At 36.1% G+C, this 72,089-nt stretch overlaps 1 pseudogene; it reads left to right on the top strand.

The window, feature by feature from the left end:
- The first annotated feature begins 2,276 nt into the window (after positions 1 to 2,276).
- On the top strand, positions 2,277 to 50,602 carry LOC149150121 (putative mannose-1-phosphate guanyltransferase; annotated as a pseudogene).
- Positions 50,603 to 72,089: the final 21,487 nt, after the last annotated feature.

The raw sequence follows: 72,089 nt of genomic DNA on the forward strand, positions 1-72,089 counted from the left end.
TGGGGGTCATTTTCAAATACTAATTGTAGACTTGGGCCCTTAATGGTTCATTTTTAACTTTTATTTCTTTGAATTTCTTTTTAATATCTAGGTTCTCATTTCCTAAAGGCCTGAAGGATGACACTTCAGCTCTTTGTTGCCTTTCCAGTTCCTGTCTTTGTGAGCTAGAAGGTGTCCCACCTGTTGGGAAAGTATGTTGGTTGTCTGCACCTTCTTTTCTTTGACTCTTTGTAGTTTCTTCAAAAAATTCCTCTTTTGAATGAGGATTTAGCATGTGCCTCTTAGCACTAGGCTGGTCTGATGGGCCACTGGCAGGGGTAGCTACTTCCCTGTCTCTCTTTTTGTTCCTTTCCTCATTCAGAGGAGTCTGTAAAATTGGGGGCTCTCCAATGTTGACTTGAGTTGGGTGGGCCTATGTTTGAGCCTGCTTTTGAGAAGTTTCAGGCTGCTTTGACATGGTTTATTGTTCTGTTTCCTGAGTGTTGGTCTCTTTTTCTCTTCCCTATGATGTCTCTGCAAGTGGTGCACTAGTCTCCTGTGAGTGCCTTTGTGAGGTATCAGCTATTGAGGTACTAGTCCTTGATGCTAGTTTTTTAGAAGTCTCAAATTGCACCTGTCCAAAAGAATCTAGGTCAAGTGTCTTTTCAAGATCCTTCATTACATTTTCTATGTTGAACTGCTCACTATCTGTTTCTACTAGGGTCTCTTCCCTCCATTCATCCATATTAGCAAATCATTCAATCTCTAGAATTCTATGATGTAAGTATGGTGATAGTCTATTTTTCATCCTTCTATCACAGATGAAACTATGAGGGTCATATGGAGTACAACTAAAACTTTTTTTTAATTTTAGATCATCTTCTAGAATTTGTTCTGTTGCTTTCCATGCTTCCCTAGTGTTGTAGACAAATGGGCCTAAGTGATCCTTGATTCTAAGTTGTGCTTTCTTCTTGGCCTTAGTAAAATGAATCAAATCTAAGTTTATTATCTGTCTATAATACTCCAATGCAAACAATCTCATTAGAACATATCTAAGTAGTTTGAATGGGGAAAGCTCACACCCATATACCCAGATTTCTATGTGATTTTGGTATAAATACCAATCACCCACTCTGTACTATTTGGAGAGCTGAAGGATTCTTTTGATGTCATCATTAATCCTGGGAGGGGAATTCCTTGTCAGCAAGGTGGTCACTAGGTGAACAAACTGATCAATGAACTCATTATAGGAATAAGGGCAAGCAAAAGATCTATGGAAGATGGAAGTCCAAAATATGACAGACCTTAGATTACTCTTAGTATCAAGTTTCTTGACAGAAAATGGGAATTTGTCTGATTGGTAGTAGAGGATGTGGTGATATATGAAGGTGGAGTACTTAAAAACCTTCTCATTCTCCAGTCTCATGAACTGGTCATGAATTTTCTCAGTAATAAAATAAGCATAATCATACTTGACAGCAAGAGGTTGTCCTGGGGTAAAGATAGACATCAAAACTAGGGTCAATTCATCTACATATTCTCTAGTGTTGAATCCCATGACTGCAAATATCATATGAACTATGATTTTGCCTGTGTCTGTGAAGAAAACTGACATATAAGGAGAGGGATATTTAGGTTGATAATTTTGTAATATGAAAGTCTGATAGAGGCGATTAAGTTCAGATTGGGATAATTTAGTTGATTTCTCAAGTAAATTTCCAATGGAAATGGGGGTGAGGGCCTGACTAGGATGAAATTGCAGCATCTCATTGATTGATTCAGAAGTTATTGTGAAGAGGACTGTTTGGTTGGGAAACATGACTGCTCTGCGGATGGGGTCATAATTTGCATGCCACTAATGGATTATGTCATGGAAAACATGCACAAAGGGGAGAAAATACATTGGGAGATTGGATTCCCATAGTCCCATGGCATCGTAGCCATTCAAATGGTTATCTCGACATTGGTAAAAGACTTTGAGATGGTCTTTATCAGTGATTAGGTCTTTTATTTGAAAATCCTAGCCTACTAGAGGTAGATAGTCTAAATCATGATGAGGGGAGGTAATGGGAGCAACGTTTAGGGCTATCGGGGTTTCCATTCTGGTTCTTGTGGATTCAGAAAGAAATCTAAGGTTTTCTTTGTAAAATTGGTGAAACCAAGGGCCTGGGGAACTTCAATTACAAAAGTAGTAACAGAATTATGGTAAATTTTAGCTTTTTTAATCAATTTGTAGTGGAAAAAAAATATTTGCAGGGTTTTGTTGATAGGAAATTGGTAAATACCTGCTTTTGGGGATGGACAATGAAATGCAGGTACTGGGTGTGACTGGATGGCTCTGGGCGACATTGTTTGCAAAGGTTGAAGCTGGTTGGTGGCTAGAAGTACAATCTGGTTGAATTCGTCATTTAAGTTTGCATGGATGTACAGGTTCATAGAATAAATGACGAAAATGATTTATTTTGTTTTCTATACAAATTCAAGAATTGGCGGGTTTCGGGATTTGGATGGGTGACGTCAGTGAGCAAATGACATGATCGTTTAGTGAGAGGCGGTAAGTGATTTATATCGCACCACTTATGGAGGGGAGGTGGTATTTGGGCTTTAGCGAGCGATCCCATAGAATGATTGATGCATGGCGGAGGTACTGTACACAAAACCAATTTATGATCGCGCGCTAATGTGCGGTCGCAAAGAGTCGTGTGATATGCATGACAGCTGTTGGATCTGGGAGGTGTGATCGAATGGCTATCGGGGATGCAAAGTGACTGGGGTTTAATGAAGGCATGTCCGATATAATTAAGGATTATTTAATCGTATCGGCGGTGATAGGATTGGTCGGGATGGCTATTAACTAACTGTGAGGGTTAATTAATCCCTTTTTAATGTGGCGGGGGATCGAGGTTCTTAACTAGTTACTGTTGAACTAATTAATCCCTATTTACAAATGTATTATGGTTATATTTAACTGAAAGGGGTGGAATATATAGAATTTTGGGGTTTTTACATAGTTAAATCATACGGGAATGGGTATACTTTCATAGGGGATTTATATATTAAAAAGTTAATAGTTAATATGATATAGTGAATGAAAAAGCACTAAGTTCAAAACATTTCATGTGTGTATATAACACTTAGGCTAAGTGGAAAATTAGGGTTTTAATGGAAAATATTTTTAATTTCCCTAAGTAAAATAGGATTTTACTTTAGGGAAAACTTTATAAAGGGAATGAATGATTTATGGAGGGGTGAGGTGATTAATGAATGAGCTTAAGTACTTAGGCATTATAAATTATTGGGTCGAGGGTTTGGTCCCTCCAGAAGTCAGAGAAATGCTCTGAGCCCCTCTAATCTGATAGATACCTTAGCACTTAGGGGAAATTAGTGAAAATTTAGGGGAAATGAGTAGGGAAGTTAATTATTTGACTTTGCTTTGCTTGAGATGCCTTCAATATAATACATGCCTTTGCCCTGTGATGAAAGTGAAAGATTCACACATTTATAATCATCATTCACCACATATCATTCTGTAACCATCATCTACTTACCCTACCTACTTTAACCTAGCATTTTTACTTCTTTATTTGGGTGCACTTAGACTGGAAAACCCTTATCGAAATTTCTTTTCTTTTACATGGTGATGCCTATCTAAGTCTACACTTATTACATCCAAGGGCTCATATTAAACTATTGAGCTCCTTTTTTCACTCTACCTATATACTTATCTGCCAAGATTACATTGTTTGGTCAGATATTTATTCTCTATTTCTACAACATGAAATTGAAATATGAACTAGTCAAGTTTAAACTGTTTGACTAATCATGAATTGTGGCATAGATGACAAGTTGCACACAATTTTTATTGTACAAAAGTAAAAGAGTAGTGGCATTTAGACTTGCACACTTTCCTGGTCTTTCTTTTTGTCGGGGTTCATTTTCTGTCATTTTTTTGACCATATTTTATTCTTTTTACCCTTTGATTTTCTTTTAGGGTATACCCTCTTAACATTTTTTAAATTTTTTGATTTTTTTCAAATATGGAAAACCTTTGCAACAAGTAAAGGTATGAACATATTACATAGCTCATCAAGTCAATCATGATATATGACACCTATTGGTATAGGGGCATAACAAGTTCTTTCTTTTAATTAGTTACTTTCAAAGGAAAGGGGTCTTCCTTATTGCAACAAAACTCCATCGAGGCCGTGGCTTGAGGCAACACACTTCATAATAAATATTTTTGTGAAGCCATTCATTGCCAAGATAGGAGTTGTACACATGGCCTCTTTAATTTCTTCAAATGATTTCATTGCTTCCTTAATCCAAGAAAAATATTCCTTGTTCAACAATTTTGTTAGAGGTGTTATTATTTGTTAGATCTCCAAAATTTCATTTATTCCACCCTCTTTTCTTTCACTTTGCTTTATAATTTACCATATTCCGCAGATCCATAACCATGCACTAAGACCATATTCATAATTACATATGGGTTTAGACACATTAGTTTCCAATACATTTATTTTGGTATTTTAAGTGAATTTATGGTTAAATACTAGAAAATTAACATGTAATCACTTATATATAAAAGTTGGATGAGTTTTGTGATGTGTATAGACATATTTAAAGATTCTAAGACACTCATATTTGGCCTCTAAGACACAAATTCGTATTTTCTCTTCAAACTCTTGAAGATAGTAGGAAGATTGGATGTCATTGGTCAAGCACATTTCATGGAAAAAGACCATGGAAGTTTTCATAAGTGTCTCCTATCAAAGCTATGAGATATTTGTGAGAGGATATGAGGAGATTCTAATTGTTATATGTAAAAACATGAGATATTTTTGGATCTAGGAGAGTTTTGAGGATCTACATTTATGAGTTAGTTATATTACTTTTTGTGTAAATAGGAGTGCATACTCCATTCATAGGGTGTCAAAATTTTGGGAGCTTTGCTCATGCTTCAATATAGAGTTTTGGATGTTAAGAATTGGCACTATTCTTATGATTGATGTAATGAATACCATTGTAGTTCACTTTGATATGGTTGGTGTTTGATCAATATTTTTCTCAACTTTCCACCTTGCGTGAACTTTAGAATGGCCATCTAATGACTATGAGATGCATTTTAATGTTTCATTTTTTTTAGATAGATTAGTTTTTTTATGATTCATTTTAAGTATTTCTTGATGGTGCTGGAAATCCGTCAACCAAGGGGGTCTCCCCGATGTGAATTTTCAATTAGACCTCACATCGTTTGGAATAGGAGCTCCATATGGAGTATCGGCCCAGTTTCCATATATTTTTATAGATTTTCCCTGGATTTAGTTGTCAACAAGAGAAAGGATTGCATACGTGCCTTAGAGAATCAAGTGAGTGTGTCTGGTGAATGCTCGGTTGTAGGTGTGTCAAAGTTCTTCTACTACGGAGGGAAAAAGAGGTGAGCCCCTAAGAGTGAGGTAATAGTACTACCCTATTAAAGAAACACGAAAAATAAATATCTGTCTAGCATCCAGTGGAATAGTCCACAAAGATGTGATAGTCATATAACCAATACAAGCAGAAAGATATTTCTAGCACCCGTAAATATGTGACAGTCATCGCAATCAATACAACACATTCTCAATACAATGAGAACTAAAATAACCAAAATAGTTCAAATACTTTAGTACAGGTGAAAAAAAACATAAATCATAAACATTCACATACTAGCCTTATAAACATTCATAATTCATGCATGAATAACATGTTGGCCATCGGTCTTCATATATTAAGTAAAACTTCCATGACACATGTATACAACGAACACCACTAGCTCCAATAGTGGAGCGTTGGAGCCATGACTTTCTCCCAAAAAGTACTAACTCTATCACTCTAATGCCTTATGGGAGAATCCAAGGTGAAGAATCCATTTGACCATATAATGAGGGTGTATATATAACTAATGGGGTGATGCTTCACCTCCCTTATGACTCTTTGAATACCCTCATGATTGTTTGACTTACTATGACTTTTCAACTTTACATGATTCTTCATATTCTGAATGTGTCCTTTGGACTTCCACTTTACAATAAATTTTGAATAGATAATTACATGATCCACAACAATGATGTGGCATATGAAGACTCATGACACGATATGAAATGACACTGCTGACAAACCATTTTCTTGTAACTAGTGACAAACTGTACAAGCATCGTAATCATCGAATGAATTTAAAATGAATTCCAGTAAAACGAACACGAGATTAGTCAGGACATAGAGAACATAGAAGAATTTGATTCGTGTAATAACTTTTGCATTCATTATCACTCAAGATGATTTCAGGTTCGATGAAGGGAAAGACTTGCAATATAACATTTGTAAGAGAAACGAAGAGCTAACTATTAAGAAATGAATCTGATAGGCATGATTCCTTCAACCAAAGATAGTCTTTAAAATGATCAACTTCGCAATTCCATGACTCTATGAAATAAACATTTCCAACCTCGAGTTAAGTACAAGAGCCTTGCATGGAGATGTATAATGTGAAATAAAATCTCGAATCTGATCAGAAACTAAATTTTGAAAGTTCAAAAGATTACATATGAAATATCAAACATCTTTCAAAAAATAAATTTCCATCGAGTGAAACAATGTAAAGAGAAGGATTGTGCGAGAGAAACCATATCTGACTTAGTTATGGAGGCTTACCAGAGTTGCAATATCCTAACATAACCATCAATGAAATTTGAAGTGCCTCGACATCCTAACAAGTCCCAAAACTTTCAAGGATTGTACAATCACATCCTAGAGATTGAATAATATAATGCATGGTTTGAGGACAGTTTCTTTCTCTGATCTAAATGGGACCACTACTAACTGGATGGAAGCCATATATGTTACTCATTTAACTGGATTCTGCAACTTCAAGAACGATATTACTCAAATTGAAATATTCTTTTGATCGTAAATCAGGAGATGTCTAAATAGGAGAAATTTCATGAGAAAGCTAATTTGAAGATTTGTCTTTATTTAAAACAAGAGATGATGAGGGATGGAAAGAATAATTAATGATTTGATTATTTTCTTTCATTTCATGGATAACCTCACTACCTTGTGTCAATTGGGAAGTTAACTCATCAACTGGAGAACTTGAAAAGCATGGAGCATCTTCATCACATGTAGATACATCGTATACAGTAGAGCACAAAGGATAGTGAGATGAAGAGAAAGTCTTGATAAGAACATCTTCTTTGACTAAATCAAATTCTAGATGTAAATTAAATCTTCATGAGAAACTGAAATATGAACTAGTGCACTTGGGCATTCGTCATCGCTTACATCAACAGAATTATCACCATTAGAATGGTTTTTTCCCAAGGCTATGGATTGATTGGAATAATTGATTACATTTGATTCACTAACAAGAATAACAAGTTGAAAATAATCCAAGAATGGAATTGCATCATCTTGACATGGGGGAATTTTAAAAAGAGAAGAGAGATCAAAAGTCTCTTCACTTTCCTCCTCCTCTATCAGTGTAATGTGATGGCCTTGTATCTGATCGCAATTTGAGCTAGCAACTCAAAAATTGGTAGATAATAAAGAGTTAGTTGGTGGAGAAGATTGGTCAAGTAGATAATGATACGCATAGTCATCACAAGTAGATGATAGATAATTACATATGTCCCTTGAATAAGTAACACTTTCAATGGAACCAAATTCAAGATTGATGTTAAGAGTGTCAATGTCATCTTGAGTAATGTGAGAAATAGCCTTCACCCTAGGCTCCATGAACCACTCCAGGGTTTCTTTCATTAGATATGAATCATGAGAAGCAGAAGGAGGATAAAGAGATGGTTTAGGAATTTGATTTGTGGATTTCCCAACTTTATTATCATCACAAGGAGGCACCCACCTAAGAACTAGAAAAGTAGGAGGACAAGGAACAAAAGGAGTAGTAGGTTCCTCCTCTAAAATTGGAGGCTATTCATAATTTACAAAAGTCATGGAAGTAGAAAAATCAGGGGGTTTAGATTCACTGTGAAAAGAGATGTGAACCAAATGCTTAAACTTTTGTTTAAAGAAATCCTAAGTTGTGTCTTCTCCCATAAATTTGTAACAAAGGTGAAGGAATCTATCAAAAAAATCCTAAACCGATTCATTAGGCTTCATTCTTAGTTGATTAATTCTTTTAAGAACATCTCGGTAATCATACCTATCAAATGCTCTATGAAGCTCCTTCACAAGTTGGTCGAATGAAGGGATAGAAGCAGCGGGTATTTTATGACACCATTGATTAACGTGACCTTCAAATGTGAGGGTGAGCAATCTAGCCATGACATCCACAGAATGTATTCCATTAGAAAGGAAAAAACAAACAAATTGAAACAGATGTTCACAAAGAGTTAATTCACCCTAACCATCAAACTTAAATTGGGACAGGTTATGAATAACTTCCGCAGGGATGGTAATATTAAGCTCTTTAGAAAAACATCTCAGGATTATGATTTGGGGAAGGGCCATTTTGAATAAGAGATTCAAAATAGACTCAACGGGCACAACTTGTCGTTTGGCCCTCCTAATAGCGCCATTTTGTTGACAGTGTTGGAAATCTATCAACCAAGGTGTTCTCCCCAATGTGAAGTCCCAATTATACCTCATACTATTTGGAATAGGAGCCCCATCCAGAGTATCGGCCCAGTTTCCATATATTCTTATATATTTTCCTTAGCTTTAGCTTTCAGTAAAAGAAATGATCATGTATGTTCCTTCGAGAAGTAAGTGTGTGTTCATTTTTAGGTATGTCAAGGTTCTTTTACTTCTTCGAGAAGTAAGTATGTTCCTTCGAGAAATGTGCCTGGTGTGTGTTCATTTTTAGGTGTGTCAAGGTTCTTTTACTGTGGAGGGAAAAAGAGGTGAGCCCCTAAGAGTGAGGTAATAGTACCACCCTAGTAGAGACATGCAAAAATAAGAAAGATTTGTCTAACATACAGTGGAACAGTCCACAAATATTTCACAGTCATGTAACCAATACAAGTAGAAATATTTGTCTAGCATTCAGCGGAATAGTCCGTAAAGATGCGATGATCATCACAACCAGTATAACAGATCCTTAATATGATGAGCACAAAATAAACAAAATAGTTAAACTACTTTAGTAGAGGTGAAAAACAAACATGAATCATAAACATTCACAGAATAGTCATATAAATATTCATAATTCATGCATGAAGAATGTGTTGGCCATCAGGATTCATATATTAAGTAAAAGTTCCAGGACACATGTATACAATTAACACCACTGGCTCCAATAGTGGAGCATTGGAGCCATGACTTGTTCCCCAAAATTACTAACTTTGTCTCTATGATGCCTTATTGGAGAAGCCAATGTGAAAAATCCCTTTGCTCATACAGTGAGGGTGTATATATAACCAATGGCATGATGTTTCACCTCCCTTGTGACTCTTTGACTACCCTTATGATTGTTTGACTTCCTATGAATTTTTAACTTTACATGACTCTTCATATTCTGAGTGTGTCCTTTGTAATTCCACTTTACAATACATTTTGAATAGGTAATTACATGTTCCAAAATAATGATGTGGCATATGACGGCTCATGACATGATATGACATGACTCTGTTGACATGGAATACATGATCACATGTAAATGTCAAGTCATTATTGTTATTCCTTGCTATGCATCTTCTCGGGAATAATTCTCTATCCACCTCCATTTGGCTTAGAGGTAAGGAGTATTTAATGATATCAAGTCTTGAGTTGTGATTGCAAATTGGTGTCCCTTTTCTTTCTCTTGATTGATAATATTGCATAGTCAGCTACAAATATGTCTTTCATCATGTTTCCCTCCTTCATATCCTTATTCATCATCCTGTCATGGACTGATAGAGTACCTACATCTGAAATTCACTCATGATAAGACAAAATTAGTCTGATAAATCCCTATTCTAAGATGATGCATGTTGATCCACTTACTGAGCCAGAACTGGGTTGCAGATTGAGGGAGAGGCTCAGTGACTACGCTTGACCATTGACTAGGATTGAGCATTGAAACTGCATAGTGCACAGTCCTAGGAGGCAAGAACTATGCATTGTGTAGTGTCAAGAGGCAGGGCTGCAGCTAGAGGGCTGAGATTTCACAATGCATAGTTTAGGAGGGTTGTATGAGGTTAAGTTTCTTGGTTAGAGAGCTTTCAGAATTTGATTAAGTGTGGGATCGATGAAGCTGATGTGAACAATGATAAAAATAAACTATGATCACACACTTAGAACACTTGATGACACAACAAAATAGATCATCCAGGACATATGAACAAAATACTTCCCTCAGTGTGACAACTTTGCGATGACTCATGACAAGTGTGACACTAAAGATACACTTTGCGACAACCATGACGACACTTGTGTGAAAGTGGCTAAAACTTTTTGGAATGAGTGTGACGAATGTTTACATAGTAATATAATCGCATTTTCACAAATATAACCCCTTGAAACCACCACAAAATGATTAGATACATCGTGCGACACTTATCATGTGAAAAGACGACATTTTTCTTTTCTCGCAAAAAGGGACCATAACACTTAGAGAAAACACATGAAATGGATTTCAACGTTTGTGTCGACAATGTACAAAACCAAGGTAGGCTCCAAACTTTGATGCACGACAAAATTTTGGACGGTGTTGTAGCAGTGACAACAATATTTTAATTAGATGCATTGTTTACATTCTTTTATGCTCATTCCATTTGTGTTCTTTTGCAGGTCAAGCATTATTGCTTTCATGTCATAGACTCATTTCTTTTCAATTTGTTTAATTTTAGATTCATAGATATTCATTAATGATTTTAATTTGAGTATGCGCACCTTAGTAATTTCAATTGATCTCTCACTTCTTTCAAAATAGGATGTCTTTAAATTTCATAGATTAAGAATTCAATGCTTTCTTAGTATATAGGATTTTTTTCTTTATACATTAAATTTACTTTCAATTCTTTATTTTCCAGTCATTAGAATAGATTTACTTTCCTGTTGATAAGATATATTTACTTTCATTTCATTAGAATAGATTTATTTTCATGTCAATAGAATAAGTTTACTTTCATGCCAATTGTCATTTCAATTACATTGATTAAAATATTTCTTTCCAAGTTCCGAATTTGAGACTTTTGAAAAAGAAAGTGTGTGCATATTCATCTTATACATTTCTCATGAATAGGTTTTACTTCTGTCTTGCAATTTCTTTCAATAGAGTAGAGTTTACGTTTTGAAATTGAAATTTGATTCCTAACATATATTGTGCAAGTGTACTTCGCAAGTTCACGAACACCTGGTTTGACAATTTAATGACAAGTAATTTAACTAGAAATTAAATTATCCAAAATTTTGGCGTTGTTGTCGGAGAAGTATACTGTATAATTTTCCTGTAGATTCACAAACTCATGCAATTTACTAAAGCACGGGACAAGAATCTACTTCTACTTTCAACCCGCAGAAGCCAATAGATCGATGAAAACAATAATAGAAAGAGGAAGACAAATCAATGGCACATAACACAATAAGTTTTCCCGAGGAAGCCACAGCTCAAAACCCCTACAATCTATATTGCAATAATCATAAATCCAAGATGATAATACAATGCTTTTTCTCACAAGAACAATCCCAGTACTCAGTATGATCAATCTCCCAGCTCAGAAGTAAGCTCAAACCAAACCTTAGCCTCTTTTGCTACTCTCCAAGCCCTATTTCCTTTCACAATTCCTATGGCTGAATAGCCCATATTAATGGGAATCCAGTGCTTCCAAAACTGCATAATCCAAACTAGGTCCAGTTCCTAATTGCATGCATGATCTATACAACTCAGTAAATCATACAACTGATAGTAATTGTCCCTGCACTCTAGTCTCAACTTGGTCTTTCTCTGAACTTACATGCATGAGTTTCTCATGAGAAAATCTTCAATTAACTGGAGTATTACTAGTGGATGCATTAGTGCACCAATTGACTGTTTGTCCTCTATTAATCCCACAAATAATTTGGAACTAATTTAATTGAACTTAGCTCAGTAAATTGAGTTGTCTAATTACAACTCTCAATTAAACTCATATTGGACCCCTAAAACTTAGGGAGAAGATATACATGACTACAAAAAGACTTCCAACTCGAAATTCCTAAGATAATTAAGTTAATTAAACTTAATTATCTATTTACAAGTTGCTATGAGAATAGAATTAGATTTGAATTCACAATTTAATTCAAGGACAAATTAAATTGGAATTTTTGGATTCTATTTTTAACATTTCTTGTTGCTATTTTCAACACTCCCTCTCAACAAGAAAGGAATTCAACTCGATCTCAATCCTGAATCTTTGGAATGTTTTGCATGTAACACTTCTCTCTAGTGTTGTTGCTACAACAACTCCAGGAACAAAACCAAAAAATATCCAACTTGAATCAATATGATGCCTCTATCATCAAAGTCTCTGATTGTTATTGCCTTCGTCAACTAAAACATCTGCACTTTTGTTGACTCTACCTTCCTGCACTGTTGTCAACCCTTCTCTATGCTCTTCAGTATCTGACTTATCTAGCCTTTGTCACTCTGATATCTTACTATATCAATCCCACTGATTCGTCCCACTGCTATGTACTTTGGGCTCCTGTAACAAGGTACGATCCATGAGATAAAACCTCTCAATGGTTCCTGCCAATTTCAGCCTTCTTGGGGCTATCACTTCACATTGCCCCACCTCACACCTGGAGGTATGGTTGCATGTTATCCCTCTACCCACCTGGCTCGAAATTTCCCCCCACCCAAGGTCTCTGCATGAGTGGATGCCTCCACTCGGTCTCTTCTCAGCTTATCTAATTGTAGCTTCTCCACAATTGTCTGAGACTACTTCTAAGACTACTTATTCTATTCTTGAGGGGATCACTCCACTCAGTCTCTTCTTAGATTCTCCAATTGTGGCTGCTCCACAATTGTCTGAGACTACTTATGATACCACTTCTTCTAGGGCTGCATGTTAGAGGTAATTTACTCTCCCTCTCAACAAATTCTCTAGCCTTTTCCTTTCTCCTCAAGGCTTTGCATGCATCTTGAACCTCAAGAGCATATAGGTTCTTGACCCGTGAATAGATCTATTTCACCTGTCCTGTAGCAATGTGTCTAAGGAAAACCTTTCCCTTACTAAAAACCACATCATAGCCACAGTCTTCCAATACCGCGACTGAAACAATATTCTTCTTTAGTATTGGAACATACATTGCATATGTGATCCTGAGAGGGGAGCGAGACTCCCTATGAAATGTAACCATACTGATCCTAGTAGCTCTGTACCTCTCATCATCTCCAAACTCTATGCTCTACTTTAGGTCTTTCTTCTCAAAATCACTAAAGAGATCTTTATTCCTCGGCATATGGAATGAGGCACCACTTTTAAGATACCACACACCTCCCATGACAGTGCTAGTCATGCATGTAATGAAAGTGAAATCAAGTTCGAATTGTGAAGTTAGAGCTTCACCTATTTCCGCTATTGTCGTCTCCTTCTTTCTTGCTTTCTTATGTGGTCAATTCTTGGCATAGTGCATGTGCTCATAACAGTGAAAACACTTGACTTTTGTCAAGTCCATCTTCTTTCCACCCTCCTCACCTTGGGACTTCTTTCCCTTGGCCTTCTTTGCCTTATTCGCTAAGGAAAAATCCTCTTCCACTTCCTTGGAAGAGGTCCCATCTCTGGTGTTCCTCCTGATATCCTCCTACATCAAATCCGACCGCAGTCGTTCCCAATCTGGTAGCTTCTTCCGACCATTGACAAAGTCTTGATAACTATGCCAACTCTTTGGAACTCCTAGAAGAGATAGGATCGCCATATCATCCTCGGCAACAGTGATTCAACACTTCCAAGCTCATCTTGACAATGAGTGAACTTGGTCAAGTAATTTGGAATTGGGTCGCCCACCTCCATCATGATTTTTTGAAGTTTATCTTTCAGTGCCAACTTCCTATGGTCATTTTTGTTCTGGAAATGGTCCTTCAATACTTTCCACATAGCATGCAAAGTTTCCATCCCATGGAGACTCGAGACAATGTGGTCTCTAACTCCCTCAAGGATTATCCGCCTCGTCCTTGCCACACACTTCTTCCATTCGGCCAGATTCTGAGCATCTGATGCTGATGGCTTAGGAATGTCCTGATCAATGAATTCCTTCAAGCCATTATCCTCCAACATGGCCTCCATCCTGTCCTTCTAGGATATATAATTCGAGCTTCCATCCAAGGCATACTCGAGCCGCAAACTATAGAACACCATCTGTCGATCCTGAAGTATGTATTGCAAATTCGAATTTCACCTGTAACCCAAAACTCAAAACTTCGAAATCTCCTCTAGTATATTGTTCTCAGTGCCGATAACATGTAGAATTTTCCTGTTGATTAACAATCTCATGCAATTTACTAAAGCACAGGACAAGAATCTACTTCTACTTTCAACTAGCGGAATCCAATAGATCGTTGAAAACAATAATAGCAAGAGGAAGACAAATCAATGGCACATAACACAATAATTTTTGCTGAATTGAGGCTTCTGTGATCCATATCAGGTTTACGAGAGATTTTTCGGCGTAAATCACAAGATCTATCATTTGTCGACGCATTTCAAACCAACTAGTGTGATTCATCGTCAGGACAAGTTGAAGGACTAGATCTAGCTTTGCATGTTAAATAGCTTGAGCAGAGCCTCCAACGGCTAACTAGGCCAACGGCTAAATTGGGCTAGGGACCTTACCTCTAAAATAAATATATAAATAATTTAATTTAATTGGTTATTAACTATTTAATAAATACATAGAAAATATAAATATTAGAATAAAATGTATAATTAACTATTTATAGAGTTATTAACTATACATAGAAAATATAAATAATGTAAAAAAACGTATGATTAACTATTTATAGAGTTTAAAATTGGTTGTTAAGTTAAATAATAATAATAATAATACAAATAAAAAAAAATTAATAATAATAATAATATAAAAATAAAAATAAAAATATATATACACCTTAGAATAAAATAATATTAAGTTAAAAAATTAAATAAATACAATAAAAATGAATAAAAAATAAATAAACATAAAAATATATATATATATATACATTGGAATAAAATAATATTAAGTTAAAAAAAATAATAAATAAATAAACTAACTAGAATAATATTAAGTTTAAATAAATAAATAAATACAGAAACTAATCAAATAAAATAATTGTAAATATTAACTTATTATAAAATAAAAAGAGGAGACAAGAAACGAGGGGAGGGGAGGAGGAGGGGTGGAAAGGAAGAAAGCGACTAGGAAGAGAGAGCTGGGACCCAACATCTATTGATCTTCTAGCCATCCTCTCTATTGAGATTGCTCAGCCTCTTTTCAATCTCCAGAGCTTCCCTAAATTTCTGATGATGGAACTGTGAAACTCTAGCAATGACGCTAGCCTCCTCAATACAAACATGATGATTGGTTTTTTCCACATGCTCAGCTAAAGCCGAAGACTTTGATCTCCTATGCTTAAGGTCAGTTGCGTGCTCACTAATCCTTTGGTTGATGGAGCGACCCGTCTCACCAATATAGGGGGTCCCATAGGAACAAGGGATAATATATACCCCTTTCATATTAACTAATCAGATAAAATAATTGTAAATATTAACTTATTATAAAATAAAAAGAAGAGACAAGAAATGAGGGGAGGGGAGGAGGAGGGGTGGAAAGGAAGAAAGTGACTAGGAAGAGAGAGCTGGAACCCAACATCTACTGATCTTCCAGCCATCCTCTTTATTGAGATTGCTCGGCCTCTTTTCAATCTCCAGAGCTTCTCTAAATTTCCGATGATGGAACCGTGAAACTCTAGCAATGATGCTAGCCTCCTCAATACAAACATGATGATTGGTTTTTCCACATGCTCAGCTAAAGCCGAAGACTTTGATCTCCTATGCTTAAGGTCAACTGCATGTTCACTAATCCTTTGATTGATGGAGCGACCCGTCTCACTATTATAGGGGGTCCCATAGGAACAAGGGATAATATATACCCCTTTCATATCCTTGGGGTCGATAGGATCCTTTTCTGATCTGAGGGACATACGAATGGTGTTAAGGGGTCTAAAGGTTACAGGGACACTATGCATCTTGAGAATCCTTGCAATCTTATCAGTGGTTCCCTACTAAAAGGGAACCGAAGGAGCGCATTCCAGGTGTCCATCTTCCGTTTGTTCAGGGGACCACTAATAAGATTGCAAGGATTCTCAAGATGCATAGTGTCCCTGTAACCTTTAGACCCCTTAACACCATTCGTATGTCCCTCAGATCAGCAAAGTATCCAATCGACCCCAAGGATATGAAAGGGGTATATATTATCCCTTGTTCCTGTGGGACCCCCTATATTAGTGAGACGGGTCGCTCCATTAATCAAAGGATTAGTGAACACGTAGTTGACCTTAAGCATAGGAGATCAAAGTCTTCGGCTTTAGCTGAGCATGTGGAAAAACCAATCATCATGTTTGTATTGAGGAGGCTAGCATCATTGCTAGAGTTTCACGGTTCCATCATCGGAAATTTAGGGAAGCTCTGGAGATTGAAAAGAGGCCGAGCAATCTCAATAAAGAGGATGGCTGGAAGATCAGTAGATGTTGGGTTCCAGCTCTCTCTTCCTAGTCACTTTCTTCCTTTCCACCCCTCCTCCTCCCCTCCCCTCATTTCTTGTCTCTTCTTTTTATTTTATAATAAGTTAATATTTACAATTATTTTATCTGATTAGTTTATGTATTTATTTATTTTTTATTTTTTTAACTTAATATTATTTTATTCTAAGGTATATATATATTTTTATTTTTATTTTTATTATATTATTATTATTATTTTAACTTAACAACCAATTTTAAACTTTATAAATAGTTAATCATATATTTTATTACATTATTTATATTTTCTATGTATAGTTAATAACTCTATAAATAGTTAATTATACGTTTTATTCTAATACTTATATTTTCTATGTATTTATTAAATAGTTAATAACCAATTAAATTAAATTATTTATATATTTATTTAGAGGTAAGGTTATTATAACTAACTTCCAATTAAATTAAATTATTTATATATTTATTTTAGAGGTAAGGTCCCTAGTCCTATTTAGCCATTGGCCTAGTTAGCCATTGGAGGCTCTGCTCAAGCTATTTAACATGCAAAGCTGGATCTGGTTCTTCAACTTGTCCTGATGATGAATCACACTAGTTGGTTCGAAACGCGTCGACAAATGATAGATATTGTGATTTACGCCGAAAAATCTCTCGTAAACAATAAGATTTCCCGGGGAAAACCATAGCACAAAACCCCTACTATCTATATTGCATTAATCATAAATCCAAGATGATAATACAATGCTTGTTCTCACAAGGACAATCCCAGCACAAAGTATGATCAATCTCCTAGCTCACAAGCAAGCTCAAGCCAAACCTTATCTTCTTTTGCTGCTCTCCAAGCCCCTATTTCCTTGCGCAATTCCTATAGCTGAATATCCCATATTAATGGGAATCCAGTGCTTCCAAAACTACATGATCCAAACTGGGTCCAGTTCTTGATTGCATGCATGATCTATACAACTCAGTAAATCATACAACTCATTGTGCATTGTCCCTGCACTCTAGTCTCAACTGGGTCTTTCTCTGAATTGACATGCATGAGTTTCTCATGAGGAAATCTTTAGTTAACTAGAGTAGCACTATTGGATGCATTAGTGCACCAACTGATTGTTAGTCCTCTATTAGTTCCACAAATAGTTTGGAACTAATTTAACTAAACTTAACTCAATAAATTGAGTTACCTTATTACAACTCACAATTAAACTCATACTGGAACCCTAAAACTTAGGGAGAACATATACATGACTACAAAAATACTTCCAACTCGAAATTCCTAAGATAATTAAGTTAATTAAACTTAATTAACTATTTACAAGTTGCTCTGAGAATAGAATTCGATTTTAATTCACAATTTAATTCAAGGACAAATTAAATTGGAATTTTTGGATTCTATTTTTAACATTTCTTGTTGCTATTTTCAACTTATACATAGGGGTTAACTTTCAATCTATAATTTCTTTTTAGCTTCAATCTCATTTTTTTAGTTGCATTCATTTTTAGATGCATAAATTTTAATCAATTTTTGTACTATAATAGTTTTGATCTAATCAATTTATGGACAAGAGATTTAGAATGATTTTCAAGCATTTGGAGGAGATCCAAGATAATGAGGACTACATTGAAGATTAGTTTCAAAAAGTGACTACGCGACAACATTCTTCATTCTTCAATAAATCCTGGTACCAAATTCAAATGTACAATTGATCTCTCATATCCTAATGAGAATTGAGGTATATTTTTCAAATTTGGATGTGAGCATACTAGATATTTGGATCTATAAATGGTTGCATTGGAAATACTCCTACACTTGATAAAATAAAATAAATTCAAAATATAGTAGGATAGAATAGGGAAATAAAACCAAGCTTGGTGATGATTTTGACTTCTTATTTACAAGTTTTTTGGTGGTCAGTAAGATCCACCTCGTTCAGTAACCGTTGGTGGGAAATTCTATAATAAAAGAGAAGTTTCAAAAGAAGGAGCACAAGAAGAGTTTTGAGCACTAAAATCATTTTTTACTATTTTTCTTTCCAAATTTCAGATTTCAAATGAATAAATTTTTTATAAAACTCTTGAGTATGTTCTCTTCTTGCGCCTTGTTGTGACCTATAAGATCAAAGAGGAAATTTGGATCAATTAGCTTTGGAAATTCATAATAAAAATCCATAGATCTAAAAAAATGACTGGAGATCTAAATTTATTATTGATTAGAAAAAAATAGTGCTTAAATTTTGATCTCTAGCTTATTTTTGTCTCAAAGTTTTCTCAAATAATACCTATTTAAATTTTCTTCATAAATTCTAAAGTAGGTTCTTTTAAATTAAAAATTAAAAAAAATGCATAAAAACAAAACAAAACAAAAAAACAAAATCATTTAAAAAAATTAATAAAAATTAAAATACAAAACAAAACATAAAAATTTAACAATAAAACAAAACACAAATTAAAAATAAAACAATAAAAAAAATTAATAAAGCCAAACCAACTTAACTTACCACAAAACATCAAAAAGATCTTGACGAGCACTATGCGATGGGGTAGTTTTCATTAACATTTGAGACAATAAAATAATGGTCATTTTTTTATGGATTCTGCAGTAATTGGACATGTAAAGCATCATCAAATCATTAAAAACATGTTTCTAATATGAATTTTCTTTAACCTGGTTTTTGAATCACTGAAATTGGTCATCAAACAAAGAAAATATCAACAAAATATTGACAGGTTGTCCAAGGTACCACTTCCTGGCAGGAAAAAAGTGCATTTTGTTTTTATTTATCTTCCTTGAATTTGTTTTATTAGCACTATTTATAAATTTGTTGCATATATATCATATTAATGGAGACTGATTGCCTCTCTCCTTCGATAATCTTACGTTTTATTACAAATTAGTTCTAAGCTTTTGTACGTTATAGGATGATGAAACAAGTTTTTGAGACATGTTTTCGGAGATATTCACATCAAAAACTTGATATAGATCACAGAAGTCTTAATTCAATAATGATCAAACAAGATTAATCTATGCAAAAGTGGTTCTCAAAGACCAATTTATTTTTCAATAAGAACACAAAAAGGTCAAGTCCATGTCAAATCAAATTCATAATGTCATTTCTACTCATTCATTTCCCTCTTTTCTAAGCTTACAATCCATCCATGAATTCCCATCTTCCTACTACTAGAGCATGAATTTCCCTTTTCAAGTTTCACACTTTCCTGCCTCGATTATATTTCATCCCTAACCCATCAATAAAGTCATTCAGATCACTTACAATGTTGAGTTACCTCATTTTCCTTTTCCTTTTGCAAAATAAACCTACTTCATAATGCAAATCTTTGATCTATGGTCCTTTACATCATTACTTTATGTTCGCGTTAGATGCTGGGAGATTCATTAAGGCCCTCCTTCTAACAATTCGTGACCCATCGACTTCAGCACATTATCTGGGTTCAGAACTAGAGTTCTTTTTAGTATCTTAAGGCTTACATGCCTTAATGGAAAGTTATTTCACCAATGAATAGTGGGAATGCATCAACTCATTTATTCATACCTAGTAATATGTACTTGGGCATCTTGACTCTCATTGAAATTAATGGTGAGTAGTCCTATGTTGGTTAATGGCATTCATTAATGGTCGGTAATCCAAATTTCTTTCTATGTTCTTCATCAACAAAATTTATTTGTATAGAAAGAATTATGCCACGATGTGGATATGAAGGAAGACTATATGATTCCAGCAGCTTGCAACAGTTTTCCAATAAATCAAAATTCAGTTTTAGAGTTCAATAGTAGTTTCAACAATAAGAAGGCACAAATGTTTCAATTTTAGATTTCATCCTCCTTTCCTACAACCAAGAAATGAAGAAGCAAATCAGATTCTTTCACTTCACATTCCATGATCCAGCAGTAACAACCAAGACCTCATAAACGCATAGTTCATTAACTTTTCAAGTAGTAGAAGGTATGTTGTTTTCTAATCTTTAATCATTAATTACTTGAATGTTAAAATATATGTATTTGGAAATTTTCCCATGTGACATTGCTTTCCCAATTTTCAAAAGATAAAAAACACCTTCAGTTGGGGTGGGAGGGTGTGGGGGGGGCGGGGGGGGTGGTTGGGAATTCATTACCATTTTTCATTTCCATATTCCATAACCTCATACATTCTTAACCAATGGATATCTTTTGATAACATATAGATTATGAGAAAGGATCGCTTAATGTATATGAGTAAGTTTTCATTTTGAATGCATTTTTCAAGTATACTTTTTTGCAACAAAAAAAAGAATAAAATAAAAGTGTTTTCACAAAAGAACCAACACTTAAAATAGTTATGGTTGTCACACAAGAACCAAACATAAGAGTTTCCACTTAGATATCTTTCATATCAAGAATAATTTTTAAAAGATGTAATTCTTGCAAACGTATCTCAAGTCGCAAAATGGCTTGTTGACAAATATTCAAGGCGGCCTACAAAGCTATTGAAAATGACGTTAGAATCAATGCAAAATTGCATGAGGATATGCAACATCTTCATTTGGTGGGGAATGTTGGGTGTCCAAAATGCCATTCATTTCACCCTATTTTCTTTCACTTTGCTTCATAATTTTCCATATTTCGTAGCTCCATAACCATGCACGAATACCATCTTCATAATTAAATATGGGTTTAGACATGTTATTTTTCAATACATATATTTTGGTATTTTAAGTGAATTTATGTTTAAATATTAGAAAATAACATGTATTCACTTATATATAAAAGTTGGATGACTTTATGATGTGTGTGGGCATATTTGAAGATTCAAGGACAGTCATATTTGGCCTCAAAGACTCAAATTCGAATTTCCTTTAAAAACTCTTGAATATTTGAGGAAGATTTGATATCATTGGTCAAGCACATTTCATGGAAAAAATCATGGAAGTTTTCATAAGTGTCTCCTATCAAAGCTAGGAGAGATTTGTGAGAGGATATGAAGAGATGCTAATTGCTAGATGTCAACACATGGTTGTAACCACATGAGATGTTTGTCGATATAAGAGAGATTTGTGGATCTACATTTATGAGTTAGTTATCTTACATTTTGTATAAATAGGAGTGCCTACTCTATTCATAGGGTGTGAAAAATTTGGTAGCTATGCTCATGATTCAAAATAGAGTTCTGGATGTTAAGAATTGGCACTATGATTATGATTGATGTAATGAATACCATTGTAGTTCACTTTGATATGGTTGGTGTTTGATCAATAGTTTTCTCAATTTTCCACCTCTCATGAACTTTAGAATGGCCACTTAGTGAGTATGAGAAGCATTTTAATGTTTCATTTTTTTAGATAGATTAGTTTCTTTTATGATTCATTTTAAGTCTTTTAATTAGATGCATTGTTTAGATTATTTTATGCTCATTTCATTTGTGTTCTTTTTCAGGTCAAGCATTATTACTTTCATGTCATTACCATTTTTCATTTCCATTACCATAACCTCATACATTCTTAACCAACATGCTTCTCCCAACTGAATGTTGTTTCTGTTTTTTGTTCTATAAAGATGGATATCTTTTGATAACATATAGATTATGAAAAGGATCGCTTAATGTATATGAGTAAGTTTTCATTTTGAATGAATTTTTCAAGTATACTTTTTTGCAACAAAAACAAGAATAAAATAAAAGTGTTTTCACACAAGAACCAACACTTCAAATAGTTATGGTTGTCACACAAGAACCAAACATAAGAGTTTCCACTTAGATATCTTTCATATCAAGAATAATTTTTAAAAGATGTAATTCTTGCAAACGTATCTCAAGTCGCAAAATGGCTTGTTGACAAATATTCAAGGCGGCCTACAAAGCTATTGAAAATGACATTAGAATCAATGCAAAATTGCATGAGGATATGCAACATCTTCATTTGGTGGGGAATGTTGGGTGTCCAAAATGCCATTCATTTCACCCTATTTTCTTTCACTTTGCTTCATAATTTTCCATATTTCGTAGCTCCATAACCATGCACGAATACCATCTTCATAATTAAATATGGGTTTAGACATGTTATTTTTCAATACATATATTTTGGTATTTTAAGTGAATTTATGTTTAAATATTAGAAAATAACATGTATTCACTTATATATAAAAGTTGGATGACTTTTATGATGTGTGTGGGCATATTTGAAGATTCAAGGACAGTCATATTTGGCCTCAAAGACTCAAATTCGAATTTCCTTTAAAAACTCTTGAATATTTGAGTAAGATTTGATATCATTGGTCAAGCACATTTCATGGAAAAAAATCATGGAATTTTTCATAAGTGTCTCCTATCAAAGCTAGGAGAGATTTGTGAGAGGATATGAAGAGATGCTAATTGCTAGATGTCAACACATGGTTGTAACCACATGAGATGTTTGTCGATATAAGAGAGATTTGTGGATCTACATTTATGAGTTAGTTATCTTACATTTTGTATAAATAGGAGTGCCTACTCTATTCATAGGGTGTGAAAAATTTGGTAGTTATGCTCATGATTCAAAATAGAGTTCTGGATGTTAAGAATTGGCACTATGATTATGATTGATGTAATGAATACCATTGTAGTTCACTTTGATATGGTTGGTGTTTGATCAATAGTTTTCTCAATTTTCCACCTCTCATGAACTTTAGAATGGCCACTTAGTGAGTATGAGAAGAATTTTAATGTTTCATTTTTTTAGATAGATTAGTTTCTTTTATGATTCATTTTAAGTCTTTTAATTAGATGCATTGTTTACATTATTTTATGTTCATTTCATTTGTGTTCTTTTTCAGGTCAAGCATTATTACTTTCATGTCATAAACTCATTGTTTTTCAATATGTTTACTTTTAGATTCATAGATAGTCATGAATGATTCTAATTTTAGAATGCACACATTTGTAATTTCAATTGATCTCTCACTGCTTTCAGAATAGGTTTCCTTTAAATCTATAGATTAAGAATTCAATGTTTTCTTAGTATATGATTTGTTGATTTCAAGATTCAATTTACTTTCAAGTCTTTACTTTCCATTCATTAGAATATATTTACTTTCCTATTGATAAGATAGATTTACTTTCATGCCATTAGAATATATTTATTTTCATGTCAATATAGTAGGTTTACTTTCATGTCAATTGTCATTTCAATTCCATAAATTAAAATATTTATTTCCAAGTTCCGAATTTGAGACTTTTGAAAAAGAAAGTGTGTGCATATTCATCTTAGACATTTTTCATGAATAGGTTTTATTTCGGTCTTGCAATTTCTTTCAATAGAGTATAGTTTCATTTTTTAAATTGAAAGTTGATTCCTAACATATATTGTGCAATTTTACTTCGCAAGCTCATGAACCCCAGGTTTGACAATTTAATGACAAGTAATTTAACTAAAAATTAAATTTCCCAACATTATTTGATCATAATTCTTGACAAAATTGTAGTAATATCATGTCAATCTTAAGAATCCTCAAATCTTCTTCAAGTTATTTTGGATTTGTCATTCCCTCATAGCTTTAATTTTATTAGGTTCCACCTTTACACCATAAAGTGATACAATATGACCCAAATATTTCACTTCTTGAACCCCAAAGGCACACTTGGAAATTTTTGCATATAGATGTTGCTCTTCCAATAGTGTCAAGACCTTGTCAACATGTTGTACATATTCTTCCAAGGATTTTTTGTAAATTAGTATGTCATCAAAAAATAATAGCACAAATTTTCTAGGGGTTTGAAAATAGAATTCATCAAGCTTTGAAATATTGAAGTTGCAATTGTAAGTCCAAATGGCATAACCAAAAACTCATAATGACATTTATGTGTTAAAATGTTGTTTTGGGAATTTCTTCTTGCCTCATTTTTATTTAATGATATCCATAATGAATATCCAAATTAGTAAAGAAAATTGGTCCATGCAGTTCATCTAACAATTCATCAATGATAGGAATACGAAACTTATCTGTGTTTTTTATTTTGTTGAGTTGTTTGTAGTCTATACACATACCCTATGAACCATCCTTTTTTATAATCATCACCACTAGTGAAAACAAAGCACTCTAGCTAGGTTGAATGATTTCTACCTCTAACATTTGTTCAACCATATACTTAGTCTCACTCTATTGTGCATATGGATATATGTAAGGCTTAATGTTATGTGGTACATGTCCATGTTGCAAATGAATAGCATGGTCATGTTCTCAAACATGTAGAATACCCTTAGGCATTTATCCAAATACCTTAGCATGATTGTTGATAAAAAAAATTAAGACCCATTGTTGCATAGGGTAGAGATGTTTGAACATCTAATGAATACAATTGTGCAACTACACCTTGGTGTCCATTTTTTAGCAATTTTGTCATGTTATTAGAGCTTATCGCTTTACTAGGTTTCCCTTGGATGCCTCTAAGCTCAATTTCCTTTCCTTGTGAGAAAAATATTATGAAAATATATTGGAAACTAAGGGAAATTGTTAACAATGATTGTAACCATTGGACCTCTAATAAAATATCAACACCATCCATTTGGATTGTAGTCATGGGACTAACCAATAAATACAACCGCCCCCCCATATTTAGCTTAATCTTATTGTACTTCCATGGAAAACTTATGGTACCTCCATCTACAATTATCACTTGAAAAATAAAATCGTTGGTATTTTAACTTCTAAAAATAAATATATGCAACGTAATTTAAATCAAAGAGACCAGTCAAACATTACAAAAATAATTCACCCAAAAAATTTCTCCATCGTCTTTAATCTGGAAAATCTGGACTTTTTGAACCCCAGAGATACAAGGAGAAATATAATATCTAGAACTTGTAACTTGGCTCCCACAAAGTGAATTTGGCCTCGAGGAAATCAACCTCTAGAAGGAATCGACCTGAATAAGTTGGCCGAAATTATTAGCCAAAAAATAAAAGTACACCCTCCTTGCATGCCACTACTATGCACTAGGAAAACGCATCCCTCTAGCAACTCGACCTCCCCTAGATCAAATCAATATCCCTCCAATAATTCAGCCCTACAATCTCCTCCACTTGGCCTCATAGTTTCACACTCAATCCACTTGCACTTAGCCTTCTCTATGCTCTAGTCCACTAAGTCAGTCACACTTAGAGAAAATTATTCTATCTTCATGATGACTCACTCGCTTAAGTTTTGTATGTCTTCACTTATTTTCTAAGACTCCTTTACAATATTAATCAAGCCCAAATCCTTAACCCTAATCTCCCTTCTAGAATATCTTAGAGATCAATGGTTGAGATTATTTTTGTCAATTTAACAATTAAATTATTTATCCTTAGAAAATCACTTAATAGTACATGATAATTAATTTAATTTAATTATTGTACTTTTCCCATGTTACACTTAGGAAAGAAAACATAAAGTAGTTACTCCAACAAGCAAGCACCTAGAAGAGGCAAATAATGTCTTCCACATGCTAAGACACCAAGACTATGTAGAAGACCTTCTGAAGCTACCACTAGCTTCAATAATGCTTGCCACATTAGAGTTATATATTTTTGTCATGCCTTTACTTTCAATAAATTGTTCCACCACTGGACCTATTACCCCAAGCCTGGTCCAATTAAGGCTCCATACACAAGTTTAACTATGTAAACATCTCTCATTACATTTCCCCCATATAATTTCATCTTCAACTTGGGTAAGTTTAACATGAGCCTTAAAAAGTGTAAATATGTAGTGTTTACATTCAACTTCAATGTTCAACCATCTAACCAAAGTGTTGTAGCCTCAAGTTTGTTTATAGTGTTCAAGGTAGCTTTCCCATTTAAACGATGGTGATGAATTAACACTTTATAAAGGAGAACTCTTATATCATAACCCATGATGGAATTCACACCCATTCTAACCTAGGTTCTCATGCATATCTTCCAAGCCAAAAAATATCTAATCATAGGGAAATAAAAAACCAACACCTTCCATTGGTTTGAGAAATTTTGCAAGGTTTTCCTTTTATATCTTTTCCAATCCAAGGTAGCACCCAATAATATGTACTTTGAATTAGAATTATTCTCCAAAATTTGTCTTTGGTAAGAATGTTCCAAAGATATTTTTATTCCAATTATTTCCTAAACAAATTGATGTCCTTCATCGCCCATCTACCAAAGACTTGGGAATTTCCAATTTCCTCCAGCTAACCTATTGTGTTCCCTTGAAGTCATTACTTCTTTTCCAAATAAAGTTGAAGCAACACCTTCTGATTATTTCTATAATCCCTTTATGTATGTGATCCAAGGTATTCCAATATAGTGGGATATCCTACAAGACATATTTGATCAACATTAAATTCCTTTTACCAGATAACTAGTGGTTGCAACATTGTGAATTTTTCTTTTTCCTCCACTTTCCCTCGCAACTAGTTCCAATCAAATTTCCATAATTATTAGGTTTTAGGTAAAAACCTAAATATTTTTCCCTATTATTGAAAATTTAAATGGGAAAGGGTAAATATCGATCAAGTGTAGTTTCTAGACCTTCTTCCAAACCAAAAGTAAATAGGGGTGATTTGGCATCATTAAAATTAATCCTCTTGAATTTTTTGTGATACAATAATAGATCTCTAAAATATCTCATGAGCCAAAAACAAATAATAGAATGTCATCAACAAACAAGAGATGAGTCAATCTCTCTTTGGATCCCACCTTAATTCCTTGTAAAGAATATCCTCTTCATACATCAGTGAAAAACCTAAACAAACCTTCAACTACTATGAGAAAAATATGGGGGGGAAATATACAATCTTGCCTCAACCCCCTAGGAGGCTTAAAGAACTTATATGCTACTCCATTGATTAATACATCAAAATAAATTGAGGAAACACATGTCATTATTTGAAAAATAAATTGAGTAAGCACATTCCATTACACATTTGACTACATCATATGAGAAGCCTATATATGTGATAAATAATATAGATAAATCCAAGATGCCCTATCATAGGCCTTGGATAGATCAAGATTTACTATCGCAATCAGCCTCTTTGAATGTTTTAGTGGGTGCAAACCTTCATGTGTAGTTCTAATTGCCTCGTGAATCTATCTTCCTTCTAAAAAATAAATTTATTTTGTCAAAATGAAGTTTGATAGCAAATTTAAGGATTATTTCCAACACTTTGAAAATTGTCTAATAAAGGAAATTGCAAAGCGAGATAAAACCACCTTTGGTATTAGAGCTATAAAAGTAGAATCAAAATTCAAATGAACTTTTCCCAAAACTTTAACTTCTTCAACTACTCAAACAAATTCACTCTTATTAGATCAAATATCTCCAAAAAATTCAGTTGTCTAGTCATCTAGACTGGGGCTTTTGTCTTTCTTAAACGTGCTTAAAACATTATAAAGCTCATCTTTGGTGATGGCCCTATAAAATCTCTCATTTTCCTTTTTGTTGATAAACCTTGGAAAGAAAGAGCACATATTTAATATCTCACCAATATTAGCTTCTACAAGTTCCTCAAATAGGATTTAAAAGTTTTTAATCCCTAATGCAACCAACTCCTTACAAACCCTTACCCTATTGCCACATTCTCAAATCATTTTCGAAATGGTATTCCTATTCGTCATATGATTAGATTTTTTTTGAGAAAAAGTTGTATTTTGTCCCCTACTTCCAGCTAGGTGGCTTTACTCTCCATTTGCTAATGTTAGCTATTTGTTCTTGGAAATGTTTGAGTGTAATTAATTGATATTCATTAAATACCTCTTCATCCATCCCCCTTATGAAATATACCCAATATTTCTCCATGTCTAAAAGCTAGGTTCAACTTTTCATACATCTATCACCGAATAAATAAACCACCTTGTATATCACACATTTTAAAAAGTGTGTGAATTGTTCACAAATAGAAGTTACTAATTTATGTGAAAAACTTGGCCAATTACTAATAACTAGAGATCTAAAACCTTCTTTATCATTCTAAAAATGATTTAATTTAAGGGTGTGCCTAGCTTGTAACTTGCACTATCAATGTCTAACCATATTAGATAATGACTAGATATTTTAGAATTACCCACCCAAGAACTGCATTTATCCACTTTTTGCAAAATATTTCCTTCAACATATTAAAAAAATCTAATCTCTTTTCCACTATAATATTAGCTCCCCTGTTAATTACCTAGGTAGGTCTAATCTTGATTGGTTCGAGGTCCACCCATCCAATAGGATAAAACTGAGCCCGAAAATAATGTCAATCTCATTTATGGGCATAAATTAGTACATAATATGTAAACCAATCCAAGTGTTCATAAAATTAGAAACATATTACTATATGAAGGGAGTTAAGCTATATTTTTTGTCCATTAGAAAATAGAAATTAGATTTGGATTAACTGATAAACTTTATTAATATATGACTTAAATACTTAAAGTATAAAATTCTAAACTAACAAAAATCAAGATAGCATGTTTAAAAATCATGAAACAAAACTTTAAAAGAAAAATAATCTAATTACACTTCTTGAAATTAAAGCACACACATACTCAAAATTTGTTGAATGAGAAGGCATGATCTAGTGTCCTAAAGGTTGTAAAACCCTTGGTTCTCATATCTATAGTGGTTGACTCCTAGTCTTTCACTCTATCATGTACAATTGATTTTCAAATATTTGCACTGAAATAAAACTCTTGGAAATGGAAATGATAAGAATTCAAGGCAGTTACTGAGTAATTCTAGTTTGATGGACTTTGCATGCACTAGGGCCTTTCCAAAATAGAGGGATATTTGGATGGCCACTCATATTTTACCCAATCCAACAATAAGCTTGTTTCTCAAGTCATTGGCTAAGCTATGAATACACTAGAGTCTTTTCCATTTTAGAGAGATAAAGGACGGGTGCTCCTAGTCTTTTACTTAGCTTAAAAATAACTCTTCATGTGCATTGACTAACCAATGATAATGTTTTCATGAAGAGTAGCTAATTAAATAAATATGGACAAAATATCATAGACAAGTATGGACATAAATCTTATGAACAAGTATAAATATATAAAGCATAGAAATGAAAATATGAACAACATAACTAAAATATCATGGAAATAATAGTTTAGTTGCATGGTGTGAAAATAAAAAGAACATGGAAAACATGCACTAGCATACATAATCATTAACAACAAATAAAAAAAAGTGCATAGGGTAAAATTGTGGGGTCCCTCAACTCCTTCGTATGCACACTAAGGTCTACCAACAATGGAAAATCACAAAGGTTGCATATATTACTTGAAATCAAGGCTAAAAACAAAGCTTCATGACAAAAGTATCTGAATTCTAAGCTCACAAAATAATTCTCAAGAGTTTAGAATTAAAAAGCTACTAGAAAGCTTCATTTTCCTATCTTTTATACATAAATTATGAAATTAACTACTAAAAATCATATTTGTTGCTAAAAATAAAGTATTGTGAGGTTACATGTAGATCAATTTGACTTCTTCCTTTTCTTAGATCATGGAATAAATCATGTGCAAGACAATATGGGAATATTTAGTGAGATGATCTATGTTTTTGCAGCAAAAATGTTTGTGTTGACCACATGTTGACCAAGGCCTTCCTTATGGATTTTTTCTAAACTAAAGGGTACTTCACCATCTTGGAATACTAGGTGAAAAAATCCATGTCTCTATTTTTTCTCAGGTGGTTTACAAATGTGAAAATGAATGAGCATTTACAAGATTTCTTATTGTCCAGTAAATTTGTTTTTACAATGCAAAAATTGCATGAATTTTTAAAAAACAAAAATAACAAAGTATTAACTAAATAACAAAATACCTTTGGGAACATTTTATTAGCCAAAATATGTTTAAAAAGTGACAAAAGTGATATAAAATGGTTTTCCTAAGGTTGGGATATGGTTTTTAATCATAGTGAAATTTAGCCAAGACAGAGGACTGACAAATAGTTAGAAAGAGTATCTAGCTTGGTGATCTCTCTTTCACCTCATTGTCAAGTTTAACATCTCCTCCCACAACCAAATTTTTAGACCTTATACAATATGAATTTAACAACCTATTCCAACACTTGTTTTCCCATTTGTAGGGTCTATAAATGTTAAGGACAATTAGAGAGTAGTACAAGATTTTATAATATACTTCAATCACTAAACTTGAAGTAACATAAGGGAGATCTTATAAAACTATGGTGGAATTCCATTTGATTAAGACTCCCAAGATAAACCCTCAAAATCCAAATCCATGAACTCCCATGCCCCTAGCAACCTTTTTAAATTAAAAATCATAGGTTATCTTATCCCCATAGTTTCCTATAATAAGATATTCTATGGTCTCTCAAGATTAATTAATAAATTCAAGGACAATTATTTATCTTGTCCCTCGAGGCCTCTATCATTAGTGGACAAGATATTCATGAGGAAACTCTTTGTGGAGCTATAAAAAGGGTCTCTTTCACCTCTAATTACCTCACATTAGTTGTCAATCTAGGAACGTTTTGTTATTTCAAAGAGTGTCTTAGTCTGAGGCTATCATTTTTCAGAGTAATGCTAGTAATACAATGTTCAGAAATACAAGAGTAAATGGATGCTTGTTTACAGTAAAATACTTCAAAAGATTAAACTACACATTCAGAAAACTAAGCAAGTTATCAGTCAAGGGTTCAATAACAGTAACTCATCCCTTTGTAAACTTATGGAACTAAGGTAAATCAGAGAACAGATCATGGATCTGGGAGCCAGGCAGTAAATGTCAGTGCTCACTACAGCCCTGGATCATTCTTCACACCAAAATAACAAAGAACAAGAAACAGAATAGCGGATAAGAAATGGAACAGCGAAATAAGAAATAGAATGGCAAATCTGAAATGGAACAGCAAACCTGAAATAGAACAGCAAATCTGAAATAGAACAGCAAACAGGAAACTATAACAGCAACTAAGTCTAGCAAGCAGTAACACCTTAGTCTACAAGATCAAATGCACGAATCGTGACCTACAAGAATCAAATGGCAATCCTTCACTCTTAAGGACAAATTGAACAACACACCAAAATGGAACAGCACTGATCAACGATAAATTATAGAATAGTACTTCAAAACCATATATGCACATGGCACACCTTAATAGTAACCTGATCTCGGTAAACCAATTATCACTCTTAGTTATAAAATATTACGACTGCATTTCAGAATGGAACAGCAATGTCTATAGATCCAACAACCGCAAAGAACATAATCGCTAAGATGAATTCCGCAATATCGATGAATAAGTGCACAGCACAGAGGCTCTGTAATTGAACAGCAACAATATTCTGTAAAGGCTGATAGTATTATATCAACACTTAGAAGAACAGTGATACGTTGCAGAGTCAATGCGATAATTTTGTCTCGGTAAAGTAAACATAACAAAGCATGTGATGTAAACTAACAAAACACATTAGATTACCAAATAACGTTGATAAGCAAAACACACATAAACCAAACGTAATAGTACAGGAGCAAGTGTCCTCCAGGGCCGGGCCCTTAGCCTCCAGGGGTACACCACTTGAAGTTATTCCAGACTCAAGGATGAAATAGCAACTGAGTTTGTATTAATGCATAAAATAGAATTACAGTAGATCAGTTCTCAACGAGACTCGATGATCAAAGTTCCAATCTTTAGAGAAATTACATAAAACTTAAGGGTTCAACCCCCTCGAGCTAACAGTGCTGCCCCTTTTATAATGATGAAGGCAGAGATGTCTAGGTGCAAAAATAGTTAAAGCAGGGATTCGCCGAACCGTTAGTTCTCAGTTATCTCTTTTCCTTCTTGCGCCGAGCCGACATCTCCACTTCCTTTCCAGGGCTGATTCGCTTTGATCTGTTTTTCCTTGTTTGCATATGGTTCCTCGACAAAGGGACAGCGGTTAACCCGGCCTTTTTCTTTCCCTCGGCACGACAGTCTTTTGTTTTCCCTTCTTTCTGCATAAGAAAATGACAATTGTCAATATTTCTGCTTTGCACATTAATCTCATAGGTTTTATTACAATTCCTTATAATTTTCCTAGTTCACGATGCAAAAGGTTTGTAAGTTCTAATGAAAAGATGCTGAAATAATTACCAAAAACATACCTTCTTTAGTACTCCACACACCCCCCTGCTTACCCTTTTTCATGCCCTCATTAAAACATTGTAGTTGACATGTAAGGCAGTGAGGGAGTAGGCTGGAGATGGAATCTCATGTGGAGGTCTATAGCCATGATAACTAGGTGTTCAAAGAAATGGCATGTCTGACCCTCAGGCATCTCATACAGGGCTTGGTATCCAGGTGCAGGGTGCCAAATAATTGGACTCCGGAACCTATATCCTAACCAGGATGGCCCTGCCCTCAAAATGACTTCACCATAGAGGTGCAAGTGGTCGACGGCTAACTTAAAATTTTCATATTTAAATGGATCCCTGAGTTGGATATTCGGATTAGAGATCTGATATCAAAATTTAGCCGCATCAATGGCAAGGTCTTTAATAGTAAAAAAATATTCTATTCCTTGCTGATTGATTGTTGTGTGAATGGGTCCTAATGCTTCAATTACACCTGGAGTCTTCATGAGGTTCCTATGTTCTCTCCACAACTGTACTGGATTCCTAGGCTCAGCTCTTACCCACAAATCTAATCCGTTTTCTTGCCTTTGGAAAGCGTTATAGGCTTTAAGCCATTTAATTTGATTAACCCCAAATGAAATAAATGCCTGCAATTGGATATCCCCAACAAAAGGCCCAGGGTTCAGCTCGGTCTCCTGGTCTAATACAAGGTTATGTAAGTAAAACTCACACAGTAGTCTTTGAACTTTTACCCCGTAGTGCTTACAGCAGTTTATAAAATCATCGAGGGTATTAATTTGTATGGGAGCACCTGCTTTAACAGCCTTTATTTTCAATTGCAAATATCGTTCCATTAAAAACAAGGCATAATTCTTAGCAAGGGCTCTCCATGCTAGGACGTCATTGTACAAAGAACATAAGGCATCCATCTGCTTGATAACTATATCTAATGTACGAGTTACCTTCGTGACTTTTTCTTCTTCCTTTCACCACCTTTCAAAGGCTTGGCTTTCGGATATATTGTCGTTCCTAAGCTATTGTTGTAGCTCTTCATACCTTTCCCGAGGGACCGTTTGTTCTCTGAGCTTTTTTGTTGCTTGCTGAGCTTGCGTCAAACCCTCCCGTAGGGTTTTCTTTCTCGGATCTCTTTCCCATGCGGCTGTGGAAACCAGGAGTTTTACTTGACTTTTCCTATTACGTTGTTTTGCGTTCATGACCCTTATCACTCCCGAGGGTGGTGCTCTGAATTTCCTTATCGCAGGTCAATCTATCATCCATTTCTAGCTTAACGTGGATATCAGGCGAATGTTGTTCCTTTTTAATTTGAACAACAGGCTGCTTCTCAACAACATTTGGAACAGCATCCCGTTTTTCGACAGGGTTTTGAACAGCAGGGTGGACTCTGGTCCTCCGTTCCTTTGTCTTGAGGGGTTTTGCTGGATCAATTGCATGTTTCCTCCCCGAAGTCCTTTTTACCCTTTTCCTTGCTTTCAAAATCCTGATTTGTTGTCGAAGCTGGACTATTACATTCAGTAGTCGCTGCTGTTCTTTTCGTAATTTCTTAATTTCCTCAATTTCCTTAGAAGGAACAGCAGACTGTTCACTGCGGCCTAGACTATGATCAATTCCCTAATTTTGTTTCTGGGGTGCTTCTTTGTTGCTCTGCTCTGGCTGCTCCGGGGCAAGAACCCTAGCTGGTTCTGTTATTTCTTGGGTGACTTCCTTTTCTGCCCCCCCTACCTCCGGAGTTTCTTCTGGTGTCGTCTGGCTAGGAATGGATTGTTCCTGTTCTGCATCTCCTGTCATGTTTTCATCATGAACGGGCTGACTCTCCTCTTCTACTTCCTCTGCATGTGATTCTTCAGGTGCATTTCCCTCCTGAGCAGAGTGTTCTTTTGGTTCTTCTTCAGCATGGAGGTCTGATGGGCTGGAAGATTGGCCATATTTGCCCATATTGGCCAAAACTTTGGCCAATTCATCTTCTCTCAATGGATCCTGCACTGGGCTGCCTTCCTGTTGTCCTGTTTCCTCCTCCTGCTCAGATTGCTCGGTTTCTTCCTCATTTTCTCCTCCCTCATTTTCCTGCATTACTTTCTCATTGTTTTCTTCTTCTAATCGTGGGGGTTGCTCATCCCCTGTATCTTCTATCTCTACCGGTTGGCTAGTATTTCCTTTGGGATTCTCCAGCCTCCCTCGTAGCCGTGCTAGTTGGGCCAATTTCCTTCATTTTTCTGGACACTCAGGTGTATTGGTGGCATGTTTACGTTTTGGGGATGGTGCGGTCAATATTCCTTCTATTATGGCAATTAGCTCTTCCCAGCTGCTCTGTTACTGGGTAAGGCTATGGCTAACTATTAACCATATCAGCCCATGATGACTAACAACTGATTCTACATGTTGTGCCTTTTTCATGCTCTGTGCAACATCATGCAGTAATGAATTCAAGAATGTAGGTAAATTTACAGAGCATTTTTGTTTTAACACAGCTAACAGTTTAAGGTGTCGTGGTCTTACCACGTCTTTTCTTCCTTCACAGGTGATGTAGATTTGAATGGTCCTTGCCAATTCCGCCCACGGTTCTCCTAATGCTACTGGTAGAACCCCCTTTCCTCTAATTTTCAAGCTCTGGCCTTCATCCTGGAAGGTTTCTATAATCTTCTGCAATCTCTCCTTCTTTAGCGTCCATACAGGCCCAGTGGCTGGCAGTCCCGAGACCTCTGCGATTATGTCATTGGTGACTGCTATGTGTCTCCCCCTCACTACGGATTGATCCTCTTGCAGGTTGTGCAAGAATTCAATTGCTATAGTCTCGTTGGATTCTTGTAAGCGATTGAAATAAGTTAGCCACCCGACTCTTTCCAGGATTTCCCATGCAGCATCAGAGACTGTTAACACCAGCAGTTCTCTCCGAATCGATCTCCCTCCCATGTTTATAATTTTGTTGTGAAATCTCAGAATTTTGACAATGGAACGGTAGCTTTTCATGCTGTTAGAAACACAGAGAGGCTGACAGATGCGAGAATCGCTCAAAATCTAATGCTGCGGAATATACAATGGAAATGGCTTAGGAACAACAAGTCATGCAAAAAATAAAAAATAGTATACCGTTGAGCCGTGCTATTCCCAAGTACGCAGTTTCCCGAATAGCGGTCTAACACGTCATCCAAGGAATGATGAGGTTAACCTCCCCCCCGCAATGTGATAGGTCGTCCCGGCCGTCAAATAAAGGAGCGGCGTGCTGGTCTGTTCTGAAGCAGAGTCATAAAGGAACAGCGTATGGCAATATGCCATGTTTACAAAGGTAGCAGATTACCGAAATCGAGGTGTCAAGTTGGATCGCTTAATACGTAAGAGACTGTTGTGATATGATGCGAGGCTGGGAGGATAGGACATCTGTCGTACATACCGAGTCTCATGCGGTCATTGTCAACTGCTCTGTCATGATTGGTGATAATATATTTCATGCGTTGTATGGTTCGGAAAATAATATGCATTCGTCTTATATGATTGATTACTAAGGTATAAGAAACAGAAGGGTGCTAATAACTACCTATTGGTGTAAATAATGTGACTTCAATACCATTAACAGTGCTCTGTTTCCGACAGGTGTCCATAACCTTGGCAGAGTTGTTTATTTCACCCATGGAACTATGATCCTTTGTGTATCCTTAGGAATTGTTGTGTGATGTAAAAATGTAGGCCATTATGCTGGCTTGGTGACCAGTTAGCCATAATGCCATTCACGAGGAAGGAGCGAAAGGTTTGCAGGCCGGCTCGTGACGAGACCTCTTGTTCCAAGGGTTCTTTATTTGATATACCTTTTGGACCATATCCCTTGTGTGGTGGCCATAGTGGGAATGCCACTTCACTTTCTTCCTCATGATCATGGTAGGCTGGCTCTTGGTGAGAACCCCTATCCTTCATTTCACAACTTTATATAAAAAAGTCAGTTTTCTTTTTTTTCTCTTCTTTTTTTTCATAAAGTACTATCCCATTTATACACAAAGGGTGGTTCAACACTCCTTAAGAGTGGGAATGGTGGAAGAAGTCTTAACATCCCAATAGGAAGATATAAACCCTTTGCTCTTATTCCTGAATAATAATCAAAGAGGATTTAAAAGGAACCAACATGATAAAGATAACCAATCAGAGCAGAGTTAGTGAAGCAATGACAGCAAAAGATAATGGATAAGTGTGTCCTTTCCTCTGTCCTTTTACCAATTCAGAGCAATTTCTTATAAAAATAATGATTTTATAATTCACCTTATTTCAGTATGTTGTGATTTTGTTTCCATTGCATAAGTGCATAGTTGTATTCCAAAAGACTTGAAAGAACAGGAACAGTAAGCATCCTTAATTTAAAATAGCAAGGGGAACAAGCATAAGTAAAAGGAATACGAGGATGTTGCTGCTTCAAAGAGGAAGAGCAAAAGAATACAAGTGGTGTTCCTTTTAGAAAAAGGAACAGCAAAGATCAGAAACGTTGTTCCTTTGGAAAAGGAACAGCAAAACACACAAATGTCGTTCCTTTGGAAAAGGAACAGCAAAGATCGAAAATGTTGTTCCTTTGAAAAAGGAACAGCAAGACATGCAAGTGTCGTTCCTTTGGAAAAGGAACAGCAAAAATCGAAAATGTTGTTCCTTTGGAAAAGTAACAGCAAGACATCCAAGTGTCGTTCTTTTGGAAAAGGAACAGCAAAAATCGAAAATGTTGTTTCTTTGGAAAAGGAACAGCAAGGCACACAAATGTCGTTCCTTTGGAAAAGGAATAGCAAAAATCGAAAATGTTGTTCCTTTGGAAAAGGAACAGCAAGGCACACAAATGTCATTCCTTTGGAAAAGGAATAGCAAAAATCGAAAATGTTGTTCCTTTGGAAAAGGAACAACAAGACACACAAATGTCGTTCCTTTGGAAAAGGAACAGCAAGACACACAAATGTCGTTCCTTTGGAAAAGGAACAGCAAAAAGAAAAAGTGCTATTCCTTTGAAAAAGGAACAGCAAAAATCGAAAATGTTGTTCCTTTGGAAAAGGAACAGTAGAAAGCAAAAATAAAGAAAAAGAACAAAATTAAAGCAAAATGACGGCTGATCCAACAGGTGTTGTTCTTTTGAAAAAGGAACAGCAGAACGAAAAATGTTGTCCCTTTGAAAAAAAGGAATAGCAAAAAATAACATTGTTGTTGGTTCGAAAAGTAACGGCAAAGCATTTGATTCAAAAATATGTACAAAAACAAAAGAAATTATGTACAAACTGTGAAAAGAGATAAATTACTTAATGAATCACAGGTGAGGAAGACTTCTCTCCCTCCCCCAAAATTTCCATATCAGAGTCTTGGCGTAGCTGCTAGCAGAAGGACTCCCGAGTGAGTGGTTTGCGATAAAGGCGAACTCGGTGGCCATTTTCCTTGAAGGCATATCCAGAACCGTCAATAGTGATTAGAGTAAGAGTACCATTGTCATGTACCTTCTGGATTTTGTATGGTCCCAACCAACGAGTCTGGAGTTTCCTGGGAAAGTCCTGAAACCTGGAATCGTACAAAAGTGCTAAGTATCCTTTGTGGAAGACTTTATTTTTAATGAGAGCATCATGCCATTTAGCTCACTGCTGTTGGATAAGTGCAATATTTTGGAGTGCGGAGAGCCTGATTTCATCGAGCTCATTGATATGCTACAATCGATTAATCTGTGCCTCCGTTAAATCTAAACCAACTTCCCGTGCTATGGGAAAAATGGGTTGCTTGCCAAACACTAATTGATAAGGTGAGTAACCAGTGGTACTTCTCCATGTTGTTCTATAAGCCCACAGTGCCTCTGGTAGTCTGGCAGCCCAATCACATCTATGTGACGTGATTGTTTTTGTTAGGATTGCTTCTATTATTTTATTGCTGCTTTCTACCTGACCATTTGCCTATGGGTGGTATGGAGTAGTGATTTTGTGCTGGACATGATAGTTTTTGAGTGTTGCAGCTATTTTGTTCCCAGCAAACTGTGGTCCACCATCTGTAATTATATCTCTTGGAAGGCCATAATGCACAAATATATGGAACAAGAACTGTATGATAGAATCTTCTGTAGCTCTCGGCAATGCCTCTGCCTCAACCCATTTGGTGACATATTCTGTTGCCACCAAAATATATGTTTTCTGGTTTGAGGGTGGGTTAATTGGTCCGACGAAATCAAGGGCCCATCGTTCGAATGGTTCAATGACTAACTGTGGATTCAAGGGCATCTCATCGGACTGACCAGGGCGTCCTGCTCTCTGGAAACTGTCACAAGCTTGGATGAATTTCTTTGCATCTTTGAAAATTGTAGGCCAATAATACCCTGTTTGCAGGACCTTATGTCCAGTTCTGCGATCGGCGAAATGTCCGCCACATGGTTCGTCATGGCAGGCTTTTAAAATGTCAAAGATTTCATCCTCTCGAACACATCTTCTGATATGCATGTCTGCCCCTGTGTGGAACAGGTAGCCTCCAACCCACGAGAATCGAGCACTCTTCTGAACAATCTGTTTCTGCTCATTAGGGGTTAGATGTTTCGGTAGTTTACCTACTGCTAGGTAATTGGCAACATCAGCATACCAGGGTGTTTGAATAGCAACAGCAAACAGATGCTCGTCCAGAAATTGATCTTCAACTACTACTGCATCGATTGGCTTTGGCATTCTTGAGAGAAAATCGGCTATAGGATTTTCTTTTCCAGGTCGATCCTTGATTGTAATATCAAATTCCTACAATAAAATCAACCATCTAGTTATTCTTCCATTTGTGATAGGCTTGTTTGCTAAATATTTGATGGCAGAATGATCTGTATACAAGATAACAGGGTATCCAGTAATGTAATGTCTAAATTTATTGACAGCATGTATTACAGCTAAAAATTCTTTCTCAGTAACAATGTAATTTAATTCAGCAGGGGATAAATTTTTGCTAATATAATAAATTGCATATGGTTTTTTATCCTCTTCCTGCCCAAGGACTGCTCCAACGGCTATATCTAAGGCATCAGATGATATCTGAAATGGAAAATCCCAATTTGGTCCTCAAAGGACTGGGGCTGTAGACACAAGCTTCTTTAGATCCTGGAAAGCGCGTTCACATTTTCTTGTCCAGAGAAAATCAATGTTACCAGTTAGTGCATACATAGGTGCAGCAATATGCGAAAAATGTTCTATAAACCTCCTATAATAACCAGAAAATCCAAGAAAAATACGTACCTCCGTTTGAGTGGTAGGAGTGGAAATAAGCAAAATTATTTGGATTTTGGTTGGGTCTACCTGAATGCCAGCTGCTAAAATATAGTGTCCAAGAATAAGTCCTTCAGTCATCATCATATAGCATTTTTCATGGCTTAAACAAAGCCTGGTAGCAATGCAGCGTTGTAGGACTTTTTCCAGTGTATCCAATGTTGGATCGAAATTGTCTCCATACGGTGTAAAGTCATCCATGTATACTTCAAGTCCTTCATTTATTAAGTCTGCAAAAATGCTGAGGATAGCCCTTTGGAATGTGGCAGGAGCATTGCATAAGCCAAAAGGTAGAACTCTATAGGCAAATGTTCCCCAAGGACAAGTAAAAGTGGTTTTGTCTTGGTCTTCAGGGGCAATCTGGATCTGATTGTATCCACTGAAGCCATCCAGGAAAGAAAATAATTTCTTTCCTGCCAAAGTGTCTAATACTTGGTCAATGAATGGGAGAGGGAAGTGGTCTTTTTGTGTTGCTTTATTTAGTTCTCTGTAGTCCACACAAATTCTCCATTTCCCATTCTTTTTTGGTACCACCACAAGCGGAGAGACCCATTTACTATCGGAGATAGGATAGATGAAGTTGACATCTAAAAGTTTTTGAAGTTCAGCTTTTACCACATCTTTTAGATGAGGATTAAGTCTCCTTTGAGGCTGGCGAACAGGTCTCGCATCTTTTTCTATGTAAATGTGGTGGGTACATAATTGAGGGTCAATTCCTTTCATATTAGGATAGTCCCATGCAAATGCTTCTTTATATTTCCTCAACAGGTGGATGAGCTTCGTTTCTTGTTCGGAGGTGAGGTTGGCATTAATGTTTAAGGTTTTTCCTAGTTCGATTTCCACAATTTTACTATTTGCAACAGAGGTAACAGGTATCATTTGATCATGTGTATCTTTAAGAGGATCTTCTTCTAATTCGTTATCGAATGCTGCCTCTATCATGTGACACTGTGTGCGGGATCTGGATTCAGTTTGACTAATAAATTTATTAATGGCATCGTCCTCTGTCTGATCTTTAAAATCAAGTGCCTCTTGTATAGTTAATGGAGATCTAATGTTGTCAATAAGGTATGATACATGGTGCTTATTAGTTTTGATCATTGTGACACTTGGCTGAGATGGAGGATATAAGGCTAAGTTCTTGATATTCGCTCCCCTCATTATGGTCATATTACCTTGTCGGCAGCCAATATAGGCATCGAAAGTTGCAAGCCAAGGTCTTCCTAAAATCAATGGGTGTCCATCGAGACGGCTTTTGGGATTTATTACCAGAAAATCAATCGAATATTCCCAGGAGTCAACAGATACCATGACATCATGTAGCGTTCCCTCTGGCCTCACCACAAATCGGTCAGCTAGCTCTAACAAGGTAGAGGTGGGTTCTACAGATGTAATGCCTAGCTTTTGGCAAGTAGTAGTTGTTAAGATGTTGATTGCAGCTCCTAGATCAACTAAGGCATTAGGGAAGGTTTGACCATAAATTTGTACAGCGACTATTGGATTTCCTGGGTCTTCATATTTAATGGGCATTTCTTTTCCTGATAATAAGTCAGATAGAGTGCCAACTACTTGGACTCTTGGATTGTTTGCTGCATTCCTCCTTGGTTTCTTTACACACAATTCTTTGATAGTCTTTGCATATATCGGAATGTCTTGAATGGCTTGGAGGAATGGAATTTTTACGTACAAATTTTGTAATTCTCCAAGAATGTCAAAATCAGGATATTGTGTAGGTCGAGGTATGATCAATCATTCTGGGAACGGGGGAGAGGATGTGGTTGTTTGGTTATGAGTTTGTTGTTTGTTCACATCCTCTTCTTGTGACATATGTTCTCTGGGTAACTGATTTTCAACATGGGTTGTCTTTTCTCCCTCAGTTTCAATAATACGCCCAGATCTTAACTGAAGATCATTACACTCCCTCAGATCAGCTCCTATTTCTGATGTTTCTATTATTTGGATAGATTGGACCGGTCTGTTATTTGGATTGGGGTTGGGTTGGGCTGGGAGTTGCAGTCTCAGATTAGACTGGGGATTTTTTTGTAAGGCTGGCAGTGTAGGTTGAGGGAGCGGCATGGTTCCTACTGGCTGATGCATCGATCTTTGCCAGTTTGTCTGCCAGGTTAAACTTTGTGAAGTAGGCGGAATCCATTGTGGTGGGTATGCATTACTTTTCCAATATGGTGGAGTATAGGGAAAATTCAACCAACCAGATGGGCTTGCCTCATTCAGCCACGGGGTTGATGAAGGAAACGACTGAGGTGACCAGTTTGGGGGCGGGGGTTGGGATTGACTTTGCCAGATATTATATTGTTGAGCATTATACTGCGAAGACTGAAAAGAAGACGTCGGATCTGAAAACATACCAGATTGTCGCGGCTGCCACTGACGGCGCTGGTTGAGCAAATATACCGATTCTAGCTCTTCTTCTGCTTCCTTATATACTGCTTTTAATCCGGGAAGTGAGGGACATCTTTCTGTAAGGTGATCTTTTTTGCAGATGGCGCATGTTCGGACTGCATCTAGTGGACACTCCTTATGGCTATGTTTCTTCCTACATCGGGGACAGAAGATTGCCAAATTCTGTTCTACCTCCATTTGCTTCTGCTTGGCCTGCATTACATCAAGTTGTGTAGTTAGCATCCCTAGTATATCAGTTTTAAAATTTTTCAATAGATTTCAAATTTTTGCACGTGTTACTCCTTCTGTCGAAATTTTATTATCTCTTACAAACCGATCATGTTCTGTCGGTTTCAATCTTGTGTTGCCTCTTGAACTCCTGATACATAAGTCAATAATGTGGCAAAATTTTCCTAATAAATATCTCCTTTTCCCATAATATTTAATGTTTCAATCCATTGTTCCTTCATGCCCCTAATTAATGTTGTTTTTAACACATTATCAGGTAAAGTTAGTGATGCATAAGGAGATCTTTGAAGATTATACTGAAAACGTTCCACATACTCCTCTAATGTTTCAATTGGTCTAGCTACCATCTGGAATATTTCATCCTTCAGTTCTCTAGAACTGAAATAGTCCTGATATTTCTTTAGAAAAGATTCTTTCATTTGATCCCAGCTATTTATAACCCTGCCACCTAATCCCATAAACCATCTTAAGGCAGCCCCTTTTAATGTAGAGGGAAATAATTTTAGTTTCTGGGGGTCAGTGGTGTAATCATATCCCCTACACAACACATTGAACTCAAATAGAAATGCATCCGAATCTCCTGATGCAAGACCGTGGAATGTAGGGTTATGTTGAAGAGGGATTTCTTTCATGGGCGCATTTGCTGCAGTATCCACTATGGGGTATTGCAATGTAGAGGTTTGGGTGTTTGGCTGGTTTTGAGCCATTTGGTCGAATATATGCCAATAACCTTCTGGGATATCTAGGAGGGTATTCCTAGGTTGAGAAGGAATGGCTTTAACAAGAATGGTTTTAATAACACTTCCTCTATCTGGGATAATGAGAGTGCCTAATGTCTGAGGAGATTGAGTTTCTTCAACAATGATTTTTGCAGCACTTCCCTTGTCTGGGCTATTTAATGGCTGAGTTGTCCCAAGAGGAGACCTTGGTTCCTCAGTTTCCCCTGTTTCTCCTCCTCCTTCACAAAGATTGCTGAAATTCCCTTCTTGCAATAGTTCTGGAGTAGAATTTTCAATTTCTTGAAAGTCCTGCTCTTCAGTTTGACTATGCACCTCAGCAAAGGCTACAGATGGTGATCCTGTGGCCTGAAGGGAACTAGTAGGCTGTCTAGAAATAACTTTTCTGGGTCCTACTGAAGGCTGAGATTCTGCTTTCTTGAAGATTTCATCTATGAAGGTTGATTGGCCAAGGGTCACCGGCCCCTTAGATTTTTTTGGCTTGGGTAGAGGTTTGGAATTCTTTTCTGGCTTTTTCTGCTTAGTCATGCACACAAATCAACTACTAGATTCTACCCAAACAAAACAGTAGCAAATCTGTAGGAAAGCGGGCAGGGGAGCAGGGTTGTTACATGCTCCACACGTAGGTTCTTACCTTCCGTTTTTAAAACCCAATTCTTCCCTAATAGGTTCTTACACTACTCTAAAAAAAAAACAAATGGCTACACTCTTTCCCCGGCAATGGCGCCAAAATGTGGAGCTATAAAAAGGGTCTCTTTCACCTCTAATTACCTCACATTAGTTGTCAATCCAGGAACGTTTTGTTATTTCAAAGAGTGTCTCAGTCTGAGGCTATCATTTGTCAGAGTAATGCTAGTAGTACAGTGTTCAAAAATACAAGAGTAAATGGATGCTTGTTTACAGTAAACTACTTCAAAAGATTAAACTACACATTCAGAAAACTAAGCAAGTTATCAGTCAAGGGTTCAGTAGCAGTAACTCATCCCTTTGTAAACTGATGGAACTAAGGTAAATCATAGAACAGATCGTGGATCTGAGAGCTAGGCAGTAAATGTCAGTGCTCACTATAGCCCTGGATCGTTCTTCACACCAAAATAACAAAGAACAGGAAATAGAACAGCAGATAAGAAATGGAACATCGAAATAAGAAATAGAACAGAAAATCTGAAATGGAACAACAAACCTGAAATAGAACAGCAAATCTGAAATAGAACAGCAAATCTGAAATAGAACAGCAAACAGGAAATTGTAACAGCAACTAAGTCTAGCAATCAGTAACACCTTAGTCTAAAAGATCAAATGCACGAATCGTGACCTACAAGAATCAAATGGCAATCCTTCACTCTTAAGGACGAATTGAACAACACACCAAAATGGAACAGCACTGATCAACAATGAATTATAGAACAGTACTTCAAAACCATATATGCACACGGCACACCTTAATAGTAACCTGATCTCGGTAAACCAGTTATCACTCTTAGTTATAAAAGATTACGACTGCATTTCAGAATGGAACAGCAATGTCTATAGATCCAACAATCGCAAAGAACATAATCGCTAAGATGAATTCTGTAATATCAATGAATAAGTGCACAGCACAGAGGCTCTGTAATTGAACAGCAACAATATTCTGTAAAGACTGACATTATTATATCAACACTTAGAAGAACAGTGATACGTTGCAGAGTCAATGCGATAATTCTGTCTCGGTAAAGTAAACATAACATAGCATGTGATGTAAACTAACAAAACACATCAGATTACCAAATAACGCTGATAAGAAAACCACACATAAACCAAACGTAATAGTACAGGAGCAAGTGTCCTCCAGGGCCGGGACCTTAGCCTCCAGGGGTACACCGCTTGAAGTTATTCCAGACTCAGAGATGAAATAGCAACTGAGTTTGTATTAATGCATAAAATAGAATTACAGTAGATTAGTTCTCAACGAGACTCGATGATCAAAGTTCCAATCTTCGGAGAAATTACATAAAACATAAGGGTTCGACCCCCTCGAGCTAACAGTGTTGCCCCTTTTATAATGATGAAGGCGAAGATGTCTAGGTGCAAAAATAGTTAAAGAAGCGATCCCTCAAGATCAAAGGATCTTGAGGGATTCGCCGAACCGTTAGTTCTCAGTTATCTCTTTTCCTTCTTGCGATGAGCCGACATCTCCACTTCCTTTCCAGGGCTGACTCATTTTGATCTGTTTTGCCTTGTTTGCATACGGTTCCCCGTCAAAGGGACAGCAGTTAACCCGGCCTTGTTCTTCCCTTCACCACGGAAATCTTTTTTTTTCCCTTATTTCTGCATAAGAAAATGACAATTGTCAGTATTTTCGCTTTGCACATTAATCTCACAGGTTTTATTACAATTCCTTATCATTTTCCTAGTTCATGATGCAAAAAGTTTGTAAGTTCTAATGACAAGATGCTGAAATAATTACCAAAAGCATACCTTCTTTAGTACTCCACACTCTTGATGGTGCATGTCCCACTCTAAGGACCCCAATTATTAGTTCCTACTTAATTTATTTGGTTTCTTATTCCCAAGCTTGTTTAAAACAAGAGTTTTAATAGAGACACTACTAATTTCCTCTAAGGCATCCAACCCTCCTTTTTAGTAATGACAAGATTCCCCTAACCATATGCTATTATATCCCTTAACATATTGTCACTCAAATGATCTAGATTGGATCATTATATTATTTTCCATCCATCTCAATACTTTTAGAGTGGAAAAACTAGAGGAATCAACTTGCAGGGTCATTTTTACTAGTGATCCTAGTTTGAATTTTTTTTGGGTGAAAAACTTTATGAGCCATTTTGAGTCCTTAAATGACAACATGTTATGTTCATGAGCTTACTATGGAACTATATTCAATAATATACACATTGATACCTTCCCAATAGTGCGAGAATCATTTAAATCAATGCTTGTATGAGAAACTTATGCCTCCTAGAAGTAGAACTATCATGATCGACAACCATAATTTGAGAGGATGCCATGTTAACCCCTGTTACTAATGGAAAACGGGATAGCCATGTGGGCACTATAAGGTTCAAGTTGTATCTCATGTTGAGAGTTGAATGGGTTAAATTTAGATCCTAGTTGGTTATCAGATTATGTTATCACTAAGTCATTAGGAGAAAATGGGGTTCCATTTCTATTCACTTGCATTTTGTTCCAATATAGTAGAGAAGATTCGTTGAGTGTGGATAGAGAGAAAGAGAGATCATAATAGATGGGATTTTTATTTTTTAGTAGCCCATGTGCCACAGGTATCAAGTGACTCCATATATGGTTCTTATTCCTTTATATTTGCACCACTTTCATTCTAGAAAAAAGAGAGTAGAGCAACCTCACTTTCCAACTTGCTTTTATCCTGAAAGGGTTTACCCAAACATATCTTGGTATTCATTGTCATTTATGAGTGATTTATTTTATTTTTTCTCTATTTTTCAAATTTTATATATTGCATGTATAAATAAAAAATACGTAATAACATATTTGGAATCTAAAGGAATTAACCGTTGACAATGATAAATATTGACTAATTTTAATAGATATGAGGTGACAAACTATTTAGTGGAATATCATATTTGTATAAGAGTGGGTGTATTTGGATATTTTATGGGAAGTTGTAGGGGATCAAAGATAAATTTAAGAAAAAAGACAAAATCCCCTAGCCATTGCCAACAAACTTATTTTTAATAATCCTAAAGATTTGAAAGAAGATAGGTTATCAAAGTTGAGAGAGTAGGTCGTAGATATTAGTTATAATATGAATCTCCTTATGGTAGGTCTAGAAAATAAGTTTGCAATCAGAGAAGATGGAGGTTCCAACTCAAAGGTTAGGTTAGAAGGAAAATCAAGGGATTGGGAAGAACTTTAGAGGTCTAAGAAAGAACCCAAAAATAAATAGTCCAATGCAAGTGTTGTGTTCACCATTTATATTCCTTGTTTAAGATGAAAGGGAAGGTTGACATCAAACCATATCAAGGGGAAATTTACACTTTGAAATTGAAATTACTAGTTGCAATAGTTAGAGCTTTATTTTAATATTCACCACATATAGGAGGAACATAAAATTTCATTTCTTATTTGAGATTGGATGACCATGCTTTGACCTAGTGGGAATGACAAATCGAAACCATGATGCCATAGGAATATCCTCTAGTTATTAAATGGGAGGAATTTAAAATTAACGTAAAATCTAAATCTACCATATTAGGTATGTGGAGGACCAATGGATCCAGTGGCATTACTCCAGATAGAGACAAGGAAAAAGTGTATAAGAGTACACCATAAAATTTTGGAAGATGGCAATGATATTGAGTATTTCTCCTAAGAATCTAAGCGTGCTACCCGAGTAACTATGGGGTCCACACAACCATCTATGAAATAAAATGACAACGTTCAAACTTAGAAAAATGGACAAGGCTTGTGTACATGCATATTATCTAGAAAAAACAGGCCAGGAGAAATGGAAATCGAGTGGATCAAAGAAAAAGGAAAACTGGAAATATTCCAAGGAAGGGAAGAAGAAGTGAAAATGGGGAAAGACAAGATAGTAACAATCATTGCATGTAGGTTCAAGGAGCCTAGAAACCACAACAACCACTACAATATTTATATTCATAGAAGGGAGATGTATTGGAATTACATTCAGAGTTCAATCTAAAAAATTGAAAGTGAGATTTGAAGAAGACAAATATCATAGTCACTGGTTCGAGCAATCAAGGGGGCGGGTAGCTCAAACGTGGATGAGAATATTCTCTATATATCAGTGCAAAAGGGGGTAAATTTGAGTATCCCTCAACAATAGGGAGAGAAGGATACGACCAAACTCTTCCATGTGGGACCTAAGTAGCCCTTGCACTATGGAGATCACATGTTATTGTTCTGCAACGTTGAGAATATGCATGGCCTTTCAATGGCTTCCATGAAACAAGCTAACAATATAGTGTGGTTTATAAAGGTGGAAAATCTCCAAAGCCTTCTACCCCAAAGTAATTCCAATTTTCCAAACCTTGTGGAGTCTTATTTCTTTATTAATAAATGGGCTACTTCGATTCCTTGTAAAGCTTGCAATAGAGACAAAATTAGTGTGAGTGAGGTTGAGTCTTCGTATAATCATTTATTAACGATGGTATCATAAACAAGGTGGAGTTTTAGTTAGCATTATTCAAGAAAAACATGAAATACAACCTATTTACAGATCGATCCTTTCACTTATTTAATGTAAAGTGGAAGCGAGTTATTGATTTTTGTGACTTTGTTAAATCTCTTAGTTTTTTCCATCCAACTGCAGCTCAAGAAGATAAAAATGGTTTTTCATTTGCAATGAACTAGCTATATCTAATGGGTAAAGGTGACATAAATGTTAATATCACTTTTATGTGAGTCATCTACACTAGCATTAACTTTTGAAGTTACGATAGATTAATGATTCTAAATCCACTTCAAAGACCACTAAATCTCATAAGAAAATATCCATGTCCACCAAGAATCTTGTAAAGGAGTCGTCTCCATTGTCTTTGAGTCTATTGAAACAACCAAATAGACACTCTTCATTATAGTCAATGAAATTCCATAGTAGCCATCCCTTAGAATCATAAGGAAACAAAAGAAATGGAATCAGTGTAGCTTAAGATGTAGTTGGAGTGGTTTGGACTTTCATGGTTATGAAATGAAAACATAGCCATGTTGATTTAAGTTATTTATTATATGCAAGGAAAAAAATGAGTATGAAAGTATTTGAAAGAAGGAAGAGTTGCATGATAAATACTAGAGAATCAATGCCAAGGTCGTGAGCTAGAAAACAAGCGTATATTGTTGAGTTGGAAGATGGAGTAATAGAACAAGGAATTGCAAAAAAATATAGGAAGAAATGGGAAAAGGAATTATTAAGATGATAGCTCCCTCAATGTCTCGACATCTAGAAACTTAAACAAGATAACTAAAGAGGAAATTGATAGGGCCATGGTAAGGGCTACAATGAAATTAGATTGCAATTGTGTAAGATAAGTCCTCATGAACAAAGTTATTTACAATATTGTATATTTTTTAACCATTTCTTCTAGTAATTTTGAAAATGGTCAACATCTTTCTATCCAAATTCCCTTTAGAGATACAACTTGAACCAAAATACTAATATCAAGGACCTAGGGATATTGCCGTTTATTTTTTGTATTTTAGCATGTTCTGTCACACTATATGGGTTATATGTATAGAATTTCCAAAATGTAAAGAGGATTTCAACATTATTACAATTTTTTCATGTATAGTATATCTTTTATCATATTGAAATACCAATAAATTCCTTTGTTTAACCAAGTTAACAGAATTTTCTTCATCCAAAATTGAACCCGATTGGAATTCATTCATTTTAGGTGCTTTTACTTCATTAATTAGGCCAAACAGAAAAATACAATTTGGTATTTTCTAAAGAGTAATAGGTAAATGCCTAGCACCATGCCACATTCAAAGAAATAACATAGAGGATTTCTTAGTGAAAGATGGAGTAGTGAGAGAACTTGAGCCACATGGTTATGCAAGTGAACTTTACCATTTCAAATACTTAATTTTTAAGGAGGATCTAGCAAATACCTTTTTTTTGAACTGTGATGTTCGTTGCAGCTTTCCTCTTGTATATATGATTGATTCCTACTGCAGATGCAATGGAATGGGAACAATACTAGTGATTAAAGTCTCTACTAAATTAGCAAACCAATTTGGAAAATTAGTTGTAAATCATGTCACTAGTGAACTACTGCACTATGTAGAGAAGCTAGAGACTTTTTTAAGTGACCGAATCAATTGTGGTGGTTATGTTTTCATCCCAAACATATTTTTAGGAATTCATGGTGTTTCAACCTAGAAAACGGATATAGAAAACCTGTGGTATGCATCTTGTTTTGAAGCTCTTTAATATTCAATGAAGACGCTCCCAAACAAAGACATATTGGCTCCCCTTGTTGGGAGGAAGAATAAATTGTACACATATGAAACATAAAATTTCTAGGAGCAAATCAAGACTCTGAGAATGTCTCTAAGATGTTCTTCAGTATACCTTTCACAATATCGACTTACTAGTCTTGAACTCATAGAAAATGAGTGATGGTGGTAGGATTGCTACTATTGTTGGTGATGATTGCATTCACTCTATAGCAAAAGTGCCTCCAACAACAAAGATTGGGCCAAATGTCTCTATCTCAACAAATGTTGCAGGAGTTTGATTATGGATTTCTTTTGCATTAGGACATGCAAATGCTTTAGTGTGGGGAACATGTTGGCCGCCAATATCGTCACCTTTTTAAACACATCATTTGAATTTTTACCCCTCATATCTTACACACATAACCATATATTTCCCATGTTATTATGCATTTCCACCCCTTTGAAGCCAAAACCCTTTTGATGTGCATATAGAGGTAAAATTTTCTTATTTTTATTAATTCCTAAGCAGTTAATGAATTAAATGAGTTTTAAGTTGACTTTTCTAATGATGAATTATTTATCCTAGTTCTTGTACTAGCAGTTCACTTCCGATACCCAATTGTGTTTCATAAGGGGAATTTTGAATTTATCCTAGTTCTTGTACTAGCAGTTCACTTCCGATACCCAATTGTGTTTCATAAGGGGAATTTTGAGGTCTAAAATGGGCCTCCTAAGAAAAAAGTACAACCAAAATAAACTTTATAAGAACCAATAGGATTGAAGATGATGATGTCAACCATGGGGGATGACTCACCATTTTTGGAGTAAAAAAGTAAAATAATAATACTACTTTTCCAACTCGTATTTTCAACTTATCTCCATTAGATTTTTCTCAAATTTTGAGTGGGAGTACTTGTTGGAAGCAAAATTTGATTCCTAATCCAAGGAGTACCCATGTTGCATACTTTTGATGGACCATGCTACACGGAAAATGAGAAATACATGAAAAAACATGATTGCAATAACATTTTTCATGTAGCAGGGCTCATCAAAAGTATGAAATGTGGTTACTCCTTGGATACAGATTCAGGAATCAAATTTTGCATCCAACAAGTGTTTTTGCTCGAAATTTGAGTAAACCCATATGGAGATAAGTTGAAAATACAAGTTGAAAAAATAGTTTTTTTCTTTTTTCCCTCTAAAATTTGATGATGTGATCTAATATTATTTTATTATTTCCAATATTATTTTATTATTTCCACTATTATTTTATAATTTCCTTAGGAGACCCATTTTAGACCTAAAAATTCCCCTAATGATAATATATGTACCCTTCTATAAGGAATTTAGCCACATGGGTTTTGAAGGTTGAGGTGTCAACATAGTTCTACGCTAATCATATCACTCCTAGGTCACATGTGTGAGCCTTCATCTCAAATAAAAATATAGATCGAAATTTCCAAACAATCAACCTTGAGGAATATTTTCAAGGCAATGAGGACGAATACGAAAATTATGGAACATGGGTTTTGTTCCTAGTATGGCAAATCGGGTTCTCGGTAGGTCATTTTCTAAAATTAAATAAAGTTTGAGGGGTATACTCATTTCTTTAATGAACATCTTCCCAAAATGCACAATTTCACCTAGAATCAAAACGTGTTCCCAAATTTGAGGAAAATGCCACATCAATTGTCTAATCAGGGAGGGAAAATAAATCTCAGCCACCTTTAGTTATAGGAATTATTTTTTTTTTTATCTTATTTTTATTTTGGAGGGAAAATTACCTAATTTATCTTAGGTGTTATCATTTGCTAATTTTTTTGTATCTCACAATTAAGCGGATCTGAGATCAAGCGAATTGGTTTTAATCCACCCCAATGCCCCTCTTGTACAAATACATAGACATAAATTGTAACAATGGATTTAGATGAATTATTCTTGTAATATGTTTGGGAAATGGTAGATAATTAGGAGATTCATTCTGGTAGCAAGATTGTGTGTTTCCCTCTTATAAACTGATTTGATCTTTCATTAATGGATTTTGCTTGTTCCTAAATTTCAGCGCATCTTGGGGTGGCAGGAGGGGGAGGGATTCTCATTAATCTCGAAGGAATCATCGAAGATAGATATGCTTGGGGGCTAGAAAGAAAGGCTAACAATCAATCTGAAGCTTATGGTTTGTTTCTCGTTCTAACACTGGCTCAAAAAAGGGCATCAGAAAGATCCAGGTCTTAGGTGACTCAATGTTGATCATAAAGAATATATTTGATGAGAAAAAAAACATAAACCTACGTCAAATTATTAATAGATCCCAAGGGATGATCCCCTTCTTTTGTTTTGTGTATTCCTTTCATATCCTAAGAGGGAATAACTAGGAAGCATATAAGCAAGCAAATTTGGCTTGCCAGTTGAATGAAGAAAAAGTATAGTGAACGAGGTCAAGGAAACAATATGCATTCCCTAACCTTATTCATGGGCTTCAATTATTGGTTTGAGGATGGTATTCTTGGCTCAACCAAGAGGTTAGAAAGTATCAACAACTTGGATTATGCAAGGTTAGTCACATATAAGCTTTCCTTACCCCCCCCCCCCCCCTTCATTCTCCCTCTTCCCCCAACCTCCCCTGTTCTCCTTCAACCCCTCTCCTGCCTAACCTTTGTCATACTTCTTCCTCTCATCTTGTTAATCCTCACATTCTTATCATCCATCCTATTTTCCATTTCGTTATGGCCCCATCCCCTGTTTCTTTTAGCCTCCTGCTCCTCGGTTCCTATCACATCATTCCATGCTTAGCCCAGCCTGTCCTTGTGCCTCGTGGCAAGGGTTATCTTAGTTTTCTATAGAAACGTGTCTACATCCTTCATATTTGAACTGCACTTGTGCTTGGAAGATCACACATCATGAGAATCTATCACCCACGACTTGGATTCTATTTCAAAGGTCGGTGTTCCATCAAAGGCAAAGGAAAGTTAATGGGAGATTGGAAGAAACATTTACTTCCTCTGCTTAGAATTGCTTTGGCCGCTCATGGGAGGAAGGCTCAGGTGAGGATGAAGGACCAAGAGAAGAGCTAGGAAATTATGGTTGATAGTTGGGAAATTAAGGAGGAGCATTAGGATCACAACTCCATTAATACCATTCTCTAGTATAGCATCATTATCTAGACCTGCACCTTTTATTTAAGGAGTCGCGGTTTGATATGCTATTACGGTTTAAGTTTAATTTTTGCTCATGTGGCCTTAGCGAAGGCCTAGCGGCTGAAGCTAGGGTCTCTAAGCATCTGTTACAGGTTCTAGGTCAAAGAGATGACCTTCATGGGGGCTCTCTGGAGGAGTTAGTTGCTACAAAGGGAACCTCTATGTTGAATTATAGAGTGTTGATAGTCTAAGTGAGGCCACAAATTATCGGGATAAGAATATTTGGGTGGGGTATTTGGAGCAGAACCTCGGCGGCATTTTGGATTTGGGGTTCTATGGTATATTGGAGTTGTGGGTCTGTGGAATTCTAGAGTGGGGCATCTATGGCATTCTGGACAAAATCATGAGCGTGCATAACAATTCTGCAAAGGATAGCTCTAGGTCAGGCTCTTAGGGCCGCCGCATGCCTAGAAAAGAAGGGTCGAGGGAGGGAAAATCTCTAGTTGGTAGCAGCAACAGGAAGGCCTGTAATAACTATGTGCATGAAAACTTTGAGATTCAAGAAGGTTTAGAAATTCTACAGCGATGCATCCATTGAAAGTAAATTGAGACTTGGCCATGTTGTAGCAGAAATTGGAAAAGAAGGAGTTAATCTATCAATTGGAAGACGAAGTGGATACGTTGCATCAACTGTTATGAAACCAGCTCAAGAAAAGATAGAAAAGATAGATCAACGCCTTAGAATTCAGCCTCTTCGAGGGGGCAACCTCCTTTACATTACATAAATGAACAATTCTTGGATGATTCAAATGAAAAAACCTCATTTCTATATATAGGAGTCTAAGGAGTCACAATATAATCCAGCCGACCTAACAATAATAATATAAAGCCACAAAAATAACAATAGAGGGATTCTATGGGGCACAGTAATAACAATATGGGGGCAATAGGGGCACAACAATATTAATAAGGGGTATAACTACAATAGTAATGGGGTAATCACTAGTATTATAGGGACCCAACATGCCCCTCTCCTTCAAAAAAGTGTTGTCCTCAATGCTTGAGTAGTTCTGGATACTTCTGCATAAAATTCTCATCCTCCCATGTGGAATCTTCAGCGGATAAGTTCTTCCACTTGATAAGATACTCTGAAATTGATCGATTTCGTAGCTGTCGAGTTCTTGTTTCTGTGACTGCTTCCGGTTCCAATATAATTTTTCCTTCCTCGTCAAGTTCTGGCAATATTGTTTGAACTGGGAGCTTGTCGCCTATAACCTTCTTTAAACATGAAACATGGAAAACTGGGTGCAATCGAGAAGCTGCAGGAAGCTCCAATTTGTATGCCATAGTACCAATATTTTGCAACACCTTGTATGGATCATAATACTTTGGTGATAATTTATTATCCTTCTTAGCTTGCTTGAGGTACATTTGCTTATATGGTTGTAGCCGTAGGAATACCCAATCACCTACATCAAAACTTCTTTCACTATGATGTTGATCTACCTGTTGTTTCATTCTATTATGTGCCAACACGAGGTTATCCTTTAAGAGTTGGAGGACTTGTTGTTGATGTTCGATGTGATGTTCCACTGCTTGAACCTTATAATTTTCTCTTAAATATGATGTGATGGATGGTGGTTGATACCCATAAAGTTCCATAAATGGGGTCATTTTTGTTGCTGTATGGAAGGAAGTGTTATACCACCATTCAGCCAGAGGCAACCATTTGACCCATTGTGTCTGTTTATCAGATACAAAGCAACGAAGATATCCTTCAAAACATTTGTTTACTATCTCAGTTTGCCCATCAGATTGAGGATGATAAGATGAGCTATGAGCTAACTGAGTACCAAGACAAGAAAATAATTATGTCCAAAAATTTCCCGTGAAAATGAGATCTCTGTCACTTACAATAATCTTTGGGTTTCCATGTAGCTTTTGAATTGTTTCCATAAATGCAGTAGAAACTGTACTGGCTTTAAATGGATGTGATAATGCACAAAAGTGTGCATACTTGGTAAGTCTGTCAACTACCACCATGATGACACTCTTTCCCTCAGACTTGGGTAAACCTGTGATAAAATCCATTGAAACCTCCTCCCAACGTTGGCTTGGAATGGATAAAGGTTGTAATAGACCCGGTGTCTTAATTGTTTCAACTTTATTTTGTTGGCAAACCAAACATTCCGCCACAAACTTTTGAATATCTGATTTAAGGCCATCCCAAAAAAATTCCTTCTTAACCCTGTGGTAAGTTTTTAAAAATCCTGAGTGCCCTCCTAAGGGAGAAGTGTGCAATTCCATAAGAATCTTTTGTTTTAGCTGGGAATTCTTACAGAGGTATAAGCGATCTTTGTACCATAACGAATCATTTTTCCAGCTAAATGTATCAGACGTACTGGAATCTTGTTGTAACTTTTGAATAAGTGCCCACACTTCTTCGTCATTCTTCCATTCCTCCCTTGCTTCGTTTATCCAATCTGGTTGGATAATAGAAATGGCGCACAACAATGCTTCCACATCCTCATCCTTTCTTGAGAGTGCATCTGCCACCACATTTTGCTTCCCTTTTTTGTAGATGATTTCAAAGTCATAACCCAACATCTTTGTGACCCACTTTTGTTGCTCTTCAGAGGATAATCTTTGTTCTAAAAAGTATTTAAGGCTATCATGATCCGTTTTTACCTTGAAGTGTCTTCCCATTAGGTAGGGTCGCCATTTCTTAAGTGCATGGAGTATTGCCAACATTTCCTTCTCATAAATAGCTTTGCTTAAAAACTTTCCCTTGATTGGACGACTTTCAAAAGCAATGGGTCTTTCATCTTGCATTAGAACAGCACCAATTCCATTTCCTGAAGCATCACATTCCACAATAAAGGTTTTTGTGAAGTCCGGTGTAGCTAAGACCGATGCTTGGCACATTGCCTCTTTAAGATGTTCAAAGGCCTTTGTTGCTTCCGGAGTCCATGAAAATGCATCTTTCTTCAATAATGTTGTTAGGGGTGCTGCTATTCTCCCATAATTCTTAACAAACTTGCGATAATACCCTGTCAACCTGAGAAATCCTCGCAGATGCTTTATGGATGTGGGGATTTTCCATTCCTTAATGGCTTTAATTTTGCTAGGGTCTACCTTAACTCCTTCATGAGATACAATATGACCCAAATATTCCACCTCCTGGACTCCAAAGAAACATTTGGATCTTTTTGCATATAATTGTTTCTCCTCCAATAGTTGTAGCACCCTGTCAACATGTTCAACATGATCCTTCCAAGACTTGTTGTAGATTAGTATATCATCAAAAAATACTAACACAAATTTTCTAAGGAATGGTTTGAAAATTGAATTCATCAAACCTTGAAATGTTGAAGGTGCATTGGTAAGGCCAAAAGGCATGACCAAAAATTCATAATGACCCTCATGAGTTCTAAATGTTGTTTTCGAAATGTCTTCAGTCTTCATTCTGATTTGATGATATCCTGAACGAAGATCCAACTTGGTGAAGTAAATTGATCCATGCAATTCATCCAGTAATTCATCAATGACAGGAATGGGGAACTTATCTTTAATAGTGAGCTTGTTGAGCTCCCTATAATCCGGACACATGCACCATGATCCATCCTTCTTGTGCACCAATACTACTGGAGCAGAGAAAGAACTTTGACTCGGTTGAATTATACCAGCCTCTAGCATTTCTGCAACCATACGTTCAATTTCACTCTTTTGGGCATAGGGATATCTGTACGGCCTGATGTTTGGAGGAACACTTCCTGGAATCAGATGAATAGCATGATCATGATCACGCATAGGTGGGAGACCTTTGGGAGTCTCAAATACCTTGGAATGATTGTCCAGGACTTTTTGGAGATCTGGAGAAATAGATGATTCCGATGTGGAAACATCTAGCGAACATAATTGTGCAATTACACCTCTTTGCTCCTTTTTTAGAAGCTTTGTCATACCATTAGAGCTGATTATCTTTCCTGGTTTCCCTGCAATACCCCTTAATTCAACTTCCTTTCCTTCCGTAGAAAATTTGATGAAAAGTTCTTGAAAATTAAAAGCTATTGTACCCAAGGATTGTAGCCATTGGACTCCTAGTACAACATCAACACCTCCCATTGGAATGGAAAGCATTGGGCTAGTCAATACATATTCTCCCATGGATAGCTTGATATTATGGCACTTTCCAGAGAAATTTATTGTTCCTCCATTTGCAATCATCACTTGACACTCTGGTGCTGGATATAGGAAGCAATTCAATTCTTTTGCTACCTTACAATGAATAAAATTGTGGGTGCTTCCTGAATCAATCAACACTATTACCTTTTTCTTCTTGATTTGTCCTTCTATCTTGATGGTTTGAGGAGTGGTAATTCCCGCCAATGCATTACAAGATATGGTCGGATTTATTTTTTCTTCATCTAGGCTTTGTTCCTGGAGTATATCCTCTTCTTTTGACCTTTCTTGCTCCTTTTCTTCTTCCTCTTCACAATCTATGTAGAATAATTTCTTCTCAGCACACTTATGACCTTTAGTGTATTTGCTATCACAACTGTAACAAAGCCCTTTTGCTCTTTTTTCTTCCAATTGTTGTGGTGTCAACCTTATAGGTTGTGGAAGACTAGGGGCAACAACACTTCCGTCTTTATAGTTGTGAGTGGTATGCTTCCTGGTTGCCATAATTTTGCTTTCCATTTTTCTTGCTAACCTGAATGCCTTCTCTAATGAATCAGGTTCCCAAAGGTGAACATCATGTTGGATATTATCCTTTAAAGACCCTATGAACACATCAATCCTATGCTCCTCTGGAATATCTTTTACCCTTATGTTCAATTTTTGGAACTCCTCAATGTGCTCCACTATTGAACCCTTTTGTTTGAGACTTATCAATTGGCTAAAAAAAGTGTTGCTTTTTGTATCCTCATAATGTGCTATCAATTCTTCCGTAAAAATTGCCCAAGTGATAAATTGTTTACGAGAGCAAAGCCATTGATACCATACAAACTGATTTGGTTCCAAATATAAAGTTTCCATACGTACCTTTTGTGTGTTTTGCACATTATTGAGATCGAAGAATTGCTCCATCTGTAATATCCATGTGGCGGGATCCTTGCCATCAAACTTCCTCATATCGATTTTTGGAATATGGTGGGTCTTCGATCCAACATTAGAGTCTATGGAATCATGATTAACATTTCTTTTGTTCACATCATGAGTTTCCTTTACAACCTTTTCACCATTAGTAAGTATTTCTTGTAGAAAATTTGTCAAATTTGTCTTCAAATCTGCCATGTCTGTCTTCAAATCTGCCATGTCTCTCTTTAAATTTGTCTTCGAATCATCCATCTTAGCTTCCATCCCCTTTATCTTAGATTCCATGCCATTTATCTTAGATTCCACGCCATTTATCTTAGCTTCTGTTAGCTTTTGTGAGTGTGACATTTGTTGCACTTGTTCTTGTAATTTTGATATATCATGTAGCATTTCTTCCTCTTCTTCATGAGTCATGCTAGAGCTTTCAGGTTCTTACTAGGTGTTTGCATTTTCTTTCCTCGGGGCATCAGTTACCGATAATAATGCTTTACTATGCCCTTTGAATTCCTTCAAACCAAGCTTACGCAAAAATTAAAAAAAAACTACACACCTTTTTTCACTTTGTAGAAGCCTGATATTGAATCTGATGTATCTCTGTAAATTTAGATCTTCCATTTCTGAAATTGTGACCTGTAGTAGCCTTCTACATCCTCTTTTCAACACCACAAGTCTGACCCAAATTGGATTCTCCAAGGAAGAGTTATGTGAAATCTCCCACAGTGACTTGATTATAGAATAGTTCAGTAGAGCGAACTTGTACGACGTGCCACGAGTCACCGTTTCGACCTTTGGATCTGAAAAATGCATACAAGAAACTACAGTCCATCCTCTTTCTGTACCTTCTTACAAAATTTCAATCCGATCCCCAGAGAGAAAGTTATGACGATTTTCCCCAAGTCACCTGTTTGGAATGTAATTCAGGAGTCTACAAAAAGACCAACTTCCTCAGATCATATCTCCGCAAATATAGTGCAAAAAGCTCTGAAATTCAGACCGGAGGTTCAGCGCAATTTATTCTCAAATGGGTTTTTTTTTGCAACTTCTGAAATGTCGCAGAAAAAAATTTATAGCAAAAATGCCACGATGACCTCTTTGGAGCAGCGAAGCCCTAGAATACAAAGCTCTAATACCAAATGTTATGAAACCAGCTCAAGAAAAGATAGAAAATATAGATCAATGCCTTAGAATTCAACCTCTTCGAGGGGGCAACCTCCTTTACATTACATAAATGAACAATTCTTGGATGATTCAAATGACAAAACCTCATTTCTATATATAGGAGTCTAAGGAGTCACAATATAATCCAGCCGACCTAACAATAATAATATAAAGCCACAAAAATAACAATAGAGGGATTCTATGGGGCACAGTAATAACAATATGGGGGCAATAGGGGCACAACAATATTAATAAGGGGTATAACTACAATAGTAATGGGGTAATCACTAGTATTATAGGGACCCAACCTCAGCAAATTGAACAATTGAAGCTCAAGATGGAGGAGAGCAACAAGAGAAATGAAGAAGAATTCACTAGACAAGATCTAAACAATCCAGCGCTAATGGAAGAATAGCATGTTCTCTCACTCTAGTTTTGCAAAATTATTATGAATGGCACACTTTAAATGTATATATTTACTATTTCAGTTTTGTCGATGTATAGCCATAGGCTACCAGAAATAAGGATTTTTTGTAAGAAACATTGGGAAAATTCTCTGGGAAGGGATGGGGAACAATTGATGTATCAGAGGCCCTCAAAAAGATCGAAAATATGATGTAAAATCATAATTTTTCACTAGAATGGGTGTGATTTATATATATATAAACACTACTTATTCTGGTTTAATACAAAAAAATCACTGCATCACTTCATCTTAATCTGATTATCTATGGTAGCAATGGTCAGGTTGAGAATGGCCCCCAAATCATAGGTAATTATTTTCCTCTTTATTTTATTAGTTTAGTTCAATTTATCTAGATTTTCTTTATTGTCTTTACATTGTTTTTTGTTTTGATTCATTTCCCTCTAATTTCTAGTATTTGATTTGAGAGATAAAATCCAGAACTAGAATCCTTCGCTCCTTAAATCTAATCTATTATTGAGTGCATGAACGTTGTGTCATGCCCCAAATAACATAGGGAAAGACAAATTAACATAAAGATAATGATGACAAGTAAATTCTTGGGATTGAGTTATTTATGATGGAAAGACTCTATATAAGAAATGGGGGAATAAGAAGAGGGGCATATTTTGTGGGTGGGAAAAATACTTATATATATGGTAATAATAGATTGAGGCTCTGGAGTGGTCGGTTGTTGAGTTGATCCTACAGTTGGGAGAAGATTTGTTCTCATACCATCATTGAATTGTTGAAACTGCAGGGAGGGGCCAAATTCCAAGTCTTTGGATATAAGGTAGACATATTAGTATTTTTTTTCTTGGTATTTCATGTGGTATCAGAGATGAGTTTCAATCTTGGGGCCATGAATTACCCAGAGAAAAAAATAAATAAGTAAAAATAAAAAATAAAAAATAAAAAATAAAAAATAAAAAAATAAAAAATAAAATAAAATAAAATAAAGTAAAATAAATAAATAAAAATAAATAAATAAATAAATAAATAATAATAATAAATAAATAAATAATAATAATAATAAGATGTGTACCTTGTATCCAAAGACTTGGAATTTGGGCCCTTCTTGTTGCTTCAACAACTCCGCAATGAATTTATGAGAACAACTCTCCTCCCAACCATAGGCTTAGCTCAAGAGCAAGCCACCCTTCAGCCTCAATCTATTATTTTCATATTTACAAGTATTTTCCCCACCCTCAAGATTCCCCTATTCTTATTTCCTTCTTTTTTATGTAGAGTATTTCCGTCATAAAGGACTTAATCCCAAGACTCTACTTGTCGTAATTATCTTTATCTTAATTTTTCTTTTCCTATGTCATGTTTCTCTTTCCCTGTGTATTTATTTATTTTATTAATTTAATTTATTTGGGGCATGAAATACTTCCCCACTTCAATGAACTTCATCTAGAAGTTAACTTAAACATGCAACTCATTATTCCATAATATCATCGGGCACCAAGACAGGAATTTCTCACCAAGACAACACATCATCTGCCACCAAACCATGTATCTGAGAGGCACATAATGTAGCAATTTTTCAAGGAGACATGGATATTATTTGCCACAAAGACAGGCATATGTTACCAACATAGGAATATCATATGCCACCAAGGGAGGTATCAGTCACCAAGATAGATACATCATCTGCTACCAAGGTATACATCTATCACTAAGACACAAATTTCATATGCCACCAAGACAAGAATGGCATCTTCCACAAAGGAAGGCATTTGTCACCAAGACAAGAACATCATCTAAGGGCATTTGTCAATAGGACAGGTATATCATCTACCACCAAGGCAAGGATCCATCACCAAGAAAGGAATATCATCTGCCACCAAGGTAGGCATCGATCACCAAGATGGGAACATAATCTTCCACCTAAGTAGGCATCTTTTTCCAATACAAGAACATCATTTGTAGGAATCGATCAACAAGACAAGGATATCATCTACCACCAAGGCAAACATCTGTCACCAAGACAGGAATATCATATGCCACCATCTTGATGAATCATCTGCCACGAAGGAAAGCATCTATCACCAAGACAAGAATATCATATACAACCAATGCATGCATATGTCACCAAGATAGGAATATCATTTTCCACCAAGGCATGCATCTATCACCAAAACAAGAACATCATCTACATACATTTGTCAACAAGACAGGGATATCATTTTCCACCAAGGAAAGCATCTATCACCAAAAGAGGAATATCATCTTCCACCAAGGTAGGCATCTATCACCAAGATAGGAACATGATCTACCACCTAATCATGCATCTATCAACAAGATAAGAATATAATATGCCATCATTGTAGGAATCTATCACCAAGAGAAGAACCTCATTTTCCACCTAGGAAGAATTTGTCACCAAGATAGGAATATCATCTCCCACTAAGGCAAGTATCAGTCACCAATATAGGTACATCATCTACCACTAAGGCAGAAATCTGCCACCAAGACAAAACTATCATCTACCACCAAGGTAGGCATATGTCACTAAGACAGGAATATAATCTTCCACCAAGTCAAGGATTTGTCACCAAGACAAGAACATCATTTGCGGGCAAGAATATCATCTACCACCAAGATAGGCATTTGTCACCATGATAGGAATATCATCTACCACCTAGGAAGGTATCTTTTGCCAAGACTGAAACATCATATGCATGAATCTATAAATAAGACAAAGATATCATCTAGCACCAAGGAAGGCATCTATCACCAAGATAGGAATATCATATGCCACCAAGGCAGGTATCAGTCACCAAGATATGTATATCATTTACCACCAAGGCAGACATCTATCACCAAGACAGGAATATCGTCTGCCACTAAGGCAGGCATTTTTGGTTGACATAACATTCATAATTTCCTCCTTCCTTCTAAACATATCATTATGAATCTAAGGAATAAAAAATACTGGTAATAATAGATTGAGTTGTCCATATATCATCGCATAATAATGAAACTACATCTTTATTATAGATGTATCAACAGAATAAATGAATTCACATGACATCATGATTCTTATAGGTTAGTATTGAGATTCGGGCCATGAGGGGACAACCTCATGTTATCTCATCCCTTCATTGGTATTTTGACATATGAGGACCCAAATCAGACACAAACACTTGTCACATTAATATTATCAACATGTTCAAAATGCATAGAAATGTTATTCAATATTTTCCTTTACCTAAATTTATTGTAAGTATCTGCAATTATTTCGTTATTCGTGCTAGTTTCCTAGGTCCATAGTACCTCAATGTTCCACTTTGAATTCCAAATTGCCAGTAAAAACCTCCTACAATTAACTCAAAATGACTAATAAAACTCACTTTTACCACCTTTTGATTGATATTCAATGCCTTAATGAATTTGATGCATTTTCCACCTCAGTTTGTTGACATCTACTATGATTTGATCTGGGTCTTATGTCAATCAACCAAATTATGCCCTATGTTTCCACACCATCATTATCCCTATGACATCTTCACGCTCAACTAATGGAACACCCTTCAAAATTTGGAAAAATTGATACATGGTTGTTTTCATCTTCTTCTATAGACCAACTTTGACATAATGCATGCAATTATGCCACTTGGAAGCTTATTGCACTAATTGGCCAACTTTGATCATCCATAACTTCATCATGCCTTCAGTGTTTGGAAAATGTTCAATGAGGCATGGTATCTTCTCATCAATCTAAGAATTTTGGGACTAAGTTGACTTCTTGACTTTCGAGACCATTGGCATTGGGAAACATGAATTGCATCGAGAATTATGAAGTCACATATAAAATTTATGACTCATAACCTTGTGGGTGCACCTTAAAGAAAGCTAGACTAACCCATACATCGATGATCACACCAACATAAGTAGGGTCCTATAAAACCATAAGTCCTATAAAGATCCATCCAGAACCCCCCTTCCTATACAAGACAAAGAAACCAAGGACTTAGCCCAAAAGTACAGGGCATTGTTGATGATCACAATATTTAGGACACCTATTACTATGATTTTCATGGTTGTTACAAGGATTTTTAACTTATAACATTGATCTTACAACAATGTTAAATGCAATGAGAAAATATAAGTGTAACCTTGCTAACATTAGGGATAACAAGGCCTTCATCTTACAAGCGCATAAGATGAAAACTATATTCCATGCAATGCCACTTTTGATGTTGTTCAACAATATTTGAATTGATAATCAACAGATGGAAAAGTTTTAAATCAAATCATCAATTTCTTTCGTGATTTTATCAATAACATTGTGTGCATGAAAAATGAATAAAACTTAGATCTTCAAAAATCATAAAATAAGAATCTACTACCTTAATGGTGATGCCATAACCTCTTTGGGTTTCAGTTTGTTGCTATGTTCTAGAATAATTTTACTCTTTCGTCCTTATAATCTATATCATCATATGGCTAAAAGATGCCCATATACTTTATGCAGGGAAAGACTTCAAAACAATGAACAACATAGTAGCTATGTGTTGAGTTGTTCAACTAATTAAATGTTATTTTCTGTGTTTAGAAAATAGTGAAAAGAAGAGCATAGATTTAGGTTCTTGCCTAATTAAAGTTAGAATAAAATGGGGAATGTGATACTACCATTTTTTAAGAGATAATACATATTGTCTAAATATTCCCTTCTAACACAATACCGTTTTTCAACCATAATTTACTCTTGATGCAACGGAAAATTATAGATTCCACACAAAAAACACATCATCAATGGTTGGCCTATCTATTGTGAATATTTCATGGAAGAATTTAAGTTTGTACAATATACAAAATAGTAAATGAGGTGATAGAACAGGTGGCGGAAGTTTTAAATACACGTGTTTTTCCATGCACTGACTCTTTCACAAAACATCTCATCTCCCTTAACATTTTCTTACAACTTTGTCTTTATGTAACAAAAGATAAGTTAGCAACTAAACATAATTTTACCATCTTCCTTTATGAGTGGTTGCTAAGTGGAAGGATAAATTATGTTACTCTTATATGCCAAAGAGGAATGAGGTTACTCTCAGGGACCTATATAGTTGGGGCAAGTTGTTGTGTGATTCTGTTGTAGCGGCGACAACCACCCTCCAAAATTTTTCCTTAGCTTCATTTTGGAGCCTCCCTACCAACCTTTTGTAGCGCCTTGTCTTGCTTCGTCAAGTACACAAGCTTCAATGTTTTTTATTGCACAAAGACAGCCTATTGATCAAGGCTTGATGCATTCCCCTCACAAGCTGATCACTCAGACTTGGTCTAGCTGCAGGCTGAGTAGCTTCCCCAAGAAATTGCGCAATCCTTCCTAGCAGGTCTTCTCAGCCCAGGAATTGTGCAATCCTTGGCAGCAGTCAGTTGCTCTACCCAGAAATTGCACAAATCTCCTGGGCAGCCAGCCTAGCTCCCAACTAGAATTGCGCATTTCCTTCCCAACAGTTGAGTAGACTCATGCATGAGCAGTTTGGTTGACCAATTCCTCTCAGTACCAAGGAGACTTGAATTGCATACATGGCTTGCTTTTCCTGAAATAGTAAAAGGCAACATGAAAAAGTATCCCATGATTTAGGGAGCTATTTTGAGCAGCCGAAGGTTACATGCAAAGTTTGTTCTAAAAACTTTCCTCCAAGTGACGCTTTTTCCTAGATTTGTGGCATGCATGTCATGAGCTCAAACTTATTTATTCGATGCATCAGAGCTCATTCTTTCACATCGATCTTGGAGATCTAACATCCCACAGCACATATAGGACTCTTTGACACATCTGGCTCAGCTATTCACGGGTAAGTGGTCTCAACTTGTCTTTTCAAAATTTCTGTCACTTTTTGTGTTTTCGCTTGTGTGAGTGTTGTTTGTTTGATTTCCTTGAACGCTTGTTTTTTTTACATGCATACTAGCTTGTACTAGCACCGTTTCATTTTTCATTGCTATCTCATTGTTGTCGCATGCATGAAATTGTTTTGCATGAACGGTCGTTGATTCGGCGACTCACTTCACCCACAAGCATGTTGATATGTTCACTGAATCTTTCATTCGATGTTTGCATGCAATATCAATCACTTCTTCTTTAACTTAGTGTCTCCATGCATTCACTTTTAGATTTTCTTTCATTTGCTGATGATTCACGGAAACCTTCCCACAGAGTTGGGTGATCACGCTGGACCAACTGGCCAGAGAGGGTAAGCCATGTAACTGGTCTGGCATGTTGGCTCATCAGCTAAAGGAATAGGTAACGAAGGCTCAACAGTCACCTGAAGGTATGCAAGCAGATATCTACATGTCTACCTACATCTTAGATCCAATCAGTGTCCGACAGGAGTTCCCGGGCTTGGAGTGGGCATGGTCACTGGTAGAGAATGATGTGAACACATATTTTAAGTTATTGTCCGAATGCAGCTTCAGAGGAGTAATCACATGGCTGTCTGATCATTTTGTCACCCTAGTCTACAAGATGATATTAGAACAGGATCCACCCTACATGTCGAAGGAAGAAATGGAGGCACTGATAGACATTGTTAATTGGTATGCCTCACCATCTTGGCACCTTCATCTAAATGTTCAGTGCAGAGAAGCCTCCGCATGTTCTACTAAAGTTTACCTTGGACATACTCGTCGTGCAGGAAGTAGCATATCACATCTCGGTAGGATTGACAGTTAGACTGCACTGGAAGAAGAAGGCACCTTGGCCAGCTCTTCCATTGTGGATTGGGTTATATGAGATCCGAAGTATCAAGCAAGCGAATTTCGAATCATAACTGATGAAGAAGTATCCATTCGACCTTCGAAGCTACAATTTGTATGACCCACATTGTATTGTGAAGGATCTCTGCACGAGATTACAATTCAACTGGATCCACGGGGCATTTCATTGGGTCGAGGAGGACCCATGGAGATATTTCTACAGCTTCTCCAGACCCAATGACCAGTTCAGCCTCATTGCGGAGTGATTAAAAAAGCAATGTGAAGCAGCATCCCGGAGAGCACCATCACCAACAGTAGTAGTAGAGGCAAGAATACCAGTGCGCAACAAGGGCAAGAGGAAGATTGTAGATTACGTGGAGGAGGAGAAAAGCTGCAAGTTCCAAGCAGATCCATTGGTAGAAAAAATAGCTATGGTTATAAAGGCAAAGAGGCAACAACATGGCAAGTGAATCGTGCAAAGGTAGAAGGAGAAGAGAAGAATGGAGGAAGCAGAGAAGGAGTTGCATGAGTTGAAGGAGCAACTCCGGAAGGAACAAGAGCTGCGTAAACAGGAGAGTGAAGCACAGTAGCAGTAGGTACAGCAGGGGGCTCAACATGTGAAAATAGATGAAACAATGCCCGTAAAAGTAGTGGATTCATCAGAATAGTTGGCATTATGCAAAAAGGGTGAAACATTGCAGGAGAAGGACTTTGCTCATGAGATAGAACAAGCACTTCCATAGTTGGATACAAATATGGAGCAATGGTAATTGGAACAAGACATTGACCTTATGCCTCATCACCAATAGGTCGACTTACCTTCTTCACCACATCTAGATGATGAGCAAGTCTCAAGCGATCGAGGAGGCACTGAGATCCTCGAAGATTAGCTGGAAGAAGAGATGCACAAAATCTCATTCAACGAGTCTCAACATATAGTTGTGCAGTCTCATAGAGTTTCGAATCTAGATGATCATACATATACTACGCAAGTTGAGGAATGAGTGATCATGTCTGATGTGCACAAACATCCAACAGCCTTGGCTGATGTAACTAGAGTGTATGCCAAAGGCACTACCTCAAGTGTTCGCTTTCTGATATCTGAGAATGAGCAAATGGCTAAGGAACTACAGATGACCAAGGAAGGAGGAGAGTTGGTGATAGCATCTGCCCAAGATGTACTGAAGAAGGAAATACTAGATGAAGTATTGTCCCTTGACCTAGTTATGTGAGTGTTGTACTCCAAGTTTGGCACCGTGCATAAGGCAGTTGTCCATCTCAACGGATGGCAGCAGCGATGTGCTAGAAGAGCACGTATCTTGACGAACTTGCATGCTACTGTTGATTACATGCAACATGGATGATGATATACAAGGGAGCCCTACTTCACTTGCCTAAGATGATGAAGGCCAGTGCGGTTGAGCTCAAGTCACGTATCCAGAGTCAAATCCGAAGTTATGAAGAGCTCCCGCAGCTCATCACTAGTATTCAAGCTTCCCATGCACATGTGTTCAAGATTATGGATGTTGTGGTGCACGCACATACGATCCCATCTATTGGGACTCTCACCTAGGCAAAGACAAAGGCACAGGTCCAACTAGATCTTGACTAGTACTTCGACGAGTTGATGTACATTGCTACCAGCCCAAACTTGCCCATCAATGCATACATCATGCACAAGTATGTTTTTGGTCTAACCGCATTGAATACAATGATGCGATGCTTACAGATGAGTTGGATAGAGGATCCTGAGCAGTGTACCCGAATGCTATGGAGGCAAGAGTCAGGTTCCATAAATATGTCACCGTGGAGCACACGGACACCATCAAGGACTACCGATCTTGGCATCAATATGCTACTGCTGATCAGCGCGAGGATGTTGAGGAGTTGGACTTCCATGGTTGTCTAATTCACAGTGATGTCTAGCATGGCTTTCTTAAGCCATTTTGTCTCACATGGGTACATGTTCATTGTAATGTAACATCATGTCAAGTGTAAGTCAAGTGTCGATAGTTGGATGTAACAGCCATAGAGTAGATGAAGAGTCATGAAGGTAGTTGAATTGTCACAAAGGGATTTTCAAGGGTCACCCCACCCTTTGCTACAAATAGTCCCTCATAACTCATTGTATAGGCTTTTGGTCAGCTAATCTTCCAATAAGACTATCTTGGAGAGAACTTGGATAGTATTGTAACGAGCTTTGGCTTCTCCACTGCGCAGATCTAGTACATCTCTTTGGAGGAGCAGGCGGTTGTGGTTGTAATGCTCCACTATCAGAACTAGTGGTTGGACATGGATGCATTGTATGACTGGAACTTACACTTCTTAATATAACAAGAACCAACATGTTTCATGCATATGTTGTATTGTATTTTGTGCTATCTAGTTTACTCTAAATGATATATGTATTGGTTTTCTTACGCATGCACGTATAGCTATCTATGTATATATGTATGAATCTTTCTGAAATGTGTTGTTGGTTTAACCATCACTTTTGATTACTTACTAACTTGCCTTCCATGTTGTGATATATCTTTGCTTATGTGTTCCCTTCTTAACTGCGTGCTATCACAAGTTTCCAAGCGGTGCACTCATCTCAACCCCCGTGTGTTAGAACCTCTCATGCAACTTTTTTGGCTCACTGCAACTATCAAACCCTTGCTACCAACAGAGTTATCTTACTTCCCTCAGTGTGAAATTGCGATCAAGGCATTACCATATGACCCATTGTTGGGACTCCTACACCAAACGGTTAGAGGCCTAATTGGGGCTTCTTACCGGGGAGATCCCTTGACATGTTGGCGGGTCCAGTACCGTCAACAGATTCTTATTTGAGGTATTGAAGCGTGTGATCCACGATCCATGACATTTTCCCTTAATTAATCGGTGATTACCTCAGCCCATGGACCACATCTAATGAATCTTATTGGAAAAATTTATGAGAGACAATAAATTTGTTGATGAGAATGGCCTTTGACAAAATATTAGGCATATAGAGGAGAGAAATAGCAATGGAATAGATCACACAAAATGAGAGAGAAAAGAAGTAGAGTTTCCCATAAAAAGGTAGACAAAAATACCAAAGAATATATGGTTGTGAGAAAGGCACTCAAAGCTATAGGGATTGGAAAAATGCTAGCCAAATAATGAGAGAGAAGTCCTCACATTGAATCTACTAAATCATAAATTTTGGCATTAACCAAGTTAATGTCAATAAACAAACAGATAATACTTTTATAAAATAAGGATAAAAGTGAGTTATTATTGGATTAATATAACCTCTAGAAATAGGGAGATGGCTAATGGAAGATGGTGTGACATTGATTGCGATTAGTAAGAGAGGAAAAACACATGCGTACAGAAAAAGATGAACAACTCCATCATGTGTTACCCGATAACTGAATTCATCACATGCCTCATATCACTACAGTAAAGAAAGTATCTTGTAGAACAACATCCACAATTACAAATTTGGTTTTTCTTTTATTTTATTGGAATTTATGTTTTCTTTTAATAAGAGAAATTTTGTTTGTGGCTGACATGATAATTTTTTGTTGTTGAATTCCATTTGATCTTGATACTTGTTAATATCAACAAGTCATATTTCAAACGAAACCTATGCCAAAAAGAAAAACAATCTAAGAATTACAACATTAACAACAATGCTAATGTATTATTCCAAGTATTCGGTTTTTTTGGCATTATATCGTATTATATCTACATTATTATGAGAGTCGAGGTCGATTCTAGTCACTACCACTATATCTTTGGGGCCTACGACATGCCTTCATCTCTATAGATTGGGTTACAATAGGGGTATTGAACCATAGAGCTCTTAGTTTCCATGATTTCATACCACTCCAATCACCAATTGAGTTGCCCCTTGAGGACTTATCAAGTAGATTATTGTTCACACCTTACATCATATATTTTCAAACAACCTGTCCAATATATCCTCAAGTGTTAAATTCCATGGTGGTTAATGTATAATATTTTGTAATAATAATAAAATATGTAAGTCCTCATTGAGATTCGTCTACCTTAAGTGTGTGTATCTACCAAATAATATAGTAGATATGTAGATCATACTTTGTCATATAATCATTTTAATTATGATGAAAAAAAATTATTTCAATATCCAAGAACTCATGGTGAAGCCCACGTATTCTGTCTCTCACAAGATAGTCAAAAACAAATTTAAACAACATAATGCATGGAGATCTAACTGGGAATAAAGTGACTAGACGCAAAATGGAAATCTCTGAATTTGTGGGCCTAGATGTAAATGGAACGATCTAAATGACCCAATTCATGGACTTGCATGACCAATATTAAATAATCATTTGTTTTCATAGGTATTCGTGAAGAAATAGGGGAATTATTAGGGTTTCAACTTGTAATACCATAAAATAAGAAAATCCTTGGATCTCGCGATAGCCAAACAACTAGAACAAAAACTGAGAATGATATTTGATCCATGGTATTCGAACAATATTTTATCTAGAGGAAATAAATCCACTATGTGAGAGAATAATGATTTGATTCATTGATCTTATCTAGATCTTGGAGAATAAGCACGATTAAAAATATTAACAATAGTTTTCATAATAGATCTAGAATGATAAAATAAATCCAAAAGTTTAACATTGTTCTCAAAGAAGATCCCCAAAATTTTAGCACTAGATATTGCAGTAATAACACATCTAAAATTTTAATCCCAAATGGTACCTAGAGTTTCAACCTAGGACCTATGGGTTATGGGCACACCACACTTCTTTTGTGCCACTCTGATACCACATGAAATACCAAGAAAAAAATACTATGATGTATACCTTGTATCCAAAGAATTGGAATTTGGCCTGTTCCTACAACTTCAACAACTCTGCAATGATAGTATGAGAATAAATATCTTCCCAATATTAGGCTTAGCTCAACATTTGACCACCCTGGAGCTTTAATCTACTATTGCAAGGTTTGCAAGTATTTTCCCCACCCGCAAAAAATGCCCTCTTGTTATTTCCCCCTTTCGTATATAGATTATTTCCATCATAAAGGACTCAATCACTAGACTCTACTTGCCATAATCATCTTTATCTTAATTTTCCTTTTCCTATGTCTTTTTTTCCTTTCCCTATGTCTTTATTTCTTTTATTGTTTAATTGATTTGGGGAATGACACGTTGTCTCATAGGGCAGCAATGTACACTCTAAGGTTGTG

Source organism: Pinus tabuliformis, chromosome 9, assembly GCF_031772625.1.
Source record: "Pinus tabuliformis cultivar Carrire ecotype Pingquan chromosome 9, CPIR1, whole genome shotgun sequence".
NCBI lineage: Eukaryota > Viridiplantae > Streptophyta > Pinopsida > Pinales > Pinaceae > Pinus > Pinus tabuliformis.